At 34.5% G+C, this 68,033-nt stretch overlaps 8 protein-coding genes across 11 annotated transcripts in view; 6 read left to right on the top strand and 2 right to left on the bottom strand.

The window, feature by feature from the left end:
* Positions 1-7,576: 7,576 nt before the first annotated feature.
* Positions 7,577-11,902, top strand: LOC107194888 (acetylcholine receptor subunit beta-like 2). The gene is made up of 12 exons (XM_015584600.1): positions 7,577-7,628; positions 7,801-7,958; positions 8,036-8,080; positions 8,205-8,314; positions 8,628-8,808; positions 9,146-9,302; positions 9,517-9,644; positions 9,723-9,898; positions 10,695-10,847; positions 10,914-11,026; positions 11,311-11,423; positions 11,601-11,902. Exons 1-12 carry the CDS (start codon positions 7,577-7,579, stop codon positions 11,808-11,810), a joined length of 1,596 nt encoding a protein of 531 aa, XP_015440086.1. The 3' UTR covers positions 11,811-11,902.
* Positions 11,684-15,835, bottom strand: LOC107194886 (E3 SUMO-protein ligase PIAS3). Of its 3 annotated transcripts, none has more exons than XM_015584599.1 (9): positions 15,737-15,835; positions 14,424-14,522; positions 14,202-14,346; positions 13,835-14,125; positions 13,643-13,744; positions 13,333-13,573; positions 12,835-13,251; positions 12,257-12,694; positions 11,684-11,730 (listed from the first exon to the last, which is right to left on the bottom strand). In XM_015584599.1, exons 2-8 carry the CDS (start codon positions 14,495-14,497, stop codon positions 12,486-12,488), a joined length of 1,479 nt encoding a protein of 492 aa, XP_015440085.1. In that variant the 5' UTR covers positions 14,498-14,522; positions 15,737-15,835; the 3' UTR covers positions 11,684-11,730; positions 12,257-12,485. The 3 variants fall into 3 exon arrangements, with proteins under 3 accessions (XP_015440085.1, XP_015440084.1, XP_015440083.1); XM_015584598.1 differs by lacking the exon at positions 15,737-15,835 and adding an exon at positions 15,415-15,510; XM_015584597.1 differs by lacking the exon at positions 15,737-15,835 and adding an exon at positions 14,763-14,926.
* Positions 15,836-17,736: 1,901 nt separating this feature from the next.
* Positions 17,737-19,699, top strand: LOC107194889 (DNA polymerase iota). Its single transcript, XM_015584601.1, has one exon. It carries the CDS (start codon positions 17,819-17,821, stop codon positions 19,514-19,516), a length of 1,698 nt encoding a protein of 565 aa, XP_015440087.1. The 5' UTR covers positions 17,737-17,818; the 3' UTR covers positions 19,517-19,699.
* Positions 19,700-22,398: 2,699 nt separating this feature from the next.
* On the top strand, positions 22,399-23,903 carry LOC107194617 (chymotrypsin-2). The gene is made up of 5 exons (XM_015584262.1): positions 22,399-22,447; positions 22,538-22,697; positions 22,773-23,022; positions 23,162-23,299; positions 23,751-23,903. Exons 1-5 carry the CDS (start codon positions 22,399-22,401, stop codon positions 23,901-23,903), a joined length of 750 nt encoding a protein of 249 aa, XP_015439748.1.
* Positions 23,904-29,468: 5,565 nt separating this feature from the next.
* Positions 29,469-33,093, top strand: LOC107194885 (tripartite motif-containing protein 2-like). Its single transcript, XM_015584596.1, has 11 exons — positions 29,469-29,647; positions 30,188-30,350; positions 30,420-30,593; positions 30,691-30,894; positions 30,959-31,207; positions 31,300-31,486; positions 31,634-32,070; positions 32,158-32,340; positions 32,432-32,539; positions 32,626-32,764; positions 32,855-33,093. The coding sequence occupies exons 1-11, from the start codon at positions 29,622-29,624 to the stop codon at positions 33,091-33,093; spliced, it is 2,109 nt and encodes a 702-aa protein (XP_015440082.1). The 5' UTR covers positions 29,469-29,621.
* Positions 33,094-36,762: 3,669 nt separating this feature from the next.
* On the top strand, positions 36,763-42,522 carry LOC107194761 (glucocorticoid-induced transcript 1 protein-like). Of its 2 annotated transcripts, XM_015584452.1 has the most exons (9): positions 36,763-37,322; positions 38,316-38,476; positions 39,077-39,174; positions 39,335-39,477; positions 39,566-39,732; positions 39,822-39,951; positions 40,293-40,373; positions 40,996-41,131; positions 41,637-42,522. In XM_015584452.1, exons 1-9 carry the CDS (start codon positions 37,082-37,084, stop codon positions 41,815-41,817), a joined length of 1,338 nt encoding a protein of 445 aa, XP_015439938.1. In that variant the 5' UTR covers positions 36,763-37,081; the 3' UTR covers positions 41,818-42,522. The 2 variants fall into 2 exon arrangements, with proteins under 2 accessions (XP_015439938.1, XP_015439939.1); XM_015584453.1 differs by lacking the exon at positions 40,293-40,373.
* Positions 42,523-48,935: 6,413 nt separating this feature from the next.
* LOC107194833 (sorting nexin-29-like) lies at positions 48,936-53,123 on the bottom strand. Its single transcript, XM_015584537.1, has 12 exons — positions 52,879-53,123; positions 51,939-52,201; positions 51,439-51,740; positions 51,236-51,361; positions 50,887-51,142; positions 50,678-50,807; positions 50,350-50,591; positions 50,047-50,262; positions 49,819-49,975; positions 49,602-49,742; positions 49,377-49,516; positions 48,936-49,020 (listed from the first exon to the last, which is right to left on the bottom strand). The coding sequence occupies exons 1-12, from the start codon at positions 52,879-52,881 to the stop codon at positions 48,936-48,938; spliced, it is 2,061 nt and encodes a 686-aa protein (XP_015440023.1). The 5' UTR covers positions 52,882-53,123.
* Positions 53,124-59,519: 6,396 nt separating this feature from the next.
* The window catches only part of LOC107194616 (tyrosine-protein kinase receptor torso-like), a 10,237-nt gene continuing 1,723 nt past the window's right edge, over positions 59,520-68,033 (top strand). The window contains exons 1-15 of the mRNA XM_015584261.1: positions 59,520-59,531; positions 59,849-59,894; positions 60,337-60,479; positions 61,117-61,243; positions 62,366-62,473; positions 63,291-63,361; positions 63,506-63,665; positions 64,203-64,366; positions 64,879-65,008; positions 65,276-65,412; positions 65,850-66,078; positions 66,138-66,310; positions 66,648-66,753; positions 66,850-66,915; positions 67,327-67,400. Of these exons, the coding sequence (XP_015439747.1) occupies positions 59,520-59,531; positions 59,849-59,894; positions 60,337-60,479; positions 61,117-61,243; positions 62,366-62,473; positions 63,291-63,361; positions 63,506-63,665; positions 64,203-64,366; positions 64,879-65,008; positions 65,276-65,412; positions 65,850-66,078; positions 66,138-66,310; positions 66,648-66,753; positions 66,850-66,915; positions 67,327-67,400 (1,746 nt within the window). The remainder of the gene's footprint in view (positions 59,532-59,848; positions 59,895-60,336; positions 60,480-61,116; positions 61,244-62,365; positions 62,474-63,290; positions 63,362-63,505; positions 63,666-64,202; positions 64,367-64,878; positions 65,009-65,275; positions 65,413-65,849; positions 66,079-66,137; positions 66,311-66,647; positions 66,754-66,849; positions 66,916-67,326; positions 67,401-68,033) is intronic.

Raw genomic sequence — 68,033 nt, 5'->3', positions numbered from 1 at the left:
GCTCTTCCGCGTTTCGTTACCGACACTGATCCGTGTACACACACACACACACACACACCGATCCAAGACCGTCTTTTCGACGGAATTTAAGGCGCGCCCGCAATTCGCCGTGGATTTTTTGGTCCGATTGCGCGAGAAACGAAGTTTCCTGAAATACGCTCCTCATAGCTCTGATTGCAATCGCCGCATGAAGAACGAACCCAGAGAGTTACTAGAACCAGAGCCACGGCAGCTCTGTTTATCCAATGAAACCCTCCGCTAAGAACGCACAAAGCTGCCCCGCGATATAATGTTCCTTGATGTAGTCGTAATACTCCACGACGTGTCCCGAAGAATTAATCGGACCGCTGACAATAGGCGTGTATAAGTGGACTGTGTCGAAGCTACTGGGGAATATTTAATACTCGAATTAACTCTTTAGGGTTAGGTGGGTTAAAAACTGCCCCACCTTTTGCTTAGCTTTTTATACATGGTGGGATATATTTTAACTCTCGAAAAGTTGAAGTTATTCATAGTCATACAATTTAATATTTTATTTTTATATAATTCTTTTTATTTTAAAAAAAATTCTGTGCAACTAAGGTTTGGGTTAGGTGGGATATATTTTAACCCACCTCGAAAAGTTGAAGTTATTCATAGTCATACAGTTTAATATTTTATTTTTATATAATTTTGTATATATTAAAAAAAAGTCTGTGCAACTAGGGTTTGGGTTAGGTGGTATATATTTTAACCGACCTCGAAAAGTTGAAGTTATTCATAGTCATACAATTTAATATTTTATTTTTATATAATTTTGTATATATTAAAAAGAATTCTGTGCAACTAGGGTTTGGGTTAGGTGGGATATATTTTAACCCACCTCGAAAAGTTGAAGTTATTCATAGTCATACAATTTTATATTTTAATTTCATATAATTTATTTTTCTATTAAAAAAAATTCTGTGCAACTAGGGTTTTTATTTTCTTTAAAATCGTGTGCCTCAAAGAGTTAACCCAGATAGCACACCACGTCTAATGACGCCTTGAAGACGGCTTAACACTAGAACTACCAAGCAAGTCAAAATGACTTGTCAATACACTCTTAGAACGACGATTAAAATGTTATGACAATACATTTCCTCAGAGCTTTTGCATCTTTTATTACGATATGAAAGTGAAGAAATTAGTCAATTTCTGAATTTCTAAATTTTGAAAAGTTGCTCACGTGTTAAAGGAGTCTTAGACCTAAAATAGCCGTAAAATGGACGTCTTCAAGGCGTCATGTGCTATCTAGATAGGGATCTCCCTACTGTAAAGGCTAAAAAATTAGGTACAACGACATATTAACCGTGACCAATTAGAGCGCGAGTCTGCCAGCCCAGTCCACACGATAACGAGGGCTACCAATCGCAGCGCGTAGCCAACGTTACCGCGGGAACTCTGCTGGCAAACGCACGCTCTGATTGGTCGTGGTTTTTCATTAATATCTCGTTAACGAAGCCTCGAATAACATTTTTGCTAAGGAAAAACTTGTTTCAAATCACCTCACGGGTCTCCCATTTCCGGGTCCTCCAAGATTTTTCTTACACCCTGTAGGTAGCCGGACGAAAGATCGCTAGCATGATAATCGATCGACAACATATATCTTCCGAACCACATATGGTACTATTTACTGGGTAAATCACATGTGGTACTATTTACTGCTCTATTTTACTGGGTAAAATTCTTTTACGATAAATCTTGGCTGACGATTTAGTCCACGTTAAAACATATAGCGAGCAAGTAAATTCGACGAGGCCATAAATGGAAACTCCTTTAATAGGCTCGAGTAAGCTTGAACCCTTATGCCATTGGCGTTTGACATTCAAAGACATTTTCGACTTTCCTACTGCCACGACACCTTTCGTCGACCTAAATCTTTATTTACAGCTTCGTTGAGTTAGCTACCTCGCTGTATCGTTACCATTACCTAGATCATTAGTAACGTACCTAGGGGCCATTCTCATAGAAAATCTCAGCCAAAAGCAAACGATGTTTATTCCGAAGGCTAATGCACTCGACTATGGTCCCCGATTGCCAATTTTAATTAGGCGACACATAAACCAGCCCTGGCCACTGTGTACACACCAAAACAACCGGGGTGTGAACCACTTGCATACGAGAAAAGGGTAAGTTAAAAAAAAAAAGAGAATGAGAAGGGGAACGACAAAACTTTTCTGTGGCCGGTCCTATTTCACCAGGTTCCCTCTGCCTCACTCTCGCGGGCTCAGCCCATTTTTATTGGCAGCAGGCCATGAATTTAAAAATACGCCAATGGGGATACATTAAGCTGTTTGCCAGGCTTCGCTAATTTACTTCACGACGGTGTCCTACCACCGCCAAATATTCTTACGCATTTCTGGTTAAGTGCACTTATTTGCGTGCCGCGAACGAATCGCGCGAAATTCGAGGGAACGTTGCGATATTAATTATTGTACCGTTGCGGGGATGTTTCTGCTTATCCAGCTTTACTGTTTCTCCTATCGAGGGAATTTCTTCAAAATATAAGTTTCACGATCGGAATCAAGATATGTTGTAATAAAAATGTTGTAGGTCCCTGAAATGGTTTACTCGTGAGGTGATTTGGAACAAATTTTTCCTTAGAAAAAACGATATCGAAAGCTTTGTTAACGAGATATTAACGAAAAACCCCGACCAATCAGGCCACTGGCCGAACTCTGATTGGTCGGAGTTTTTCGTTAGTATCTCGTTAACAAAGCCTTGGATAACGTCTTTGCGAAGGAAAAATTTGTGAGAATCATTTCAGGGACCTACAACACTTTTGTTACACCCTATACATACGCACTGTTGATTGTTTGTTAGCGATAACTTGAAACGGTCATTTGTAAATTTAACCGTCGGCGTTATTTCGCGTGGCCAGGTGTATAATATGACTGAAATTGCATTTAACCTGAGAATGTGCTCGCTGCTGTATCAAAATATCGTCTGACAGCAAGCCTTTAATCCTCATAAATCCCCGAAGTCCTAATCTTCTTAGGGCCGTCAAACTTCGGGCAACATTAATTTATGCATCTGGCTTGATTATTTGGACTACTCCTCGGCGGCCTCGTTTTACGACGGCGTTTATTTCAACGAGACACGGTAACGTGAGGGTAAACGCGCCAATTAATGAACCCTTAAGAGATTTTGTAACTGTCAATACCGAATTTTAATTGATAATAATATTAATAAATTGCAATAATATAAATAATTGTAATGTCTATTACCTTTTTATAATGTATAGATTTCAATTTGAAAAATTGGAGAATCGTAATTAATTGAATTATTGTTAATTAATCTTAAAGAAAGAATACAAATTATTATAAATAATATTAAGTAAATGAACATTTCTAACCAACGATGCGACAATTATTTGAATATGAAAGAGGGAATAGAGAAAAAATCAATATTTAATCATTTGCTTATTTTAACCTGTTAACTGTATTTGTCCACTACAGTAGACGCCTACTTTATCACTTTAGTGTTAACACCGACTAGGTATAGAATAGACCTATCATACAATGCTTTTTTCTGTCCCACGTTCATAGGACTACGTAACCCTGTTACCATTTTAGTGTCAATACCCGACGTTACCGATGAAACATGAATTCTGAGTATTATTAGCACAAATGAAGTGTTATATATTCCATTCATATTACGTGTATTATATGATTTCACGAGAATAAAAATATCCGATGCTTCAGATTAAGGTTAAGGGATAAATATGACAGTCATGAAACATGAAACGGAAAAGTATATATTTTTTCACTTAACTACAAGACAATTTATTCTAAATGCATCGTTAATGGACATTTTTATTAATGTTACTTTTTACATGTTCTTGTTTTATTCGTTTTTATATCTTGCCTTACATTTTATCAAATCTACATGTGGGACAATATACATATACACCGCTTTCATTAACATCTACATATTTATAATTTATATGGGAGTGTGAATAGTTTTACTGTCTATTGTAAGAATTTTAATACGCACGAACAATTACTTTCTGGCAATTGGTAAATTTTTACATATGAATTTACTTACACGTTATTTACTTCCAAAAATTTTATTTATTGCGAGTAATTAAATAATGAACGTATGTTAATATTCAGCTACGTGTCTCTCAAATTAACTGAAATACAAGAAGTTTTATTTTCTTGAAAATTAGTGTGAAAGAATGCAGCAACTGGTCAGATTAGTTTCGTAAATAAATCGAAACCCTGTATCGGCATAATTGTTTTTTATGCTATCAAATATCACACGGAATCTTTTAGGAACTAGTAAAATCTTTTACACAAATTCAATGAAATACTTTCAGGTACCCAGTTTAGGGCTATGAAATTAGAATGTTCAAGAAGAGGTAAAAAAGTTTCATATTTGCAATTATTTTGTGAAATCAATAATAAATAAGGGTCTTAGGAATTTATACTGGAGAGCTAAATCTTTAAAAGGAACATGTCGCTTAAACAAATTAGTTAAATATGATACTTATTTGGGGTCTATCCTATACCTAGTCGGTGGTGATAATATCTGGAACATTTCTTGACGATCGGCAGTATCAAACATCTTCAAATGACATCGAAACATTAGAAAACACGATATAACTATGACTACTACTATTAAAAAATTATAAAATCACATTTTTTTCAGATGTTCGAAACTGTTAGTTAGAACAATTGAGCTGAAGAGGGCAGAATATTCGTTAACTGCTACGTATTCATTTACTGTTCCATCCACCCTACCTCTCCTCTCTCCTTCTCGATACATTCCTCCTGTCTAATTAGGTCTCTTTTATCTTCCAGGATTTGTTTCTCTACTTTGAATTTTATGCCTGCGTACATAGGCAAGGTATATTGCGGTGACCCTAATTGCAACAGGTTCCGATTGCATTTAAACCGTTAAACGGTCATAACTTTTCTTCGTCACGCATTAGATTCGAAGATCAAAGACCGTAAATTAATATCCCCTAGCGACTGAGAACCAGTAATAATAAGAACATTATTCAAATCTCAATTGTTTGCAACAATTGATACGGTATTCCTGGATGCGCACCCCGTTTAGTTCACTTTGAACAGCTGTTATAGCGTTACGCTAGCAGCATGAACCTTGACCGAGTATTAGATTTGAAGCTTAAAGAACGTAGATTAATCCCCGTATATTTATAATAGCAATAAATGACCAGAACACTGTCAAAATCGCATTTAATTACGGAATACCACTGTTTTTTCGACCGGTGGCGCCACCCACGGCAATTCGCTCAAACTGCTAGCCAAATTATATCGACAGGTGAGTGAAAATTTCTAGTGATGGAAAAATGCAAATATCTCAGTAATTAAGCGCTTAAAATGAACGTCATTAGTCTCAAATTGTCCCTCAGGACTTAATGCATGGACCCAATAGTGCAGAACCCCTGAATTAGTAAAATTAGTTATGTCTGTATTACCGTAGCCCCTTATTGGGCGGCAACCCTAATTGCAAAAGCTTTCGATCGCATTTACACCGCTAAACGGGCATGAATCTTCTTCGTTTTGCATTAGACACAACGTTTAAAGAACGTAGATTACTATTCTCTAACGACTGGACACCAGTAATTACAAGAACATTGTTAAAATCGCATTTGTTTGCAACGGTTGATACTGTATCGCGCCATGCGTACCCCGTTTAGTTCACTTTGAATAGCTCTTCCAACGTTCTATGGTCAAGTTACGTCTTGATCAAGCATTCAGTTTGAAACTGAAAGAACGTAGATTAATCTCCTGTCATTGAAAATAACAATAAACGACCAGAACACTGTTAAAACCGTATTTAATCGTGGAATACCACTATTTTTTTGACCGGTGGCGCCACCCGTGGCGAATCGCTGAAACTGCTAGCCAATTATAGGTCAGCAGTTTCAGCGATTTGCCACGGGTGGCGCCACCGGTCGAAAAAATAGTGGTATTCCACGATTAAATACGATTTTAACAGTGTTCTGGACAGTTATTGCTATTATCAATGACAGGGGATTAATCTACGTTCTTTCAGCTTCAAATTGAATGCTTGGTCAACACGCGAGCTGTCAGCATAACGTCGGAAGAGTAGTCCAAAGTGAACTAACCGGGGTTCACATGACGAGATACAGTGTCAACCGTTGCAAACAAATGCGATTTTAACAATATTCTTGTAATTACTGGTTTCCAGCCGTTAGAGAGTATTAATCTACGTTCTTTAAACGTTGTATCTAATGCAAAACGAAGAAGAATCATGCCTGTTTAGCGGTGTAAATGCGATCGAAATCTTTTGCAATTAGGGTTGCCGCCTCATAAGGGGCTACGGTAATACAGACATAACTAATTTTACTAATTCAGGAGTTTTGTACTATTGTGTCCATGCATTAAGTCCTGAGGGACAATTTGATATTAAGGACGTTCATTTTAAGCGCTTAATTACTGAGATATTTGCTTTTTTCCATCACTAGAAATTTTCACTCACCTGTCGATATAATTTGGCTAGCAGTTTTAGCGATTCGACACGGGTGGCGCCACCGGTCGAAAAAATAGTGGTATTCTGTAATTAAATGCGATTTTGACAGTGTTCTGGTCGTTTATTATTATTTTCAATGACAGGGGATTAATCTACGTTCTTTCAGCTTCAAATTGAATGCTTGGTCAACACGCGAGCTGTCAGCATAACGTCTGAAGAGTAGTCCAAATGGAACTAACAGGGGTACGCATGACGAGATACAGTGTCAACCGTTGCAAACAAATGCGATTTTAACGGTGTTCTGGTCATTTATTGTTATTATCAATATACTGAATCTCTGAATATCTCTGAAGGAGAATATGATTCAGAGAGTTGACACTCTCATAAGGAGAGCACCAATTCTCTCTGAGGCAAAGTTCTTCGATCTACGTTTGATCGTTATTATCCTTGACAATGACTGTTACAGTTTTAAGAACAGTATTTTTGGTTTACTCAATTCATGTGAAATTATTTCACAATAAGTTGAATATATATATCTTCAGGGTATTATAAAATATTAAGGTAATATGTGGAAGAAGTTAATAATTCGTGAGATATTTTATATACGAAATGTAAAATATGTCACAAACTGCAAATTTTCTCTCGACCTATAACAAAATTATTTCTGTTCATTAACACGAACCAATTTTCAGTGGGATAAGAGTCAAACTTAACATCGCTTGAGTAAAAAATACGTTTTCAATTTCTAACTGGGCGGGCCGGAGAATTTGAATATATGGCTGTGCACCTCGACGACAAGCATGCGTAGACGGGTGCATAACATAAGGAGCCGCAGCGTGCACGGTGGCGCTAACTTCGGATATCGATTTTGGTCCAGTAGGATGCAGAAAGCTTGTATTCCATTAATTCGGTTTCTCTCTATTGTTCAACAAGGAATTCATTTCCCGTTTTAAACGTTCTCCTGACGTAATAATGTCAGGTCGTGGAACCGTGGTGTATTCTGTCAGAGGGTAAACGTTCGTCGTTTTTGTATTGGGAGTGGTCGTAACCGTCTCGCCCCTGTACAGATTTGTAAACAGTTGGGCTTAAAATGCGAATATCAGTGCTCGGTATTCTTTTCAATTATATTAGCATCGTGTACGGTAAGTCCGCCGCTGTCTCATATTAGACAAAATACAGTGGTCATTCAACATTCATAAAATTTTGTTTCTCCTTTTATGGGACGTATTGTTGTTCCCTGTCAACGAAATTATTAGACTCTGTTTTATCTCGCAGTTGGAAATTTAGTTAGGAAACTTATGGAATTTCTTGTAGGAGCCGCGGGATTGAAAACTTACGAGGCGAATCCGGATACAAAGAGGCTTTACGATGACCTACTGTCCAATTACAACAGACTCATACGTCCTGTTATCAATAACACCGAAACCTTAACGGTTTGGCTCGGCCTAAAACTGTCACAGTTAATCGAAATGGTAAAAAAAATTGTTTTGACACTCCTTCTCCTAGAATAATATGGTTTTTACTGAATAACTTTTTATTTTATTCATAGAACTTGAAAAATCAAGTGATGACCACGAACGTCTGGGTAGAACAGGTATGACTCACTTAATCGATCTCCTGTTAGAAATCGTAGTGTAATTATCAAAGATCAGTGTAACGTATAAATAAGACATACATTTGTTATTTAATATTAAATGTGTTGTATTGTTGTTTCATAGAAATGGTTTGACTATAAATTACGATGGGATCCAGAGGAATACGGTGGCGTTGAAATGCTTTATGTGCCTTCCGAAAATATTTGGCTGCCGGATATCGTGTTGTACAACAAGTAAAAAACATTTTCTTCTCTTACGTATTTCATTTACTTGCTATGAACAAATCGATGCAGCATATAATTAATTATTTATATAATAAGTCCTTTAAAAATATTCGTATACAAGAACTTCAAAATACTCAGATAGCACATAACGCCCAATGACGCCTTAACGACGACTTAAAGATGCCTTAGACTTAAAATAGCCGTAAAATGGGCGTCTTTGAGGCGTCATGTGCTATCTGAGTAATGCCCACCATAATTCGGCTACTATAAAAATGTAACTGGAGAAATAACGCGACCAAAACTTTGTAATTTTGTGTCTCAGCGCCGACGGAAATTACGAAGTGACGCTCATGACAAAAGCAACGTTGAAGTACACCGGCGAGGTCTCTTGGAAGCCTCCAGCGATTTATAAATCTTCATGCGAGATTAACGTCGAATACTTTCCGTTCGACGAACAATCCTGCATCATGAAATTCGGTTCGTGGACGTACAACGGTGCTCAGGTTACAACTTTGAAATTAACCCTTAACACATTCGCTGCGTTTTACCAAATAAACGTTCGAATATTTACAGTATATATTTTTTCAACTAAAGTAACGTAATAATCAATTTATTACAGAACTATCGTTCGACTTGCGTTCATAGTTGTTGTATCCTAAATTTAATTATTATAAAAAAAAATTAATTTGATTACTAATTAAACGTAAAAATAGGTGAAAACGCCGCAATAGGTGACGCCAACAATTTTAAATTATCGGAAACGTGGATTGGCACGCTCCGCAGCGAACAAAATAGATAATATTAATATAAACAACGATTTGTAAAGACTTTTACCAACAGGTAGATCTGAAACATATGAAACAAGAACCTGGTAGCAATGTGGTGGAACGGGGAATCGATTTAAGCGACTTCTACTTGTCAGTAGAATGGGACATTCTGGAAGTGCCAGCATCCAGAAACGAAGAATATTATCCGTGTTGCACAGAACCGTACTCCGGTGAGGAAGTTTTCGATTGCTGGATCCCATTTTCCCAAGTTCTCGATATCCAAGTAATCAGACACTCGAGTAACAATTTATAAAATTGAATTTATATTGAGCAAAATTCGAAGAACCTTTTTATCTTTAGATATTAATCTTTGATCCTTAATGAATCATATGGACCACCGTGTGTATATAAAACTAAAAACACGTAATTGTATTTACTTGACAGACATCACATTCAACATTACAATGCGAAGAAAAACGTTATTCTACACGGTCAACCTCATAATCCCATGTGTGGGTATTACGTTCCTTACAGTTCTTGTTTTTTACTTGCCAAGTGACTCGGGCGAGAAAGTAAGTAAATGTTTCAAAAAATTAAGAAGAACAATTTTCTTTCTGCGCATATTAATCATTAAAGTTTCACTGTCACAGGTATCACTGTGTTCTTCCATCCTTCTCTCGCTTACGGTGTTTTTTCTACTGTTAGCCGAAATTATACCACCGACATCCTTGGCCATACCACTTTTAGGGAAATACTTGCTGTTCACCATGATATTGGTCACTCTGTCGATATGGATCACTGTATGCGTCTTAAACGTTCACTTCCGGTAGCTATCACAAGCGACAAGACTGTAATTCAAATAACCGATTGTCTCGTGGATCTGATTTTGCAAGTACCGATACTCGTTAACTAACAAGGAAACATCCCGAACCCGGAAATTCAAAAAATTCTGAAACTTTGTGAATATGTAGGGGACTTCCTTCTGATTACAACACAATTTTTGTTTGCTGCCCAAATTCACTCTAAGGGGGTGAAATTAATCCCTGAATATTCGGCTATTTTTCCGATTTTGTGTTATAACTCGCGAACTGTAAGAAATAGAAAAAAGTTTCAAGACAAAAATTACTTCTTTTAATTAGATCTATCAAATGATCGAAGATTTGCTAATTGTTTAAACAAATAGAAAAAAAGTTATATTTAATAGATCTAATTAAAAGAGGTACCTTTCCTCTTGAAACTATTTTTCTATTTCTTACAGTTCGCGAGTTATAACACAAAATCGGAAAATAGCCGAATTTTTAGGGGTTAATTTCACCCCCTTAGAGTCGATTTGGGCAGCAAACAAAAATTGCACTATAATTAGGATGAAATCCCCTATATATTCACAAAGTTTCAGAATTTTTTTGAATTTTCGGGTTTAGGATGTTCCCTTGTAAATACGTTAAATAGTTTGTAAACCCAAATCTCTTGAAGATTTCTCGAACCATTAATGACTTGAGTACTCTGGATCCATGATGCATCGGAACAGTTTGACTTACACCACGCGACAACCATGAAAAATATCTCTTCCTGTCAGGATCAATTGATTAATTGCTTTGAAAATTCGAACTTTTTTTTTACAGATCCCCGTCCACGCACAATATGTCACCATGGGTAAGACAACTATTCCTAAATTGGATGCCTCGGGTCCTAATGATGCGTCGCACGCCATATTCAACTCCGGAATACGATGACACATATATGGATAGTGGTTATACCAACGAAATAGATTTTAGGTAATTATTTCCATATTCGTTAAATACTTAATATACAGTAACCATAAATTTGTCTTTTTACGACAGTATTAGCGACTACCCGCTAGAATTGAAAGGAAGTCCAGACGGATTCGAAAGCGTCACCTCTCAATACAAAAATATAAGAGAGGATGACGCCCGGCATTTTCCACACGCATCAGGTAAACGTTATTGCGCCGTAGAAAAATTTCATTTATTAACTTTATCATAATATAATGCTGCACGATTGTTCGTACGTGCACTTATGAATTCGTGCATGAGTTTACAGTATCTCTTCATTTTACCGGAAATATTCGTGCGACAGTAATGAAAATGAACGAATGTGTGTTAGGAATTAGCGCTATCGTTGCAATTCACAGATACAACAAGACACAAATCGGTCGTGAAATAATGTCATTTAAGACTGCGGGTACATTATACGTTAACAATGGAAATATGATTACAGTTACCGATAGCGAAAATACAATGCCAAGACACTTATCTCCGGAGGTCATATCAGCCCTGAAGGGTGTGCGTTTTATTGCTCAACATATAAAAGATGCGGACAAAGATAATGAAGTGAGTCAACTTAGTGTATGATTTTGTTTAGCGTTCAGTTACTTTACTTTTGATACTTTCTTGTTTAATACCGATTCAATTTCAAACTCCGTTCGATGAATCCTTAATGAATAATTGTTAATAAATAAATCCATGTTTTTTGATAAATTCTCTGTTTTTGTTTCTTTACACGTCCAGGTCATAGAAGATTGGAAATTCGTAGCCATGGTATTGGACAGACTGTTCCTTTGGGTTTTTACATTAGTGTGTATCGGTGGAACGCTTTGTATAATATTTCAAGCTCCTAGTTTATATGATACAAGAGAACCTGTGGACCAACAACTCTCTGGAATATCACTTCGAAATTACATGTATCCGAACGTAACAACCGTTGTGCCAAAGGAATAAACTTTGACGCCTAACAAACGCCAAATTTATCTGTACGAAACAACGATGTTACATTGTTAATCTTCTATTTGTATCAATTTTTCGCATTTTATTTCTTAACATAATGTTGACTTTTATAAAAAAAAAAAAGAAGATCCACCATCAATATAGACTATGCAATTTTATTAACCCTGATCAATTAGAGTATCTTAATAAAGAATCAACATTTGGAGAAAAACAATATTCAGATTTATTTAGATTAAATAGATCCTAACACCTTATATCTATCAAGATTAATAAATGCTTTAGCTGCAAAAGAAATAATGATTTTATTCTTTCTACTGAGACATAATGTAATGATTTTTCTATAATTCTAAAAAGATGTATTAAAATATTTGTCTTCCATATATTCGTATATATATTATATTATACATATATATATATTCATGGTAGAGTAGAATGTTTACCTGTTGTAACTGATAAAATCAACATATTCTCTTGCTCATTTTCTGTCCACTTCTCTTTGAGTACCAAAAGTAAAAACATCACGAACTCACTTACACTAATCCTTATAATAACGTTTCACTTCGATAATCACAGAACTAACGAACTTTTAGTTTTTTGTTCTGTACACGTCTCATGTATTCATTCAAAATTTGGCAATATTATTTTAGAAATAAATATAAAAAAATTCCTTTATTCTAAATCAATTATCATCAACTCTGGCGATTCACTTGTACTACTAATAGAGCTGGTTTGCGACTTTTTTGGAGACGATGTACCAGTAGCTAGTTTCTTTGTACTCTGTGTCGGTGTAGTATGTTCCTCGTCGTCATCGCTGTCTGATATTAAGTCAATAACAACAGCTCGTTTCTTTTCCTTTGGAGGTGCAGGATTGGTTTCGTCTGAACAATTATATAACAATATTATACATATAAAATAATAACGTTTCGATTAATAAATATAACAAACAAATGGTTCAATTGAAACTTTATACAAGCACGTTTATTTTTGCACGTATACATAATAAAGCAAGATATCTCACCAAGGTCTACTGTATCGACGTCGATCTTATGCTCTTGTGAATTCGTAACTACTTTTGTTTCGGTCTTGTCTTTATCCTTTTCTTTCTTCAATACCAAATTCTCCCAAGAACCATCTTGCAACAATTGAATTTCATTCACATCCGGTAATAACTTCTTGGAATTTAATACTTCTTGAAAATATCCGTCGATAACAAGCGTATCATACAACGCCGGTTTATCGCAAACCGGACAATTCCATGTGGCTTTTCTTTCGTTCATTTGAAGAAACAACGACGCGTCAAAACACTGTAAATGCGAACACGTTGATGCACGACACGGCGTAGCCATTCGCATTTTTCCTAGCGGACATGCCAATGACACTCTAAGCGACGTTGTCGCTATTTCGCTGTCTGCATCTTCGTTAAGTTTTTCTTTAACTACAGGAAAAGTCATTCCACCAAAATAATTACTTGCTTTCAACAATGGATAATCTTTGAAGACGTGCTACGATTACTTACTTAAACCTCTTGTGTAGTCCGAATGTCGAACACCTCTACTTTTTAATCTCGATAATAACTCTGCACTAGAAAGCTTTCTAACTAAATATATGGCAATTGCATAACGTCTACCATAATCAGCCGACCATGTAACATGAATTTGATTTGCTACAGTTGGTGATAATTTGACTAAAGGACTAATGTTAACAGGTCGTGGTGGTCTCTTTGGTTCTACTCCTGGTTTGTTTGTAGGTATTGGATTCTGAATAGAATAAATAAAAAATAATTAAACATTTTATTTTAAATGTGATATCGTTACTAGCTTACTTACAGGTAGCGGACATAACTTTCCATTAACTTTCACTGCAATACTGGGTGGAAAACAGTCTTCTTGTTCGCATGAAGTTTCTTGTAAACAAAATCGCATTTGTACCTGTAACAGAAAATCAATTGCAAAAACATCAGAAGGATGTATATGGTATTTTTACGTTACTAAGAAAGAAGCAAATTAGTTAAAAAATACCTGTACAATATAGTCCATTTTACTTCCTGCCCGACAATCCCGTGCACTAGCTATATCTGTTGATTGTTGTGGCGTTAAATGAAACATAAACGAGTTCTCTTGAAGTCTCATAGACCCTTGAGGCATTAGACTAGATGGCTTCAATAATTCACCCAGTAGATCATAGAATGGTAGTTTTTTTAACCTGACATCTGGATGAACAGGGTACTGATTTCTGGGCTGTATTTGTATCGGAGTTGGTAAAACTTTGGGTGGATATGGGTATGAATTAAAGGCGGCACTTGTTGTTTGCTAAAACATTCAAATTTTGAGGTGAGTTAGTAAAGAAGAACTTCTGACTAGGCCATAAAATATTTCTAAAACTAACCTGTGGAGTTACACTAGTATATCCTGTGGTCTGATACACAGGGTTGGTTCTGGGTGCTTGAGGTAACGATGCTTGATGTGCTGGAGGAAGGTCTTTCCCACTGGAAACTGCAGATTGTGACTGTTGCTGCTGACTGATTGCTTGCCTTTGTGTTAATTAAAAACAAGAGTATTATTAGATATAATTCATTTCAATATTTCATTGCAAGTCATATAGATTTACCTTGTGTAATAATTTCTGGAATGCATGTTTTGATCGATTTGAGGTTCCCCAGAACCAGCTGTTTGACCGTACATTTGATGTGCAGCCAATTGATCAGCTCTAAATAAGATTTCGAAAGAAGCATTAGAACAAATTATTCATGTTTGATATTCAAAGACATTTATAATACTCAAAGTATAATAATATGCCATAGTACATATAAAGAAAGAAACATAGTTTTCAGTTTGATACTGAAACGAACAAAGAAATTGGATATTTAAATACTTGTTAAATAATAACAATTTTTGAAACATAACAATTTTGAATGTATACTTGTATTGTCATTGATATTATACTCACTGTATGGTTTTATATAGTTCACGTATTTTGAGTTGTACAGGATGGGATCTCAAACGTAACAATTCTAGTGCACGTGTTTGCAACTCTGTTTTTCTACCTGATTTATTTCTACCAGCAAAACCAAGAAGCATCTGAAGTTCAGACACTCGAAAACTCAATACCATATTCTGTAATCACAAAATTAAAATATTCATGTATTCAAAATACTGTATATGCAATTTTCCTAAAGTTTTTACATGGTAAAGAAATGTAATAAATTACAGAAAGAAATAAACGTACTAATGAATAGAAAATTGATCTTCAAATACATTGTTAGTTTTACTCAAGTAGCTGATAAATATATTTTTTTACACTATGTCGATTTTTACAAACAATTGTAAAAATACAAAATAAAATTCAAAATACCAGGCATAAAAATCATACTTCAAGTTTTCTAATCTACAAAAACGAAATTGTTTCACCAATACCCATATTGTATTAGGACAAACACATCATACAATAAAAAAACTAGTTTTTATACTTTTGATGATACATGTATATATATACAACAAAACATATAATTTTTCATAACACTTTATCAAAGTAGTGAATAGGAAATAACGATAACCGTTTAAAAATATTTCGAATGGAAAGAGGTATAAGTTAAGGTTACCTATGATTGTGAAGATATTGTTTGTCTTTAGAGCCATTATGCGTCATGTAGAACATGGTTACGCACAAAATGTAATTATAGAGAACAGTTTTCTAATTGATTGCAATATTTCACGATGAAAAGAAAGTAATCATTACAACAATGGTGTCAAACTTATACGACAGTGTATTAAGCGTCTGTTAATACAATTCACTGACGCGAATCGTATTTCGCTGATAACTAGGATATCACCACGCAAATTCACAATGCAGACCTGCCGACTTTTCTCTAAAATTTCACACGTAATGTAACTGCACTGTACCACTTTTAATACTTCACTCACCTCTAATTCTTTGGTCTCCGCCATCTTCTTGGACGATTTTTTTTGCGAAGCCGTTTTGCCTATATTATTTCCAACTTTTGACAGAAAAATTCTCCTACCCGTTTGTTATTCGAGTTGTTCGTATCACGACTCGTCTCTATATTTTCCTCACTTTTTAAACGCAGCTACCGAATAATACCCCTTAATGGCGCGAAATTAATATCTATGTTCTAATTTTAGGATCGTTCTGAAAAATCTGGCTTTCACAGGAAAACGTAATTCTTTGATAAAATTTTCTATTCAACCGCATAAGATGAAGCAAATATCGATATTCGACACTTCGTTCGTTCGAAATGCGAAAAAGGATTTTCCAAGATGGCTGCCTACACTGGATTTGCAGCTTACTTGAATTTATATAATTCGTTAAATACAAAAAATTAGGGTAGTTTCTTTAGTGGATATTGTTTAGTTTTTTTTTGTAATACGTTAAAGGAAATACTCACATCTTACTTTAAAGTTGTTCATTTAAATTCTCTTTATATTTTTCACGTTTTCATTGAATTTACACAATAACGAAAATCTTTACGTGCTTTTACTGGTTATGTTGCATCTAATCAATTGCATGCATCGTACCAAGTATTTTACATTCTATTATTAATTAACAGAACATATATACGAATATACATGAATAAAATACAATCCAATCAATCGGTGAACTTTTAGAAGTATAAAGTAGTATTTAAATATTACAATGAAATTTTGTTTAAACACATATTACAACAATAAAACACTGTCGTACATTGGAAACCCGAATTGACTCGAATACACAATGCAACATAAAACCAGAACATTTTGCGGTAGTTTTATCTTTAGTGATATAGATAATAATTTATCTTCCCTATATCAGTGATATAATTTTACTAGGTGTTCAACAAAACAATTGGAATACGCTTTAGGGAAAAAAACGCATCACAGATTCTAATCTACTTTCATTAAATAATTTCCCTATTGCACTAAAAATATCATTGGTTACTGTCACGTGAGAATACCATAAAAATGAGCCATTACGCATATATATGTTATTCTTTGGTGAAAAAATCTGTTTGTAGCATAAAATGACTATGCGTGCATCTATCTTAAGATATGTCATATCCACAAAAATTCAGAGTGTAATTATAAATATGTATATGTGAAGATATCTATGACAATTCAAAAACATGGCTACCATGTGAAAAATAAATTAGTCGCATTACAGTTTATAAATAAGTTTCTGTTTAATTTTTACGATACTTTTGTTTCGTGCTACTACTGAAACTCGTGAGTCGTAAAAAGCGTATATCTTCGGTGAAACTTATGAAGTGTTGGCGCGGATTTCCCAAATGATACATTAGTATTTTTAATAGTTATGGCCACATTTTTAATGTATATCCAATGACCTAACGGATTTTTGGCGAATAAAAATATATCCGTGCTGTAGTATTCTGCATGGTTGTGCGGCAACAAACTTCCTGAATGAACGTTAAATAATGGTAACCTTACTTTTTAATCTGGAGAAAGTTGTAATATTTCATGAGGAAAAAAATGATTTACAAATATGCATTAGCTTCTTTCGTTCAAGAAAATAAAATTGTAATAGTTAATTACATAATCGTAAATTGTTGTATGTAATTTAGAGTCAGTATATTGTACCCTTTGTATATGTATATAACTTAACCTATTTTTTAGATGTATGCTCGTAATTGAACATACCAACAAGTATATAACTGTACATGCCCGATTAATGAAAATCTTTGTTGAAAATTGTTAATGCTGTGAAGAAAATTATATTTTGTTAATATGCATAGTTGTTAAAATTAAAATGACATATTTGAATGTTTGTTTTTAAATAAATTTATTCCTTAGAAAGGTAATCAATTTTACCAAATTGGAATTTAATTATTAGAAATGCCTATATGAAAATTATTTAATTTTTTTTTTTCCATACCACTAATTATGTATTATTATTGTTACAGATTATAGTATGTTAAATCGCTAAACAACACAACTTGTACAATAAAGATTCTATGTATAATATCGTGCTACATTATTTATAAATTGACATCAATGGATTCCATTGATTTTGATACAATTATAAGACATCCACGAACTATAATTCATGTAGATGTTGATTGCTTTTATGCTCAAGTGGAGATGCTAAGGCATCCAGAATTGCAAGACAAACCATTGGGAATACAGCAAAAGAATATAGTGGTAACAAGCAACTACTTGGCAAGAGAATACGGAATTAAAAAATGTATGCCTGTCCAAGAAGCTGTACAGTTATGTCCAGGGCTGGCCTTGGTGAATGGGGAAGACCTAACAAATTATCGTCACTTTTCTGCTAAAATAGTAGAAATATTACATCAGTTTACACCTTTAGTTGAAAGATTAGGTTTTGATGATAATTTCATGGATGTCACATCTCTTGTGCAAAAGTATATGAATTCTGGAAATGATTCTGAATTAAATATAAGCATTTCCATGGAGAATCCAAATCCAATTGGTGAAGTATTTGGCCCATCAAGTGAAGAATGTCCATGTGGTTGTCATGCTCGTTTAATTATTGCTTCCAAAATAGCCGCAGAAATAAGAAAACGAATCCATAAAGAGTTGCATGTCACGTGCAGTGCTGGAATAGCACACAATAAACTTCTAGCAAAATTAGCTGGGTCATTGCATAAACCCAATCAACAGACACTAATCTTTCCATGCAGTGGACCTATATTATTATCCACAATAGGGTCTGTGTCCAAAATACCAGGTGTTGGACAAAAAACTACACAACTACTAATATCAAATAATATAAAAACTGTGGATGATTTGCGTAAAACTCCTTTGGAAACCTTAGAAATGAAGATGGGTATGGACTTGGCAAGAAAGTTGAAAGATAATGCTGAAGGTATTGATGAAACTGTTGTGAAGCCAACTGGGAAGAAACAGTCCATAGGTTTAGAAGATGGTTTTAAGAGCGTTTCCTTGGTAGCCGAGGTAGAATCAAGACTCGGAGCACTTTTAAGAAGATTGACAGAGTTAGCCATGGAAGATGGAAGGATTCCCATTGCCATGAGAATAACAGTAAGAAAGCATGATTTCAATAAGCCAGCATCGGGTAAAAGAGAGACTCGACAATGTGCTTTACCTAAACATTTACTGCCTTCCACAAAATCTGGTGTCTACGATCATGCTAAAATGCAGGCGCTAGCAATGAAACTGTTCCACCGCACCGTTGATGTCTCTAAACCATTCCACTTGACTCTTTTGGGAGTTGCTTTTACAAAGTTCGAAGAAAGATCTTCTGGAAGAAATAGTATTGCATCTTTTTTGCGCAAACAAGTTGCTGTTCAGTCTGTTTTAGACATCAGTTCTGAAGAAGGTATTTCAGATGTCAGTCTTGGATCACCAATGAGTATAAACCAGGATAGCAATGATGGTTCTGCGATGAGTACCACCTCATCTCCGATCTCAAAATCAGTAAGTGCTGCTAACCAATCCGCGGATGATGATCTGCTGAGTGAGATAGAACCTCTACCGAAGAAGACCAGATTGGAAGTGTGGTTGAGTGGGCGCAGAGAATCTCCGAGCAACGAAATGGCGGATCTTAGACTCAGTCCTTCGTCACCTATGCAGTTGTCCCCGAAAATTGATGCAGCAGTTCTTAAGTCTTTACCCATTGACATACAAAGAGAAGTCACCCGTCCATGGCCAACGACTAGTAAACCAAAACCGAATAATATACTGAAATATTTCATAGCTAATAAGTGACGGAGCTCTGTGGCCTAGACTATACATAGCCATCTTTCTGTACACATTTCTGCAGTTACAATATTAGATGGCAGCACCATGTGATATTATGACTTTAAGTTACTATCGTCTTATTAATTTCCACTTTTTTTTTTGAGGGGGGTATTAAGCTTCTATATGCATATATTTTCTATAGCATTTACATCGAACAAATTTGTTAATACAAAGGGACCTTACCGCAAAAATCATGATCACTTTAACGGAAATAAGCAAAAAATCTATAAATAAATTCGTATAAATGTGTATTCTTTATTTATTTATCTTGACTGATCCAGGCATAGCTGACGTTTCAATTGCTTAGATTAGACAAATGTTTGAGTAAACTTGCATTTACAATGTGCATTATCTGTAAAAGTATTTTGGACGTTCCGAAATGTTTTGTGAATTTGAAAGAACAAAAGGAAAATATAAAACTGAATGTCAACGGAAAGTATTCTCAAGAGTTTTGTAGTAAGTTTCATATTCATCTTTCATAATGCACCAAAAATATACACTTACCGCGCGATCTTAAAATGTTCGCTTAAATAAGATTGAAATAATGCATATACATCATGCGAAACAGATGTTCGGAATAAAACTATTTCTTCATTGTCATCTGCATCTTTATAAAAAAAAAAACATTTCAAAAGTATTTCTATTCACGTTTGAACGATATGGAAACTTATCAAGTACGCGTAACCACTTTTTGAAAGGATACTCTGTCGTTTTAAATGGGGTGCTGGCATTTGATTTTGTACGTATTCTCTAACGATTGAACTGTAATTGTATTGATTCATAGTTGAAACGATAAAAGAAATGTTTATATCTTTACAACCGTCGATGTTATGTTATGCGTATAACGGGTGTCATAGAAACGAAAATACTCGATCGCCCGTATCGTGCAACTGATATGGAGCTCCATACGAATCATTAAGCATACACAGGATAAGAAGAAGTGAGCCACGATCCACGCGATTTTGAAGTTATTCTATCACACACACACGTAAATACGCGAGTTCACTTTCACACGGTTACTTAAACAAAAAACAAAAAAGCGTACATACATTAGAGCGTGGCCAGCGGCAAGTGATACTAAAACAGTAGCTTTTGTAAACGATAAAAATACTTATATAAGGGTACGGAAGATTTATACATTAAGGGTTGGTTGATGACCGAAACGAAACGAATAGGCGAGAATAAGAGATTAGTTATGAGCGAGTTTCTTTTTCCTCCCCTCTCCCATCCCTTATTCCTCTTTTTTTCTATGTTTATTTATTTACTGTACTGCGTGGGAGAAGCGGTGACTATTCAGACTATTAACTTCTGGTTGTGAGAACATGAATATTTTATACGTACACACACACGGCATCGGGGAATATGAATGGTTGCGAAACCCCGTAAGTTTGTCATTGTCTAAGCTTTTCATTAATTAGAATAACACGCAATAGTTAGCACTTCTTCAGATAATTGCGCTGATTATTTCACGCGAGAGTCAACGGAGGGATGGAACGCACGACAAAATTGATTTTGACCGTGTACAGTACATTATACAAGCGACGCACCATCGCCGGTTCATATTGCCCCTGATTCATTTAAATAAAGAAAGTTCAAGTTGTACGCCTGTAGTTATTTTCTTATCAAAATCTTCGTCCCTCATTCGATTTATAAAAGAAGTCATATGCTTCACCGTTCAGGAAACCAGAGCTTCTTTCAATTAAGAGAAGAAGAAAATTTGCATGCAATTTGGTTTCAATGGTTACCATTTTCATTTGAAGTAATTCTTAAATAATATCTCCTGAATGTGTAATATTTTCAATAAAAGAAACAACTGACATGTGGAACAGCTCCGAATTTTTTAAACTTACTTTTTTACAATAAAATTCTAGTTTTTTTTCAATTTGATAATAATATAGTTTCTCTTCGGTTTCTTAGAAACGTGTAGTAAAGATCGTCTAATCGATTACAATAAATACGATACAAATACGATCGTATTTCGACATGTGGTACAAAAAAATTACTTGCATTCACATTTTATGTTAAGTTACCAAAAGAATTTGTTTCTATTCACGTTCGGTATAAATACTTGGGATAAAGTGTCTTTTATCCGAATGTTCACTGCGATATTTAAGAGCAATATCAGAAAGCGCAGTGCGTTCAAGTATAACGCCAGAATTAGACTCTTACTACTACTACTACTATACAATTTGAATGAGGCCAATCACCCAGCCACCGTCTCTGAATGGGACATAATCAGGGTGAGTCATGCCATAATGGAATAAATTGTGTAGCTTTGTGTCTTTTTAAATTGTTCCGCGCCCTCGTTTAATAAGACCTCCAAATAATCTCCTTTCAGTCACCGGTTCGACAAAGTGACGCTTATCGGTTTAATCAAATGATCATTTACTCATTTTTAGACTGAAAAATATATTTGTATATTATTCTTATATATTGTTATAATTCTGTTTAAGTCACGATTTAGAAATATTACCGTATTCTTTGATCTTTTCAATATTATCGAGTCATAGACACCTTGAAACGTTTGACAATTTTGAAATCTTTACCAGGCTATAGTTAAGTGGGAACCCGTAACTTGTTAGTCTAGCATCGTTTTCCTCTTAAACGATAAGGGTACTTGTTCGGTCACGGTTTTTCTTACATTTCTATCATGGGGTACGTGAGATACATTGCAATAACGTTTTTCGTAGGTATTATCTGACCCAAATTTAAATGGTGGCCAGATGTCTGTTAAATACACGGATATTAAGAAGGTACTTAGTATAAATACCCTACGAACGTGTTTCGGGAATGTCAGATTGGATCTTCACTTGTGATCGTTACCATCAAGAATAATCCGCCATCTGAAAATGTTGCCCATCTACATTTTCGCCGTTTTTGTAATGCGCGAAGTAACCGGTAATTATTTCATTCTATTTTTATTTTCATTTACTAAATGATCATTGTTGACTGATATCACGTAATATAATTAAAAATCGGCAAATACAGCGGGAAGTATAAATGAAATTTCGAAAATCGTCGGTGGTAGTACAGCTGAGGAGGGACAATATCCTTATCAAGCCTCCCTGCGTTTTAAGGAGCGCCACTTTTGTGGAGGTTCGGTGTTGAATAAAAGATGGATATTAACAGCTGCTCATTGTTTAACAAGGTAATATACGAGAAAATTTTCTGCTAAAAAGTTCTGTGTTTTATCATTTCTTTATATAACAATGGGATATTTCAGCTTCAACGATACTGCAATAACCGTTGTTCTGGGTACCAACACCTTAGACAACGGCGGTGACATGTATCGGTCCGAAAAAGTGATTAGTCACCCGAGATACAATTCTGCGTTAATCAGGAACGATATTGGATTGATTAAATTAGAAAAGGACATCGTGTACGGGGATACAGTGAAATCCGTCGCGTTACCAAATGAAAATTTCAGCAAAATTGATTACCCAGCAGTATTGTCCGGTTGGGGAACGACCAGCGTAAGAATCTTTCACAATTCACGGCATAAGTAACGTTTACGTTTGTTTCTTTATTTAAGTTGTTTTGTATTTTTTTTTGTGCCGTATGCCATCAACGGGAACACAACGACGACTGTACTTTAACTCGAATCGTGTTAAGTACCCTGGAGATACACCGAATGCATTGCAGCGTATCGAGTTGAGCGTGATCGATCAAAAACAATGTTTAAATACCAACTTTCGTATCACCAATGACAATATCTGTACACTTAACAAGAGGGGTGAAGGCGCTTGTCACGTAAGTGCATTCAGGTCTAGTCGCGCACTTGAGAAGAGGGCCCTTTCACGTCAAAGGAACCCTCACCTAAAGCGGCCCCCTCTTTTTCTTTTTTCTTATTTATAGTCCGAGAAAACCACGTTGGCAAGTGCGTAACAGCCAGTGCTATTCAGTTTCACCTACTCTGGATCAAACGAATCATTGTACACACGCGGAATAATTCCTTACCTTTTTTAATTTTCTTACTTGATTGAATTGAAATATATTTTAATTCGTAAATGGCAAAAATGAAATTTCAGTATTCGAATAGCGTTTGTCCAGTTATAAATCTTACTATGAATTTTACATTAAAGTCGAAATAAGGCTGTTTCTGATGCTATAATTTTGAGATGGAATAGAGAATATGTGGTCATATTTTTTTTTAAATGTATGAGATAAATGTTGTACTAACTTGTTGATAATGTTTCGATAGGGCGATTCTGGTGGACCTTTGGTTGCTGATATGGAGCAAATCGGTGTGGTATCTTGGGGAGTACCCTGTGCAAGAGGACGTCCAGATGTTTTCACTCGTGTTTACAGCTACATCCAGTGGATAAAGGATCATATTGAGGATGGGAGCAGTTAATTAAAAATCGTGTATTTCTAATCTAACTAAATAAACACTGCTTGGTAGTCTCGATTTTGCAATTTAATTTGTTACTTTTTAATTGTAAAATTCTCATTACGTTACATTAAAATCGGGATGTTAATTAGAACTGTATACGCCATTTGTGGTTCGGTAAAATGCTAAAACAAGAAACAGCATCGAAATGGTCATTAAAATGAAACCTGACGCTCAACGAAAGACCAAACGAACGTGCCTGAATTTGATACCCAATGAAATTGCATCGTTCCGTATAGGTTTTTCGTGAGTCACATTATTTTATTAAAACGAATACATATTTTTTCATCTTGTAATTCAAAGCTATAACTTCTTTTAAAAGTAATCCCCGCGTGTTACGGTATCCATACAACAATACGTCCCACGCTTATGTAAATGTGCTTTTAAGGTGACACCAATTTTACGTCTCATATGCACGAATTAATGTCACTCGAGTATCTAATGCGTTAAATTAGATAGAACATTTAGGAGATGTGTAACACTCACCAGAAAAAAACAAAGTAGCTTGCATATTTATACTTGTTGAGAACGGTATGGTTATGAAATATAAATTTTACATTTTCATATATACAGCTAATTTCATAGTTGTAAGTCAGTCTTTCGGAAAAATCTCGCGATCACATAATGTGTATAATCGAAGTATTGACATATTCACGTTTTCAAAATACTTTGCATTACTTTATCTATAACTGCTATAAGTTCTGAATATGTTTTTATTGTTACATATATTTTTCATTCTGTTCAATATATCCATGTATTTACTATAACAGATCTGAGTGTAGAAATTCTATTTTATTCACTCAAAAATCCACGAAATCAAACAGAAACTCTTGACGTCAACTTTCGTCCTCAAAACGCACTCGACTATTAAAGGATAGAATAAAATAATTTATACAGAAAGTTTTTATTGTATAATCCAGTTTTATTTCATTTGCACAATCGATAGTAATACAAGTTCGTGTAACGCTGACATCTTTAGAAAAATCTTCAATCGCAATTTCGGTCAAGTGGCGGATGACCCAAATTACATGGCGCATGCTTGTATCGCGTACATCGAAAATCGTTTCGGGTGTAAAAAGGATGCTGCACGTTCTACTGCATCTGAGTAAAAAAATCTAGAAACGTTAAATGAAATTAATTATCGATAAGAACAAGAAATTTTGAGATTATAATGCAAAAATATTAATAGAAAAAATTTTAGCATATAGTAATTTAATTAACGAAGATAAAGGAAGGTTATTTAGGATTCAAATCTTGCGAAAATCACGACACGTAAGCAAACCCTTCTGGCTCCATCGCTGGTAGCATTTATTCAAAGATTGCCAACATCGGGGCCAAGGATACGCGCCGCTACCCCGACCACGTCAACGTTCGAAAACCTCGTATATTCTACGATCGATCGACAATAGTGAAATCGTAATGAAATTTCAAACGACAACTATACGAATGCAATAACTTGTTCGAAAATTCAAAAAAAGCAATCAATTCCAATTTTGTCACGACACGAGGAGAAAAAGCTTGCCGATGTACACAACTACTACACTCATTCGTCAAGTAACACATGACCTAAATCGGGCTACGCATGCGCGCTCGGGCAAGGACAGTTTCGAGGGTGTGTTTTCATCCCCTGTTTCTGGTGTCTCGCGAATTTCTCACCGGTCTGGATTGCTCGTGTCATTTTGCGCGAAAAACAGCGTGCCGTGAAAGACGAGAACCGGTGGCCGTGCCACCTGCTGGAGCTTATTGCACATCGTCTGAAATCGATATCGCCGTCCTTGTCTCTCGTTTTCGGCATAGTGCCTCTCTAGCAGCTTACGGGCGAAATACGAGCGCGATGGAAACTGTACACGGGGGATTGTATTAGGAGTGGTAAAACCTTTTGTGCGTCCCAGTGTGAGAAACAGCGAATCGGCCTGACGTTGTTTTTCGATTTTTCGGCTTGAAAACCGTGTAACGGTCGTCTCACGAATCAGTATATGCGGACGTTATTAACGGGAGTTCGTGGACGATTCAACCTGAAACATTGTTTTACACGAAGTTCGTGCGCGTAGAGAGGAGCAGTCACCAAAATCGCAATATCTATCGACCGTAACATTATCAAGGGTTAACGGACTGACAGACACACAATGGATTCAGTATTGTTGTGGGTGTGATACGACACTCATACGGTTTCGGTTCATGACATGCATCAAGGATACGTTTGTGCCAATCGGATCTATTGTTTACATTCTAGAAGTGTTGCAACGATCATTGAACAAAATACAGCTGATCACCTTGCTGCACGCACCTTTACGCCTCCACATCGTTTAAGGTGTTCGTAACAATTAAGGAAGATACACATGTTTTATCATGCATTGATATCTCGGATTCGTGGCAGAAAATCAGATGCTCCATATTTAAACATAACTTCTTGGAAGATGCTGTTGTAAACAGTTTTATATGTGGATCCTGTCGCTCTCAATTGCTAGATCATGGTGTTTTGTTAGTGTGCATATCACGCCCCGTAATCCTTGTGGCGCCATAAATAATATATCACGTCAATACATTTCCTCTATAAAAATAAGTTATCGTCTGAATTTATCAAAGGAACCTTCATGAACTGCTGTCCATTCATGTAAGTATGTGACGTGCTTTTGTAATGTAAGAGTACAAAAACAAAAACACTGACGCAGGTTACACAGCGGTACGTGACTCGCGTCTTAGGGGTTGATAAAAATGGCGATAAACATATATTATATATGTATTTATGCGCACAATGGGGACAGTCTATAATAAATACAGTTATATTCAATTGAATTTCCTTAAGAAATAGTGTTTTCGTTTTTTATTTTTACCGATATCTATTTACCATTTTTAATGAGACACTACCATGGGAAGTATACCTCCTATGAAACCTAGTGCAAAATGTAGGGCATGATGTGTATAAACAAATCCCCCAAAATTCGCTGGTAACGCTTCACTATTGTGATAAAAAATTACTTGGAAATTTAAATATTTCTAATTGTCGTTCAGCTATAGCAAAGAGGTAGTATTCAGCTTTGTCATTAATCGAAAAGTTTGGATCTTTGTCTACTGTTAACAAAGGTTCAAATTCCGACGGGAATATTTATTTTTTTATAATTCATAAATACACCCTTCCGTATTTTTCTTTGTGCTGTGCTTAAAACGAAGCTAATTAAAAATTTATAAAATAAAATAATTAAATCGATATTCCAGAAATCAATTGCATTGACTATCAATTAATCTTTAAAGTTATAATAACAATAGTGAAGCGCTAGCAGTTTTAGAAAAGAATATAGACACCCTTGTAAGGACATACTTGAAGATAATATTATCGATGTAACGGAAAACAATAGTGGACGAAAAAACAGGTTTTCTGTACTGCAAGGTGTTGCGTACAGATGCGAGGGATTGATGCAAACATGAAATTCGTGACTACAGGAAATATACAGCTGTCCGAGCGACCGGTAGTAGCAAGTGCATGCAAGTAAGCAAAGCATACACACATCAGGCGCTACACCTTTTATCGGGCGACTGCGCAGTAGACAATTCAGCCGTCTATATGCCGTATGTATACCTCGCGCAAGCATATATGTATGTACACCAAGCATTTCTCCGTCTTTGTACCGGCGTTGGTGCTGCACGTCTCCTTACCCTTCGGCAGACCCCTGTATCTATCTTCCTTTACCACCGTTTTCTCCGATATGCTTTTTCTCACTCTCGTGGTAAACGCTTGACGGTGCGCCAATACCCAGGGACGTATTACCCGTCGGTATATCTGAACTGTTGCATACTTTGCATACAGTAAATAATTGAATATTTGAATGTAGTAACAGGTAGTTCCAGTTTGTTATATTGGAATGAACGTTACGTTTTTATTACATATAACTAACAACCCAATAAAATGTTACACACTGAAAGTGCTACATTTGACGATGTTATCTATGCACAATACCCTTCGCAAAAATGTGTTTATCGCATCAACCACATTATATTGTGATGGTGGAAAAGTAACGTCGCTTTTCAATAGTGTGATACACATTCATTCATAATTTCGGGTTTGCGCATAAACGTTTTAAAACTGATATGGTGTACGTGAATGTCTTCCACGACTTTGTGATAGCTTTGTCGTAGATTCCAAGCAATAATTCCCTGTAATTGATAACGATGTTGATCATTAAAACCGCAATCATCCCCATTATTTTATAACTCAGTGATTACCTCTATTAGAAAAACAACAAATATTGTTTATGCAAAGTGCTTATATTTATACGTTTTTTTCATGTTAGATAACATGACAGGTTGAAAACAATGTTTATCGTATTGCATACACATTTAATCCCTGAAACAGTTTAATCTGAGCACTGTCTGCTGTGCTCTGACGACGGCTGTGTGTCTTATTGTAAAAACGCGCCTTTTCACTAGCAGAATTAATTGTTTTTGCAAGAGTTAAGAATTGTTCATATGCAATTGTTCTCCTTAGTGCAATCTAAAAACAACATTACTTCCTCATCAACTCAATAAATATCATAAATCATTTTGACTATAGTACCGCAAATGAATTATTCGAAATTGTAGTTTCGAACAACGTCTCGGGACGAAAACACGTTCGTCGGAAATAGGTTCGCGTAAATACACTGATTATGAGTGGAAGAAGAAATGTATCGTGGATGAATCGTAGCAGCGGGCACCCGCATAGTACATACACCATACACCTATCGTTTCGTCCCTGCTAGTGGTGCCGGCTGCGGATGCAAGCGAGAACGTGCGCAGCTGTAAAACGTGAGTCGCTGCGCTCCGCAGCTGATGCGGTCCGTCGTGATCCGTAGGTTTGTATTTTGTTTGGAAAAATGCGACAGAGGATCGAGGTAATTCTACAGTATCAAGCGACTGGATGCGGCCGAAAATCGGCGAGTGTATCGCGAGTGATAGTGACACTTGAAACGAAGTAGACGTACGAAATGACATCCGAGATTCCCGAAGACAAACAATCCTGAAAGTGAAATGGAGAGACAGTCTTGTACGGTTAATAAGTCTGTCGCTTTCGTGTTCAATTCGTAACACAATGCAAGAATTGCGTCGGCGGCCGGTTTAAAACTCACGGATGTGTCCTAATGATCATTTCCACGCCGAGGACAATAGGTACCAAGAAAGACGAATAGACAAAGAGTCCCCGTCGGCATATGCTTTGTGTTTGATGGCTTCCACCAGACGAAAGTATTAAAAAAAAAAAAAGTGACGCGATTACGAATCACGTAAAAATAGAAAGTAAACGTAGAATTCTGTTGATGCTACGTGATCGATGCAAATTCAAGAACGGAAAATACATCGTGTGATTTCGCATGGAAATATCGTAAATGTAAAAAAAGAATCGTATGTAGAAAGTTCCTGGCTTCTATAGTGCGCAAGAATTCGGGTGTTTTGGTTGTTACATGCAATGTAATTCGACGTGTGTGTTTACTTACTGGTTTGGCATCGTGTCATTAGGAAATGCGGTTTAAGGGGAAGCTATCCGACGAATCCGTTAGTGTCGGACAGCTTATTCAGTGATGAAAATTTATGCGAAAGAAGCGAGGTATATTCCACGCTTGTATAGATACCCTGAGATACCCCAATAAAACGTGTACAATGTAACGGATATATGCATTTCTGAAAAAAAAAGACAACAGGGCTAAATCCATTATGGAGGCACTGCGTTTGGCTATACAGTGAGTTTAATAATTCATAAGTATCGTTACAAACACTTATACTTCACGATATGCATATAATTAGAAGTCATCGTTAAGATCCGTTCATTTGTCACGTTCGCAAAATCAAGGCAGACTATCTAAATCAAGTTGCTCCTTTACGATTCAAACAATGTTTATCAAATGTTTATTGAACAATTATTTAAATGATAATTAAACAAACTACTGTACCGACTGTTCTATTTCAGTGTTTAATTGTTTTAGTATTGCAAAATTAAATATTTGATCTCTATAATTTTTAATTTATCTTTTGATTGTAAAACACAATGTACTAATGAATAAATATATCATTTTTCTTAAGAATGTTATTAATTAATTTATTGTCATTTTAATTAGTAATATATGCAAAAAGAAGAATACATAAAATTAAAAAAAAATTATATTAGGAGTATGTTCTAAGATAAGAATTACATATCATATTTTTATTCCTTTAAAACTTTTTTATATGATCACTGAACGGTTAAATATATGATTTAAATTAAAATATTTTCATTTTTCCAGGACACGGCTAGGGGAGAGGATGGTCAGTATGAGCTCTATGCTCGTGGAGACAGTTAGTATAAATTATGAGGATTTTAATGAAAGCTTTCTGACATGTGGTACCTGTCTTTGCGTTTATGATGGTGAAGAACACACCCCCAAGCTATTACCATGCTCACACACAGTGAGTATTAAAATCATTGAGTATGACATTATCAAACAATTAAATATAAAAAATTAATCATTTTTACAGGTATGTTTACATTGTTTAACAAGGATTGCTGCATCTCAGACTCGTGAGACTGGTGCTTTTCGATGTCCTATTTGCAGAGAATTAATAACAATTCCACGTGGTGGAGTTTCTGCTTTACCACCTAGTTTTCTTGTGAATCAACTTCTTGATCTTATGTCTAGGCAAAGACGAGAGGTTTGAAACAATGCTTCCGATACAGTTTTTATACATGTGTTGCTAAATGTAATATATATATATATATATATGTAAATATATTTTGTTGTTGTTGCAGGTTATTCCCAAATGTTCAGTTCATATAAACCAAGAACTCTTGTTCTGTGAAACATGTGATACAGTCTTTTGCACCGTATGTACAGGTGGTAATCACACAGGAACATCACCCGGATGTACAGAACATACTATCATACCCTTCAGCATTGCAATAAAACGAATGTCTGAAATTTTGCTCTATAAAGCCAACGAGTGTATATCTAAGGTAGTAGTTTGTCGTATTCATTTAAGGAATAAAAGCTTCTCTACAAGTGTATACTTGGTTTTAGTTAACACAGGCTCAAGATTCTGTAAGCACAGAGTTACAACGTTTGGAAGCTTCTACAGAAAGATGTTTGAATGCCGTGGATAATGAATTTGCAGAAATTATTGCAAAATTTGAAAGGAGACGTTCAGAATTGCAAGCAGCAGTGGCTGATGCTGCAAGAGATAAGAAACATGTTCTAGAAGAGCAACATGCTCTTATAGAAGCTGAGAAAAATAAAGTGCAACGAGAATGTGAAGGTTTACAATATCAAGTATGATACCATTAATATTGTACTAAATTTGTATATGTATATCTATTACTTGTATGCATGTAGATGGATTTGTGTTTTATTTTCCTACAAAGGTCGAAGTACGGAATATCACGCAAAGAATTGGTAGTTTATCAGATCAACTTGATGCTGCGTCAGCACTCAGTGAACCTAAAGAAAATGCCTTCATTACATTCGAATTTAATCACAATAATGCTCTTTCTCAATTAGAGGAAGCTCTTAGTAACTTGGGAAGAGTACGTTCTAGTACAACATTGCCAGGTATCCTGAGGATTGATAATACAGTAAAGTACCCGCTTTAACATTGTTATTAATCACTATACAAGCGTTATTGCCTTATTATTTATAAATAATATAATTGTAGAGCAAAAAATGACGTTTAATGGAATTGCGTGAATTTTATAATAGGTCTGTGCAGAGCCAGGTTGAAAGATCCTGCCATAGTTAAGTTACAAGCGATTGTCATAGTAGAGACTGTTGATTATCATGGACATCCTAGAAACGTTGGAGGAGATCTTATCACTGCAGAATTAACTTTAGCCGATTCTATCCACTCAGAAAACCAAAGTTCTAGTGTTGACACTGAAATTGTAGATTTAGAGAATGGTACATACGAAGTACTGTTTCGACCTCCTGTCGCGAGTCGTTACGTATTAAAATTGTCAGTTTTCGAGCGGCCTATCAAAGATTATCCTTTATTTTTCGACGCAACTGTACATAATGAACCCATTAAAGTATATGGAAGACGGGGAAGTGGAAAAGAGGAATTTCATCAACCAGTTGCAGTTGCCGTCGACGATGATGGCATGATATACGTTTTAGATACTGGGAACTCCCGTATAAAGGTATAATACATTTAAAGCTGTAATGTTTTTAAGATTCTGTATCGTCAAAACATTCAAATTTCGTTATAGATAATATTATATTCTTAGGTACTCAATTGTGATTTAGAATTTCAAAGGCATTTAACGAATGAAGGTCTCGAAGGTCGGAGTTGTACAGGAATAAGTGTTTCTCAACAAGGTATTGTTGTTGTTAATTGGAGAACACGGAAAGTAACAGAAATGAGCTCTCTGGGTGATACAATTAAATCTTTCACTTATTACGCATTTCGAGTAAGTACATTTTATCCTAATACATAATTTTCAAATTGAACGTTTCTTTGTCACTTTGTAATCATATTAAATACCTTTTTATTTAATTCAGGAACCAGTCGATGTTGCTGTAGATAGAAGTTACGGACATATACTTGTTGCTGACAATTCTGAAAATTATGTTTTTGTGTTCGACTCTGATGGCAAATTCCTGTTTCAGGTTGAACAATACTTACAATCACGAAATCTATCTTTAATGTACTTAAAAAAGAGCATCTGTTCTAACAATATATTAATGATTATTAGGTTGGAATGAAATTCACATTCAAATTAATTAGAGCTGTTACTGTTGGACGTAACGGTGAGATTGTAGTTGCCGATGATCATATCCTAGTATTTTCTGCTAAAGGAGACTTTTCTGAGGAAATATATTCAGAAGGCAAAGGTAAATTTTTTTCTTGACTAAAGTTACTACTTCTACACATGTAAATGTTATGTATATCTAAACATATTTATTATGTACAATGTATTACAGGAAAAGGCGCTTATGGAGGTTTAGCTGTTGATTCGGAAGGTAGAATACTTGGTACTCGTACTGATAAGGGACGCAGTATAATTCAAGTATTAAAATTAGGAGGAGGTAAAGTTTTGACTGAGATTGATTCACATAGTTCTAAATTACGACGACCTTCAGGTATTGCAGTGTTACCTGACAATCACTTAGTAGTTGTAGACTTGGGAAACGACTGTATAAAAAAATATAGATATTGGTAAAAGCAGTTACTGTAGCTTAAATTACTTGCTTTCGTAACACTTTTGTTGTAATCCTACACATAATTTTAAATATGTCTACGTTTATATACAATTTTTTTTATATGCAATTTTTACAAACTATAAACTAGATCAATCAAAATAATTTTATCAGTGTAAAAAGGATATCGATTATATTTGATATTATAAGTACAACATATACATAAATACGTATGTGTAATACTTATATGAAGTGGTATAAGTTTATTTATATCTAGACTTAGCGACGTATGTCGCGCTCCTAAAACGGAAGAGACTTGATTAGTATAATGTAATTTATAGTATTTTGTGTCATTATGTCTGTTATAATTTAATTTATTTACTTAAAATCAGTAAAAGTGATGCTTTTTCTTTAATGTGTTACTACTTACTCCAATTAATATCTGAATGTACTATAATAATACACGGTTTGCATTGCCATAGTCGGATACTTGAAAGTCACAACAGTTATACAGAGACTACATATTTTATAGATAGATGCAGAAAGTTTATATAAGAAATTTATTTTATGATAAGAATTTAATTGAAATATTGGGTCCTAAAGTTCCAAGTTATTTGCAAAATCTATGTAATGTATCATGGACTGTGTAGAAAACAAATTTCTGGTCTCTCTATACTCAGCTCCTATTGATGTAATCAATTATTTTATGCTTATTAATGTCATTACTTTGTTATAAAAGTGAAAGAAACCTAGTTTCACGATTAAAACTTAACGTGACATTGTCATTATTTTTTATATAGATGTCTATACATCTATTATCTGTAAAAGAAATATTTTAAACATTAATCATAATATGACATTTGTTATAAAAGTGATACTTAATGCTTTTTTTTTTAAAAAAAAAGCTTGCAAAAATATGTGTTGCAAAAGATGGTTTTACTACACAACCAAAGGAATTCTATCTGAAACATTTTGTGTTCTTATGAACATTCTTTTATTTTCCTATTGATAAATGTGCTTATTTAATGTAGCATCATATTCTTGCATTTTATATATCTTTTGTGATATCTGAATACATCTCAAAGATAAAGCGCAAAAATTTTAATTTGTGGACATTAAAATGATAAAAATTGCAAAGATTGTCCTGTACTTATTTTATACCTAGAACTAGTTGAAAATGCTTTTTATGGAGACCTCAGGAACACATTACAAAGAGCTATTTGAATATTATTTTCACTAAATCAGTTTTACTAACTTTCAATCGAAATTAATGTGTTTGAATTATTACATCTGTCACATTTTGTTATAAAATTTATATATGTGTTCTAATATTGATAATCATACAAAGCATTTTGCATTTCCAGTACATATTCGTGCATTTTTCAGTTATATAATTTTTAATCAAACAATGCAAAAAATGACTAAATAGTGTATTGTAAATAGGTAAGAAAATAAAAAAAAAATTAAAATGTCTGCTAATATTTTTCCAGTATTATTACAGATTGATATCACAATATATTTTGTTCATATACATTTCTCTTATCTGTTGTATAAAATATAGTCTGAACATATATATTTATATGTATAAAAATATAAATTAAAATAAATGGATATATAATATAAATATATATGTTTATTTATGTGTAAATTATTATTGTTATTATAAACAGAAGTTTACACGTCCAGAAAATTTTGATAGGAATCGCAAATACTTCAATAACATTAAATCTTGAATTAGTGAAAAAAAAGTGATTTGATTAATTGATGTTCAGTAATTCAGAAAATGTATATTCTGGTATTTGCATTTTATTGGTTGTACAACTGCTACCCTACTCATACATAAATGTAGCTTGAGATATATTATATGTGCGTCCATTTTTGAGATTTCTCAGTTATTGGAAGTTCACTTTATTCACTTATTTGTAATTAAATAATAAGATACTTCTTGATCTTCATCAGTAAATAGGAGTAGTTACAATGGACTGATGTGACAATTGCAATATCAATATAGTATATATTTGCAAGTTGTGTTCAAACATTCTCAGTAACTGAGAAATACGAATTTGTAGTTAAAAGATAATGCTTATAAGTTTAAATATAAATTATAGTGTTTATTGTTGTTGATAATAAGAGTAAAGTCTAAATTGTAGTAATAAAATTTCTTAAACATCATAAGGAACCATAACATTAAATAGTTTCTTTGGTCTGATGTGTAACATTCCTTGTAAAATGTTTAACAAAGTAATTTATCATTACTTAACAAAATTTTATTATAGATGCATGTAATTACATATGTATGCTACTATACACAAATAACAGTTATATTATTGAGGATGTCAGTGCCTTTATTAAACAGGATTTCAAACAGTTTACCTACTACACAAAATAATTGTGTTCATTTTAATATTTTTAATTTAGCAGTAACAAGTAATATCTCTTAAATTATTATTACATGTTCCAATATGTGAATTTTAAGTTAAGGGTATAAACGTACAAATTCAAAACTCCTGAATCCATTTTGGTTTCAATTTTGAAATAAACTTAACAATGCCGTAGATTTAATATTACTATCAGTGTATCTTATAGTTTCGATATTTTAATTATAATCAAATAAATTATGTTTAAATCTAGTCATATGTTATTATAAATCACTCACTTAATGGAATACTGTAATTAACTAAATGGTGTAATGTAAAATTGTAAATAAATATACGGGTTCAATTCACATAAATGAAGTTCTTTATTTTCAATTACTTAAAAACTTGGTCTATATTATACGCTAATAATTATTCGTAAAAAACGATTAGCGTATAAAAGAGAACATATTAAAATTTGCGCATTCCAGAATAAAATAGAAAAACCATGAAAATGGTAAAAATGTTAACTTTACTGTTACAATATCCATACAAAATGCTGTAGTGTCAATACTATCGAGATCAAGCTCGCGCGTAATATTGACTCGATTTGCAGCGAATCAACCGATTATGTATTCGAGATTTCTCCCAGCGAGAGTATCGAATGAGCGTAGCGTGCACGCGCCGTGGCTGAAAAACGTAAGCTCGGATACTACGCCTGTGCTAGTACGGCCCCCGTACACGAAAGTTATTCACGCACGCTATTCATCGGCTTGTGCTCCTCCATTACGTACATAACGTGAAACGTAAGACGCTACATACTACATACTGGTCTGTACGTGTGTCGTGCCAGGTGTATATAAGCAGAGTTGCGCACCGAGTGTCGAGTACACGTATACCAAAACATACTTTCGATTAAAACACGATTCCGTGGAGAACAGGGAGTTCGTAGCAAACTCGCGTGGTTTTCGGTACAAGCGAGCGATTGAACGAGGATCGTATGAAGGCGCGGTGACTCGTAAAAAAACAAGGAACGAAGCGATAAACAAGATTTTCGTGTCGAAGGCACCGAAGTGATCCGCAAAGGGTGAATTTGAGTGTCACTGCACAAGCGCGAAGAAAAGAGAGAGGATCAAAGAACGAGAAAGTGAGAGGGGAATAGGACGCTAGCTACGGTGCTACGGTGGTAGTGAATGGAACGCGGCCCCCACGGGTGAGCGTAGTACGACGCTTCACGGGCTAGCGTTGCACCAATGACCAGCCGGGACGGGCGATCACGTGACGTGCGTGCCGAGCGAGCAGCAGAACATTGCAAATGACAAGACGCGTAGGGCATTGTCGTCGCGCCGCCGCTGCCACAGTTCTCGTCGTTGTTGGTGAATTCGTCGCGCCACCGCCGTCGTCGTCCCTGTTACCGTTCACGGGATCTCGCCCGCCACCGGGAAGGCGAGCATTATAAACGATTCGAAATCTGTCACCTCGGTGTCGGCACTATCGGTACTGTCGGCGCGTGTGCACGACAAAGTCGCGGGTGCTCGGAGGCCTCGTGCCCTGAACGGTGCCCGCGGCGCCCCGTTCTCAGTACAACATACACGATACAGTGTACCAAACACACGAGCATCTCGAAGCCCCAAGTGGCATCTGTCTATATGACAAAATGTCGGGATCACAGCGGATGCGAAAGTCCTCGCCTTGCTCGACATCGAAGCAAGGCCCAATGCGCGCGACTCTGCCTGTAAGCTCGTTATTACGACAAGGCCGGCAGGGCAGCAGTCTCAGGAAAAGTAACAGCAACAGTCCTACCGTATCGCCGACGAATGCGAGTGCGTGGCGGGCCCGCATCTCGCCGGAGACCTCTTCCTCGGGACAACGAAGCCCCGGCTCTCTCTCTTACAAAGGTATTTACTGCCTCTAGGTCCCCCACCCCCACCTCCTCTCGCTTCCTCAGTGTACATGTCGTTTACATGTCCTGTACATGTCCCCGTACTCACTCCATACACTGTTATCTTTCGATCAGCTTCTTTGTTGTGTCTGTCATTTTACGTTTTCCGAACTGTTCGTTCGAATTCTCGATTACGAACAGATATCTTCCCCTTTCCAGCCCCGTCATTCGTTTCTTTTCCCCAAACATCGATGTGTACCGACGTCCGAATGTTTAACTGTACGATTTGCGTGAATCTCACACCTTGTCGTTCGTTTGCAATTGTACTATTGTCATTCTTGTTATTTGTCAACGCGTGGAATGGTATTTTCGAAAGTTTAACGTGATTCGTTTGTGGTTACATGTCATTTGTCAGTGGTAAATGTAAGGTATATACCGTGTATACTGTCCAATATAAACATTATAGTTACTGTAAGTGAGATACATTATTAATGAGATGTTTTGTGTATTTTAAGCTATTAGTATGTTATATATTATTCTCTTCTTTATGTGAGTACAAGTTTCATCACAAGCACATTAAAGTTTAAATGTCTGAAACATATAAATTGTGCAATATATTTTTAACGTTCTAATAAGCAAATCTGTCATTGAAATCAAGTTATATGTGAAATATTAATGTGCAAAAGTATTTTGTAAATGAACAATATTTTGCTTTTATTATCTGTTATCTTCAGAATTCTGCAATTCGGTAACCGAACATTCCTTGTTAGCTCGGTTCCATAAGAAATAACTACAAAATCTATGATATCCTCTCTCGTCCTTTCATTATACTTTTGTTTTAATTTTATTCATATGTTTATTTCATCCAGTAACCGAATACATTTTTGATAGCCCGGTTCTGGTTTTCTTTTTACACAATAATACAAAGCAATACTACAATTATTATCACTACACGTACTGTTTCCTAAAAGAGTGCCAAATTTTCATTTGAATTGTCTGTTATCTGCAGCAAAATCAAAAACATTAAGTGGAAGATGCAGCGAAAGTTTAAGTGGAAACCAAAATATTCGGAGGACAGCATCGTTGGATACTATCTACTTAAAAGGACAATGGCCCCGTGATCCATATTACATTCATCAGAGTCTTCTTTTGGTTGACAAATCTACACAGGTATGTCATGTCACTTTTATGCTTAATCGTTTGACTGCAGATGAGTGTGATCATGTTCCTTGCTTATTTCACTAAAATTGCGACAACTCCGATCGCGCTCCTCGCTTATTCCATTTAAAGCAGCGACGAGCACAATCACGCTGCGACAAATGCATTATCGCTACTTGTCGATTCAATTATAGGCACGAAGTCAAGAAGATGAAGTCGCGTGTATATAATATGTTGTGTAAATAATAAATGTAATAAATGTTTTATCACATTTTAAAATTAGAATTTATGTTCTTGAATAACACAAAATTTACTTTCTTTTCGTCGTTTTGTACGTTTGCACAGTCGGTAGTCAATTTTTTTTTTCAGAAAAAGCATTCAATTTTATTCAATTTTTTATATAAATATATATTATACATTTTTCTAACAAAATAATATGAAAATACCAATCATATTTACATAAATAAAAAGATCGCGAATACCACGTTGTATTCTGTCACAAATTTGGCACTGCTCAATCAAATGATGTCTGCAGCCAAACGTTTAAATATTCTAATTTTCAGTGACCAATTTTCTGAAATAGATACTGTAATGTAATATTTTCATGTGCAGACAGAAGAATGGTCCAACGAACCAAGGAAATTACACACTCGACACCCTACAGAACAGACAACCACAGATGAGAAATTGGAAAAGTATTTTAGGCATCGGTATGTAGAAATTCTTCAGTTCTATTTTAAAGTGATATTAACAAGTTGAGATATATATTTCACTTTTATAAAGTAGCAGTATATCATCTTTTGTGACTGTCCAAAAAAAATATTGAAATGTGTCCCGAAGGTTAGTTTACTTAAAAAAAATTTAATACAGGTTACAGCGTACAAGTAAGGAAGGCACTAGCAGTAGAGAGCGCACGGCTGCATTTGGACTTATAATGCCTGGTGGACCACCACCAGCCTTTCCTGCAGATCACACAGTACTTTTACCAAGTATTGCTTCACAAACATCAATACGTAAGTTTGTTTGCTGTGCTCAATATTATACAGAAAGTATCTCTTTTTACAAAACTCGATGTACGTATTATATTTATTGTTCTGTTAGACAACCAATTTAGTTTGAGTACAAAGGCAAGCCCCATGAACATCCCCATGAAACCAATGAGGCCTCCAATGCGTTCTTCTATTGAAGGATTAAACCAAGAAATTGAAGGACTCGTTCTCAAATCTGCAACTAACCCTAGTGATCCTGATCATCCAGTGGAAGACAAAGTCAGTAGTATATGTAATGTTAAAAAACTGAATAGAAAGTCCGATATAATTTCAAAAGTTGATTTCTGTATAAATGTTTGTGTTTCAAGTATGCACGATACCGTGAACAAATTACGCCAGAAGGACATCGTGCACCATTAGCAGACTTACTGAGGGCTACTCGCAGCGTTAACACACAAACACCAGCTACAGACCTTCCCTCCAGTTCGTATTCTTCAGGTAATTTCAACATCATTTGTTTCGTTGTGTTATTTAAGAATATTTCGACACATGATGTAGTTACCAATATTTTCGCACTACATATACCTGTGGAAATTTCGTGATGAAGTTATGTAAGTTTTCTAATCGTAACATTCACTTTCATAAAATGTCAAAACGATACCCGATGCTTGTTGTTTGTATTCATAACAACGTAACTTTGGTGAATATATATATATATATATAAAATGTTACATGGATATTATAATGGGGAGTATATGTATATATGTGTGTGAAGTATTTCTGGTTATTAGAAATATTGAAAATAACAGACTAACTATGGTGTGTGCCTGTTGAGACAGGCCCTCCATCTAGGAATTCTGAGTCTCCGCTGATTCCTGGCCTTATGGATGCCTCCCGTCCGCCTAGCGATCTCTTACAAGGTTGGCGCACATTTGCAGAAAAGTTCCTTTCTTTTTTTTTTTTTTTGTATGAAAATCCCATAGTCTAATTTGTTTGTCCTTGTTTATTTTTTTCTCTGAATGCTATTAGAAATCCGAATAGTCAATCAGAAGATACATGTCTGTTTATGAATTTTTCTCTATTTCTTTAATATACATTTAATTCTGAAGTATGTGCATGAATTGTTTTGTCTTCAAATATAAACAATCAATACGTTTTACAGCGGGTGAAAGCATTAAGTACTGTCAATAACACGACTACAATTATTTCCTGGTTTTACACAAATAATTGTAGTGTATTGCATTGACTACAAGTTATTCTATCTTATTATAGAATATTAAATGCTGAACTAAATGTTCAGGATACATTATAATATTAAATTGAAATTTATTTTTACCTGTTTATATTATTAGCAAAGTGGAATGGAGTCTAATTTCTGTGTGTAGAGTTTATTTCGTACAAATTGTATATTTACAAGTGCATTGAATGGTTTATGTTGTTAGCATGAGCTCATGATATTTTTTTTTTAAGTAATGTGAATTGTATGTTTGTACATTATTTATATTATTGTTACTAATTTAATGATTGCAATTTATCTTTAAGGTGGAAGTCGTGGTTCAACCCCTGAACAAGATAGAGAAGGACGTCTCGGTACCTCTCCTCATATTAACAGGTTCCTAGCAAGAGAACCACCTGATGGCTGTGAGAAAGTCAATCTCAAATTTGTAGAGGATGTCAGGTAATTTACTATGTGTGTTTCTTTTAACTTGCGCACACTGAATGCTGGTTTAATTTTGATCTGTCTGTTGCGACAGTCAACTATCTATCACTGTATCTTCCTTAATATCATTTGAGAAAACCATTTCACAACTATAATACATTCAAAATTGAATACATAACCTTTTCCTATGGTAAATATACTGGAACTTTTACTATAGATTAAAAAATTGCTCGAGCAATCGGTGTGCGAGGGTTAATGTATTCGTAGGTAATCTTAACGTAAATCGTGTAATAATGTATTCTGTGCTTTGTCCATTCCTGAAAAGCAATTTTTCACAAAACGTGTCAAGCACACGCGTATAATGTCTGTATTTTTAGCTAAAAAGAATACGTAAATTCATTGAAATTCAAATTATGAACAAGCATTCCTCGTAGGCTTGTCCGTGATTACGATCTTGAAATATGATATAAATTTTTGCACACGTACTTCAGTGTCACTGAAGCAATTATATTTCTATGTATAGGCGACCCATGATAGACTTGAGCAAACTAGACTATTGCCCAAAGCCGTGTGTAGCATTCCAGTTAAAACCTAGCTTGGGATCAGCGTTCCTGCCATTACAACAGCCAGCCAGTCCAACGATGGTTGCAAGTGCGTCACCCTCTTCGCATACAACACCAACTACACCTCCTCCAAATCCATAGTCCTGTTCTTTACCTTATGGAGTAATGTTTATAAACCCCATTGGTACATATATATATATATTTTTTTTTAACGACCTCGATGGGTAGAAAGTGGTTTACTTTGAGACGAAAGCATACACCAACAAAAAAAAAAGAAGTTACCGAAAAGCAGCCTGTTTCCAGTGCGACACCCCAACTTTCGGGCATCGTGATTGTGTAACTAAAAAAAGTTCTAATTGCATCGATACGAAATATTGAATGGCATTTGAGAGCTCCGTTAAAAACGTTCGAAACAATAATAAAAAAAAAAAAAAATACGAGGAACAATAATTTGTGATAACTAAAGGGAAAAGAAAAACGACATTTAGGAATAAACATTGTGTTCTACAGGGAAAAAGACTAAGAAAATTGTGTATTCTAAATTTAGTGCTAAAACGTGCTAAACGACTTTAGTTTTGTATACAGGGACAAATATTCAAAATGTCGAAAAGTATTAAATTTGATTGTTGGGAAAGGCAAAATTATACGGATACAAAATGGGTACATGTGCCTGGATTTACATATGTACATTAGTACCCCTCTATAATGTTCTCATTAGATCTTTATCACTTTCGAACGATTCGATTTGCATAGTGAGACGAAAGAAAGGAAACAAACTCTTGTTAGAATTTTGTATTGTTTTGTATTATTATTCGTACGCTGAGAATATATTCAAAATTATTATATGAGGAGCTCGAAAATATGTATCCCTATGGTACATTATTTCGTTTTTTTATATTAGATATATGTTCACTAGTTTTATACACGTACACACACACATTCTTTACCCTTTCATTTTTCTTTTTTTTAATGTCGCATATGTAAGATAAATTGTCACGATAGGTTTTATTTTGTATTACGTGTGCAAATGTACACTCTTTGCATAGCTTCTTTTTATAGTAATTTTTTAGATGGTAAGGTTTCTACTTTCAACAGTAAAAACACTTTGTTCAACTATAGTGTTCAGTGTCATAAAGAAACTTATGAAACTTAAGTTAATCGCAAGAGTATATTTTATTGATTATTAACTTTATAGATTACCATAGGGCTACAAAATTTTTGGTTTAACTTGTATTATGTTAGTTTACTATCTGAATATGTACAACCAATACAGCATGTAATGACAGGTTGACGGATGTATGATAGAGTGAACCTAACGATACAAGGTGGTAATTAATGAGTAATAATATGGAGAGTGGTAAGATTAAACGTTGATCGGGGTGACATGTGACGATATGTGCTTTAAGCCAGTGTGGTATCAGATGTGCATACAAATGGCTCCCTAACTAGGCACATTATTGGTGTGACTGTAGGTATTTGTATAAGCGCGGATCGTAGAGAAAAAAAAGAAGGTTTATAATCTGCGTTCTATACAAATGACTGTGTGCATGTGTTGTAATATCAGAATCCTGATTAAACCATCCACGAATAACAGTGAAGCTCGTCGTACTACCGAGATAAAAGATTTTGTATGAGTGTAATGGACTTCGAAGGAAGGAACTTAGGAACTAATTTAATTACTCCAACATACGCTATAGCATTTTAAATCATATATTTTTAACGTGTGCGACCTGCAGAACGATTTTATTCTATTAAATTTCGTAATTAGCAGCGATTTTTTTTAATTTTCATCTTTATCATAAGAATAATCAAAGGAATATCAAATATTGTGAGAAATATTTTGATATGAACTACTGTACTCTGTGTAAAAAATGATCGGGAGTTATTCGTGTGATGGGTTAACTTATTATTTAGTATATGCAGCATAGACACTCAAGAAGTTCGATTTCTTTTTTTTTTTTTGCTTTCTAATACAGAACGTTTTTGCAAACGATTTTATATAGTTACGGTCTGTGGAATAAGGATCTTGAATAAAATATAAGATCGAGAGCAGGGAAGAACAGTTTTTTAAATACAATAGTAATATACTTTCTAATATTATAATGTATCTAGCTACAACAGTGAAGAAGGAAACAAAAAAATGTTAACACATAAAGTACCTGGCACACTGGTCTATGCTCTCTTTTATCCAGCTCACTAGGAAGTTCATGCCTTAGAATGCGTGGCAGAGTGTGCTAATAGACAGGAAGGTTAATCAGAGAGTCAGGATATATACAAAAATGCACTGGCTAGTTAACAAGTATACAATACAAAACTAATCTGCTATCTACTAGCTTAAGAAGATTTTCTTTTATTTATTTTCGCTATGGACCTAAATGACATTATCCCGTTGCTGTAAGGATATATGTGAATGTAAACGATCGAGTTTACAAACGCTCCAAAAGAAACGAGTAAAAGAAGAGAAACTTATCTATCGCGTATTTCATCTGTTGGCATATTTTCACTTCAACGGAGAAGAACAAGAAAAAAAAAGAATGTTTTAACGTAAACACATTGTATTAATCATAGTGAATAAAGAAAAAAACGTTTCATACTTTTACTAATAAGCAGAGGAGGAAATTACTTTAGAGAAAAGGCTAGCCTTATTATTTTTTACTACACTCATAAGGCTCCACTTTTTAACCTTCATGTACTTGCATAATGTGTTATCATTAATCGTTAGCTTTTGTTGTCAATTCTCATGAACAGAGGAATGTGTGTCAAGACTGCTAACACTAAAGATTACCTGTTATTTGGATATATCTAAATTTAAAGCGAAAGGGGAATTAGGCTCAAATATTTCTCTCCGGTTATATTACCTATGAAACGATATAGGGAGTACCCTTTATGATTCGTTAACTAAACGATCCTTATGTGACTACTGTTCGGTACATTCTTTCTACATATCTAAAATCTGAGCAGGCTTCAGAATGGCAAAATGATTATGTCAATTACGAGTTCATTTATCCCTAGGACTGTGCACTGACGTATCGTTGTAGTTTCGCACTTAACAACCGAAGAACAATAATTGTTGAACATACACTGTAATTTATAAGTTGCACATAATTTTGCAAATGAGTTTTTTTTTAAGTGCATAAAACATGTACGTTGTATAGTAAAAGTTAGATATAAAGAGAATGAAAACAAATTTTTATATATTTGGTGAAGTTAAATACAGTTTTTATCTAATTGTTTTTATAATAAATATATGAAATATTATTTATTGTTTTTTTTTTATTATAAGCGCGTCGAGATACAAAACCTTTTTTATTGTGTGCAATAATTCGATATAAATTATATTTATCTGTATATATTTATATAAATTTGCAAATATGTATTTGATTAAATTGAACACTTAAGGATTCTATATTCTTAAAATTTAATTGTCTTACACTTTTTAATGTATAATTTCGCATATTGATGTAAAAACAATTTTCTTATAGATGCTTCTTTGGAAGTTTACAATGTGAATTCCTTGATTAATGAACTATTTGTTAATCTATTCAGAATATCTTACAGTGTATAATCATCGAAAACAGTGTTAGCAGATTGCAACGGTACATCGAAAATCAATAACTTAAATAATATATTAAGGATCTATCGACTCTTGAATCTGTCCTAGGGCTAAATCAAAATTAGTCAGCGACGAGAGCTAGTAAATGTAAATAATAATTTAAAGCCGTTTAACGATGAAACCTTTGTACGGAACGTAGTGACTAAGGCTAACGAATTCTGTACTTCTTGGTGCGTCTCGCGAAAGTTCGTTGAACGAAAGGAGAAGAAAACTTGTGGATCAATGGGAACTTTTAAAAATGTGTATAAAAAAAGATATTACCATGAATCCAATGGCCTGTCCATAGTCAACTGAGATTAGACTCCTTTTTCTGAACGGCACAATGGAATTATCAAAATCATAGTAAAACGTTAACTTCCCTTTTTTTATACATGCATATTAATTTAAGAATTTTAATATCGAAATTGCAAAAATTTTGTTACCTTTTTGGATTGAAATTTTATAAATGTCGAACTTATATTTTCCTCTGTTTTTTATTATATGTAATTTTAAATCCTTTTTTTATCGTTCTCTTAAATTTCCATCTTATTCCGACGATATCAATATTGAATTTAAATGTTAGAGAATGTCGCACGCATCTCCGTGAATCGTAAATCGAGGTATCGATGCATTTTAAAGGGATATATTGTTTATTATTCTCTGTTTGAGTAAACGCCGCGCATATCAGTATTGTAAAATATTTTAATTTCACACGGTCGAGATTTCATTCACATCAGTCCAGTGAATTTTCATGAAACGTAACATGTGTATAGATTAACTCATATTTTTCTGCGGAATAAAAATACTCTCTTTAAGTGATAAGTTTATACATTGTATTTTTCGTGCATTATCGAATTTCAAAATATAAAGGCAAACTAAAATATAAGATTTAGTATGTACACGAATATTATTGCCTTATTTTCGAGTATTTTATCACTATTATACGTTATTTATATTTGATACACAATTGTTTTAATGGTTCGTATATTTAGAGATATTTTTTAAATACTTTTAATCTCAAACTTCTCTGTTTCTCCTTACCGCTTCTTTCTTTCTTTTTTTTTTCATTTACGTTTCTGTTAAACGTTTTTGTATTAATCGCTTTCCATCTCTATCGATTCGCTATAACAAAACAATTAAACGACGTACTTTAACGGATTCGTTCGATTATTTTCTCGCCCTCTCGTAAAACAAACTCTATTACATTGTACGATAACGTATTTGGAAATGAATGTGTCTGATTTGTAATCGATTTTATAAGTAATGTAAACGCGTATCGTTACGTTACACAACTTACTATGATTATGATGCTACGATTGCGACGCGCTAATAACAATAGATTCCATAGATTCGTTTAAAACGTATGTAATTACAATTAATACATTGATTGCCACGCAGTCTTACTTATTTCGATACGCCCGTATCGAATTAAACGTAAGCGACTTCAACTCTGTAACTAGTGATGGATCCGCGAAAAATTAGGTTCGAACATGCAGAATGTCACCAATCTGATAGTACGATTGAAAAGAAAGTGGTTCTATATTTCAAAGTATGTCGAAAATGTTAAATAACACCTTCTTTTATGAGGTGCTTCTTTTTTCTAAAAATCAATTTCCAAAATGTATGGGTATACACCTGCTTTCGAATACGGCAGATATTATGTCTATTATTCGCTGTTACAATTTGTAATAAACATTTGTTTTCCATTGATATCACCTCTTAACTATCATTTTATATAAAATTATTGTGGAAAACAGATAATATCGTACCACTATTAATGTTTATAAACAACGATACAAGTGCAAATAATTAGTAATGATCAGACTCACAATCTCAATGATGCTAGAAATTTCAAGATTTCTTTTATTGAAAGCGAAGCCTTGCATAAACAAATTTTTTTCTACACTTCCAATTTATTTATTTTTTAAATAGAATCACCCACTCTCGATTTGTACAACCAGTTCTCTGGCACCCTGTATAAGTATGACAAAAAGTCCGAATTAGGTCGAACAATGTTCGGAATTAAAAGAATCTGCGAGCTCTTACAGAGTTTGGGACTCTTGTGTTTAAATATTTTCAAGCATTAGAACTTTGACGACAATTCAAATCCCTGTAAGAATTCGAATTTTGGTCAGAGTTTGAAGCTTCTCTGGATTCGAACACTGTTCAAACTCATTTGAATTTTCCATCATATACATATACATGTTCGAACCGATCGTGTACCCAGCACTTCCTGTATCCGACAAATATCGGTCTACCGAGATTTGTCTCTACTTTGTTGCACAAGTGAGCAACAAAGTGAAGTTCGTATCGCGCCATCGTCGAACACACCTATAATAACAATAAATACCGTTGGTTCCTTTGTAACAGAAAAATGCATTACGGTTCCACACAACTCGGCGGTCAAGGTATTAATGATTATTATATTAATGACTCGATAAACTTTGCTATTACAAGAAACTTTTATATCTCAATATGGAAAGGTAAAAACCACGCAGTCTGTATGTGTCTATTGGTCAGTACAAATAATCGATTCAAATTACGATTGAAATTTCTTGTTGGAACGTGTATGTTTATTGTTTGACAAGCGTCACGCTCGAGGGGCAACGATTCACGCGCGAAATTCGTTCTTTGACAAATTGGTTCATTGGAGAATTCTCTCTTATCTTACCTCTCCATAGTGAGACTCCTATGCAAACTTGTTAAACCTGTGAATCTTATATGCGATTAGTTGTATTATTTACCAGCATAATACTGTATGTACTTGTTCCAATAACAATATGCACTTTTATTTTTATCATAAAGTATAAATGAAAAAGTGTACCTTTTTATATTACTGTTAAGGCGCCTTACATGAATAAAATTTTTAAAAAATGAGATTTAACACGATACTGTACAATTTAATGGTAACAGCATGTAATACTTCATCCTTTGCATTCTGTTTCACTGTCTACAGCTATTTAATCTCCTTATGTTTATTTTTATATTAATCAATCATCTCTCAGATGAATTTCAATTCATCATATTTCTTTATTTTACGAACTACATTAAAAAAATATTTTTTCATGTCCATTATAAACTATTTAGTATTATATATAACAAATTTATATAACATATGAGAAATATATTTTTTTAACTGATTGAAAGATTGGAGGTAGAATTAGAGTTCTCTTTGAGCATGAATTATAACTTTTAAACGATATTATACATATTTATATAGACATTCATAAAAAATAATACATATTTTTGTAAAAAAAAAAGTAACTTTTAATTATTTTTACTACATATGAATGTTTTGTACAGATTATCGTATATAAACAGCATATGTGTGGATGTATGTTTAATTATGGTTGTATACACACAGGCATATGCTCATTTCTTCAATAGTCAACAATACATATATACGTATATACAGGGTGTCATGTAACTGGTGAAGAAAAAATAAGTCGTAAATATACAATACAATTTTTTCGGAGTCTCAAGTGAATAAATTTTATTGTATATTTTCGACTTTTTCTTTCTCGTAGAATCACCCCCTACCCAGTTGTACCACCAGTTACATGACACTGTGTAACAATCCGTATATATATCGAACAACACAAGTATTTTAAACATTAAATTAAAAAGACTCCATGTATGTACAAATTGTCTATAAAAACATTAATAATTACAAACCCATGTATTGAGGGGAAGAAGAAAATGTGTTTCTTGTAGAATTATTTTTCCTAGAATCCTCAGTATTAGGGTTATCACTAAAAAAGAAGGTAATGCATATTTTAGTCTGAATGTATTTCTATGCAAATCAGTTTCAGTTAACACATTACCTACCGGCTGCTATTTACTAGGTTTAGGAGATTCAAAAATCAACAGCCAAAGAGCTCTTATGAAACGATTTAATTACAGTAGCAAATAAAATTCATGAAAAATAACAAGAATTCGAATAGAATAACATAACCATTTCTTCTTTAACCCTAATCTGAGGGTTCATTAATAGGCTTTTTATGTATAAGTACTGAAGTTTAAAAGTCCATTAATAGGCTACCGGTCAGTAAAGTGCTAAACAAAATTTGTTCGTTTAATAGTAAATTAGAATGTTTAAATTAATTACCCGAAGAAAGGCATTAGCGATATAAGCGTTTGTCTGCATGGTCTGGATGCGAATGCGGGCGAACACTGAGCTAGTCTCCCAACAATTCGTCTTAACCAGTGCTGTAATTTTTGTCGCCTCTCCTCGACAAACTTGGCATCCTAAGAACAAAGGAAAAAAAAGAAGATAAAGGTAAAATAATAATTATATTTTTCTAAGCGTCTTTTGAAACACAGTATATAGTACCTTATTTCCTATTGTCTTCTTTGGAGGAAATTCGAAGGTAGTAATGATAGTATCATGTTTCTTCAGTTCTCTATAAAGTGCATAAAATTGTGCGTATCGCCTATATATGTTCCATTCGGTGTCTCTAATACGTACGTATATCTGTGAAAAGGTAACATGGTTTCGTTATAATTCTGTCTTAAACACGAATATTTAAAGTTTAGACAGTTTCGATTGCCTGGTAAACGTGATAAATGTCGGAAGATTGGCCAGTAAGAAACGCGGATGGAATCCATATATGGATGAGGCATGGTGGTTCTGATGGCAAGTCATCTTCGTTCAACGGGCCGCGAAGACACTCTAATTCAGCTTGTAATAATTTAACTAATTTATCTCTAAAATTTGTAGAGAATTAGCATAAAATATACGTATTATCAGTAGCTGCGTGTGCAATTAGTATTCATACCTATCAGTCAATTGAAGAATTAATCTAGCATTAAATTCCATTAGCTCGGCATGCATGTCTGCGACTTGTATTAATTTCTCTTCATACTGTTGAGCTTCGTTATTGTAATCCAATGATGGATCCTCTTCAGATACAGTAGTGACATCTGAATCTCTTCTTAACATTTGTACTGCTGTTACATATTTACGTAATTGTTGTCTTAACAGTTCATTTTCCCTATAAATTCATAATAGTAAACCCGAAATACTAAATTAGCTTTTGAATACATTACTGCCAGTTGAATATAATCACGAAGATCATTACCTATTTAGTGCTTGTATCTGTAGCTCATGTCTTTCAAGATAATTTTGATGTTGTCTTTGTAATCGAGCAAGTTGAGACCTACTAGCTACAGCATCTTCCCTAGCTTGTTCTAATATTTCATTTGTTGCTAAAAGTTTTACTCGTAATGCCTCTACATCTAGACTTTCAGTATCAACATGGGCATCTAAGCTTGCCAGTGGTTCAGTGGCTTCCACTGCAGCTTCTGTTACTTCAGACGAATCCTATGGAAAATATGGAGAAGTGCATGGAATATTAAAATTTTTTAGTTTTAATTAGTTAGCTGAGAATAAGTATACTTGCTACATACGTCTAAGTAGTTTGGCAATGCTATTAGCATGTCATCTAATGTTTGATCTAAAGGTGACACAGGAACAAGACCTCCCATATTACTTGAATCTGTAACTGGAGTTAATACTTTTTCTTCTTCAAACGGTACACTGAAAATTTGAAAAATACTATTATATAAAAAATAAAAGAATTAGTTACTTTTGTATATATAAAAATATATTTACCTACCATTTCTCCCACTCCGACATTTCTTTATCGATTGTTATATTCGCATTATTTGATTGTGTTTGAGATTGAGATTCTAATATACAAGACGATGTTGAATTCATAGTTGAAATTACTGTAGGTGAATTTAAGCAGGTTGGAGGTGCACTAACTGAAACGTTGGCTTCTGTATTCTCTGGTTCATCACTGTTTTCGTTATCAAATGAAATTATATGAGTTGGTACTTTTTTTCTTTGCTTCTGTTGTTTCAAAGTAGGTTCTAGTTTCAATATTCACATAATTACAACAACAATAATAAAATTATATTAAATTTCACTTAACAGTTATTGTAACACTTGAAATATTTCATTACCTGGTATTGCAGTTGATATAATTGGTTCAGATAGCGTAACTTTCTGATTCTCAATTTCTTTTCCTCTAGAATTGTTATCCAATTCTTCATTATCAATCCTAATTGCAAACAAAATGCTACCAAGTCCTAATAAGAAGAACAGTATTTAGTTAATTTTGACAAATAAAACAACAATTTATGAAGGACACATATTCGTTGTATACCTGCCGCTACATTTGGCAGTACTGCACTTCTTTCTTGGTCAAGTAAAAATGCCCAATCTTCATAAAAAGGAGATAATATACTAGTGTCAATGATAGCATGTAAATGACGTTCTAAAGACCGCTCATTTAAAACAGCTCTTAACCATGCTCTACCTCTACCATAATCTGTATGAACTCTTTTTAGTATACTAAAACGTTCTTGTTCGTGCCATGTTAATTGTTCCTTTATACACGGCCAAAATGCTGCATCCGATGCATTGCACAATTTTGTACTGCTACCAGATACAATGTCAGACACATGCCTACAAAGATAGAAACAAATACAAGTTATCAGAGCACATTGTATAGTCACTAATGCATTAGTCATCACATAATATTATCTTCTAAACAGTTATCACTGTGCAGTAAACATTCAAATGATAACTACTAAAAACAGATTAAATAATTCAAATTTTATTACTCAAAAATAAATAATCTTTTATGCAGTTCTTTCCAAATACCTTAAAGCTGAGTTAATTTTTTCTATACAATTTGTTCGTAACCCATGGCTAAAGATTGATTCAAATATATGACACAGTTGTGTAACACATATATCTGATTCTGTTGCTAATTCAGTACGCCCACCAAATCTAACGTGACACTTTTTTGCTGCAGCCAATACATCTTCCAATAGTTTCTGTCGTTCAGCAGTATGGTCATATGTTTGATTAGCATCATTTGCATTATGCATGCCTGGCATTATTGCTGACATCATACGTAAAGCCTAAAACATATGTGGAAATATCATACATATTAGAATTTTATTTCATTAAAACTTATATAATAATAAATTCGTCGGATTTTATTAGAAATGCTTTTCATGTATTACATAAGCATAAAAAATAATGAAAAAATATTACTAACCCAAACAATGTATAAAACATTCTTGTTTAGAGTCTGATAATATAAAATGTTATAAGAAATGTGTCATAAATTAAAATTGCAAAGAAAGTATATTAATTATCCTACGATATTAATAAATCAGTTCTATTAAAGTGCCATTATTACAATTTGATTTCGTTTATGACATGTATTAGCCATAATTATTTATATTTTACGTTATAGATAAATATTCATCAAGACTAGTAAGAGTATTTATACTTGTTAATACAGAAAGTATCATTTCTTTATTTACACAATTACGCGCGTGTATTGTTTTAGAACATACAAAAACAGTGTAATGTATATTTAACACTTGCAAATGCACAATTTCTATGTCATCCGTTCCAGTGCACAATACAATGTTTATATGGGTTCTTAACAATTAACACATTGTTTAATCTCACTTGTGTTACTTCATTAAACGTGCCATGCAACGAGTTCGTTATTAACTTGACAGTTTGACACTAACGACGAACATGTCGACAGCCATTTAATATCAAGCAAAATGTAAATACACACCATGTATACGAATTAATGATGATCACTTTTTTAGTTTGCTTTCAAATTGTGAGAGTCGTGCGTAAGATGTGCATAAATATACAATCACTTCTGGGAATTGTTGCATTTACAGGACTTGTCATCGAGAATATCACAACACCATGACTGCGTCATGACAATTGATAAAGAAATTATTCAATTTCCTGGATAATAATATACAAATTTACTTATACAGCGGAAAACTTTATGGGCGGAAACACTCAATTTCCTCCATCCTTGATTCTTTTCTTTGAACACAGATACGTCATGTGAATTAGATGTAAAACGGGCATAGAAAAAATGGCCTCGCTTGTTGAGCATTACAGACACATCGCTGAATAAAATAGTTTTTCACCCCGCTTCTATTTTCCAGAAGATACTACGGGAACAGCATTCCCATTTATGTCGTGATGTTCAGTGGTGTGGATCACACATAGGCATATACAGGGTGTAACAAAAATGTTGTAGGTCCCTCACTCGTGAGGCGATTTGGAACAAGTTTTTCCTTATGAAAATGTTATCCGAGGCTTTGTTCACGAGATGTTTAAGAAAAACCCTGACCAATGAAAGCGCGAGTCTGCCGGTCGAGTTCCCGCGGTAATGGCCGCGTTCGGAAGACGTACCGTTGAGTGATTTCACTAGATTTTCTACCTCTCACCCAATAGGGTGTAGCGTTCAGAGTTAAATCTAGTAAAATCATTCAACGGTTGCGCAACGGTTGTCTCCTGATGCAGCCAATGTTGACTACGGGCTGCGATTGGTAGCCAACACTATCGCGGGAGCGCGCGTTCATCGTCCTGTAGGTAGGAATGAATCGATACAAGTAAATACGAGTACATTACTCGATACTTTTGTTTTGATACCGAGTAAGTATCGATACTTTCATACAAAAGTAGGTCTGAATAAACCCTGTATTCAACCCTACCTCCAGGCGCTTTCTCCCCTTTTTGAGTGATGTGCGAATGAGACAACACTACTTTTGGACTATTCCTGTTCTTTGGTCTCAGTTTCAGTCCACCCGTATGAGCGCGCAGACTATTATATAAGTTTATGGTTCAGAATTAATGTCTGGACTGTGTATTTGTATCTTTCGCGCCATAAGTTAGAGTAGTTGGATTGTTTATTTTACAACAAACAATTGTGCAATTTGGAATTGTATAATTTACCTGCCTCGTCTCCAGGCCGTGTATTTCATCACTAACTTAAATAAGGTAAAATGTGCCAGCAATGTATATACGAACTAATTACGTGAATGACACGAATGTTGAAATCATAAATTAACACATTTCTGGTAGAGGCTAAAAGGATCTAGTTGTACCTCTGTATTTGTCGCTTTATTATCTTCCCTTTTACCTGAGTGGGCCTCGAACATATGTGATAATAATATTACTTCAGAACGTCCAATACAATTTAACAGTTTCGTGAAGGTTCTCTGGAGAAGGTCTACCCCCACTTATTGTTCAATTTACTACCTAGCGGATTAGAGTGAGGGGTTGTCATTCGCAGTCATTCGTGTGACAGTCGTCGAATTGATAAGACGTATCGGTGATGCCAGGCAGAGCGTGGTAAGTACTCATTATCTCTTTGACATCGAGTCACTTTTAACCTTTACTAACACCCTCCTTTACTGTGTTTTAATACTTCGATACACTATTAACATTACTGGTAGGTAGAAATTTATTTGATTTTTGGAAGAAAAGTTGCTGGTTTCTGATAGGTGTCTATTGGTACACATATAAGTAATTCTATATTAAATTACAATTTTCTAATATTTCAAATTCGATTTTTACTTAACTATAATGTATATCATGTTCAATTGCCGTTTGGTTGTATTTATTTTACATTCTTTTACGATTCCGTGTTGTGTTTCTATTACAGATCCTTAGTTTGAAATCGATCAGAAGTGCCGCGCAACCGACAAGACGCCATGACAGTTAACGGTCACTTCGAATGAAATTCCACGGTAACTACTGAAACGTAATTTATCGCAAGAAAATCGGTTGTAAGTACATATATTTTCATTAGTTAACTTGTTTAGGGATTATCATTGTTTAATGTACAGATAATATACAATTTAACAATCGTCAATGTCAAGATAAAATGAGAAAAGATAAAATAATACATTCTTTCACTTTTTACTATCACGCTCACTATATTTGAATAATTTCAAATTGCGTGAAAGCGCAAACATTTTTTAATATTAACACATAGTCTATTGCCCAGTGTCGGATCGTTTTGATCAGACGAATCTTGGTTCGTTAGGTGTGCACGAATTAATCACCTTTTTAGTCAGGATTCTCAGGACAATGATTCTATATCTTTTGCTCAAATCCATTCAAGTGTCCAGGTGCTGTTTGGCTGGGTGAAAGCGATGTGCACAAAGACTTTGGTAATTATTTCCTATAAAATGTTTCTGTGGCTGGCAATGGTTAAGCTACGCGGAATTGCGTCGGTTTTATATAAGAATCCTTCAACTATCTACTACAATAATTTTCCATTGTATGAAATGGAATAGTAGGCATGTCTACTAGTCGTGTATGTTCCTTTGCCGCGGACGATGGTCACCGTTGATTTTCTATGGAATATCTACGATCACATCCTGTACAGTCGAACGAAAAATGAATGAACGACCATTGCACCATCGACAATTCTAGTCTATCAAAATATATCGCATATAAACTTCAGCCTTGTAATATTAATTAGCAATGGCTGCTAATATTTTTTAGCTGATTTCAGGAACTGGTACCTTATATACTCTATGTGTGTACTATATAGAGTTTAAAAGATGCGTATCATATTCATGTGTCGGAGGCATCCTTCAGACGTTCTCCCTAGGATTAGGTTAATTTGCATCTGGGTGTATGTATGGAAATGTAAGTTTATTTGTCATTTCTTTTTAAATAATAGGTACCAGATAGGCAGCTAGCATACTCTCTAATGTGTTAGCGTCACCGTATTTTAAGTAGAGTCGAAGACAGATGATGGCCTATCGCTCGTTGACCTCTGGAGGATTTATGATAGGATTTTGGAATGCGTGCGCTCTTGAAAGAGGATGCACAAAACAGACTTGGTGTCGCATGGTGCTGGAAGATCAGGTTCGGTGACCGTGTTTATTTTTTATTTAACGTAATTTAGCTTATGTTTCAGGTAATCGTCGTGGGAAAATCGAAGAACATGAAAATGTACTCCGTAGGATTTTGAAATAAATAATGTATCCTAGATTTACGGTGAAGTAGTCAGGTCATAGGGAACCGAGGGTTTGAAAGTTATTCTCCCTCGATTCGCTTCTGCAACACACGTCCTTTTTTTTTTTTTTGATTTCGTAATAGGACGAGAGTGAACACACGCCAGATCGTGGTAGCAACAGAGGGCTTTCGGAAACGTACTCGCATAATTCCAAGATGTTGTCCCCTCTTTTTGTAAGACCACACAACCGCGCGCAATGTCCATGGTAGGGGTACACACCGATCGTGTGTGATCTCAGCAAATGGCTCGGCCGTGATTTCAAACGCGAACACATACACGTGATGTTCGAGAGTGCTCTAGTTTCTGTAAATTCACGGCAAGTAGATCAGAATGATACCGATTTCGGCCCGTCCACGCGTTTGATACCCGACCACCGTGAGACGTTGGTGTTGAACCAGAACTTTGTCTCGATGATAATTATTTTTAACAACGTCCGAGTTTCAAACGTTCTTTTGGTCCTGCGAAAATATTTGAAATTTAACCAGTGAATTTCCACGTGATCGCAGTGAATAAACGCAGTGATTCCTGCTGATTCCCGTCATCGCCGGTGGTGTGCTCTCCTTCGAGGATGTCTCGACGCTGATCGACTGCTTGACAACCCGCTTAAACGTAAGAAATTCATGCTAATGTGAAAATTGGAATTGAATATCAATTTTGCCATGAGATTTCAGTCTTGAACACGATCATCGTGGAGTTGTTCTAGGTTAAGGTTCTATTTTCATGGAACTACGAAAGCGGAATAACTTGCTTCGCTTGCGCATCGATCGTGGGTCAAATGATACTCTTATTGTAGTGTTCGTGATTTTTTTTTATATACTTTTAACGACAGAGATATTATCTTTTTTGGTTTTATATGGATTGATGGAATGATAAATTACGAACCGATGAACGATAGTGTGGTGACAGTTAGTCGTGAAATAAATATCAGTAAAAAAGAATTCATTTTTGAATGTTTAGTTATCATTATAGTGCGTTCTACATTTTAGGATTTGAGTCAGTTTCTTTAAGATTCATGTTGTGTTCTGCATACTATTATATCACGTTTTTGTGTTTGTTTATCGACAAATATTCATAGACTTCAGTTATTACCAGCAATCATTAATAAACAGATTTATGTTATATGCAAAATAACGCATAAAATGGTACTTATTCGCGTAGTGACAATTTTTTAATGGAAATTACTCTTCTTTTTAGATTAATTTTCTCTAAATTAATTCAATCATGTTTACAATACTCTAACCATTTCTGCGAAGAAACAATGTGTCTCGCGACTTTATGAACAGTCATCGCATTTTTGTTCCTTTAAAATTAATAATATTTCATTTAAACGAATTGAAACATTATTTTTCACTGCGTCCCGTACATTATTCCTCGAGACAATATACACAGTCGCCTGCCATCGATCATATCATAGTTTTGTGACAACTGTGCAAATATAGAAGCATTCAATTAATCAATATTTGGCAAAAAATGTTACACTTCAGGGAACGGGACAGAAGAGTTCGACGCAATTTTCCGATTTTCGATTCGCAATAATTTAATTCGCTTGGAAATGGTTCGATGTATACGCGTAACAAAGGAAGCAATGTTCTGTTAAATACAATCGACGCGTTTATAGACTAGAAAGTAACTCTGAAAGTAAATACATAAAGATCAGTATTTTGCGCAAAACCATCGTACATTATATACATTTTTCGCAGACTGTACCATATTCTCCGTGTTTTCAATGAATACTACGCATCTTCTTTATGGAATATTAAAGCAACGTAGCAAAGGGACATCTCGTATTCAGGTTCTTTGAATATTACGTCATGTGCTATGATTTTAAATAAGAATGGACATAAACATCATTTGGTTTTATTGACACAGAGGAGAAAATCGTCATTTATACAAGTACGCAACGCTTAGTAGCAAATGTATTAATTTTTATACGTATATTTGTGTTGTGGAGTAATGATATGTCAACTGGATTAAACGGTTACAACTATCCATGATTAAAATCAGTCGCTTTTCTTAGGATAATTGTCTATTTTCTTTTAAATAGATAGTTTATGTAAATAATATTTATAGCATGAGGATTAATAATGGATTCTCGAAATGTCGTTAAAATATTATATAATTATATAGTTAGCAAAATTGATAGCATTTGAATGCAAAGATTTGAGAAACATTTATAATCTTCCCGCCCTTTCGCTTGATCAAAATTGCGTGGACGTTGGAGAACAAGGATGAATATTATTAAAAGTATACGAGCTTCTAGTTTTTTTTAACAAAATAGAGTCTTATTTATCGGTGCACTTAGTACTATCAGTGGGTACTATTTTTTTGCTTAAAAATATCTAAAGAAATACGGACGACAGCTATTTTATAACATATAGGCTGCGTTTAAAATTTAAATAGTTCATACCCAGATAGCACACGATGCTTTGTAGACGGCTTAAAGGCGCCTCAGACCTAAAATAGCCGTAAAATGGGCGTCTTCAAGGTGTCATGTGCTACTTGGGGAAGACGACCGTATTTTTTTAAAACTCATTAAATGATTATTTCGTCCAATATTGTACATGTATGCGAGTGTAAAGTAGGTGACATATTATTATTATTATTATTATTATTATTATAGTTATTTTTATAAAGGATAGAAGTAAGTTTTTTCATAAAGCGTAAAAGTGCTAGAAAAAATGTACAGTTATTCAACAAGATTGTGAGTGGCCACGCCGAAATATCTTTGTCAATTTTGTTCGGCGAAAACAGCGCATTTCCTTGTCCTTCGGATTTGTTCTCGCAAGACGAGAAGGTCGACCTACGTGTTTCGGAACGCATAGGAAATTCCAGTAACTGACGATCCAAGATGGAGTGTCGTATCCTCGGATTGATCAGATTTTCCTGCTTTCGTATACGCTTAACATATATAAATATATCAATGTACGCATATGAAATCTCCGTAACAATGATAATTCGCGTGACCGGCGCGGACCGAGGCGACTGAAGTTTCGAGAGCCTCCACGAAGCCTCCAAGCCTTTTATTCTACCATAATTTATATTTATTTGCGATTTTCCGCCGTCGATTATAAGTAAACAGTAGAAATATACTAGACGATATTTGCTGTCGAAAATGATATTATCAATATCTTAAATTTTCTGTTGGTAAAATCAAATAAAACCATTATATCAATTTAATGATAATGAAAGTATGAACTCATTTTAGAAATAACATATCAGAAATATTCGTTAAATTCTTATTCAAATTTGCAATGTTTATACTCATTCACGCTTGCCCTAATTGATCGATTGTAAATTAATTTAAAATTGTTCACTCTCTCCCAAATGATTCCTATGAACAAATGTTTCGATGCTCTCTATTGAGATTCGTAACCAAGATGGATACAGAAGTAAAAATTCCAGAATTTCATTTAAATTCTAAATAGACTACGATAAAATTATGCTCACGGTTTACGTAATCGTGCCTTGGACTTTCATAGGAAATTATGAGACTGTTCTGTGGAACGCTCTCTGAAACTATTTCTCTTACTATTTACATTTTTCACGTGTATTTTACTAATAGTCGAGCCACAGTGTGAATACAACGCCTCGATTAACAACCGTCATCGTAAAAATTTAAATTACACTCTTTTACTTTGTAATTTGTTAATATTGTTTTTATAATAAGTGGCAACAGATCCTCATATTGTATAATGTTTTTTTTCAGGAAACGAAACAAGATGCTTGTTCCAACTACTTGAACGAAATTGACCGTGAGTGTGACAATTTTTGTTGCAAATTATAGAATTTTCAGATATTCAATAAGTGTTCGTTTATATACAAACGATTGAATGTTTTTCGTTGAATTATTAATAAACTGATAAACTATAGAAACAACTTACTTTTTCGGTGTCAAGCAATCGTCTATTTGTACGAGGAGTAATCAATTCTCGTACAAGTTCATCAATTTAATACTTGTGCACCATATTCGGGTGAATATGACTCGAGATTGAAATTTAATTTTTAGTTGCTTTTTATTACAAAAAATTTCTGTAATCAACTTAACATCGCTAGTCGATGTATATTAACAATCTGATAAACAATCATATTTTCGTAGTTTGACCAGAACGTTGTTTCAGTTTACGATGTATTACTTTCTTAATCTATCATGCTTCGCAAGTAAAGTTCTCTATAAAAAAAATCTTTCGGTAACAGTTGATCCAACGGTGGACGAGTACACGGCAGCCAATGTAAGTCTTCACTGCATCGCCGACAAAAAGATGACGGTGAAATTCAATCCAGGAATGTACATAATCGAACAAAGTGTATCTGAATCCACATGGAGACCTGTGAAAGTGGTAAAATGAAAATGTTCAATTTTATCTTTCGTTTACTTGTACGTCCACTTTGGACATTAAGGAAACTTTGTATTAACAATGATACTTTTTCGAAACACATAGAAGCAACATAGAACTGATCGAATTTTAGTATATTACTATGATAAATACAGTATTAGAGCATTGTGCGTGAACACGTTAGAATCAGGCCCGAATTAGGATTTTTCGTGGCCCAGGGCTATCAAATTTTCGGGGGCCCCTTTAAGGGGGGGGGGGGGGGGGGGGGGTGTAATACAGCACAACAGAATATATAAATATTAAAAAATTGACATTTATTTTAAATAAAATTAAATAACATTTAATCATAATGAAATGGAAGGTTCAGAACGGAGCCCCCCTGGAACGTGGGGCTTATGGGCTGCAGTCCCTCCTCGAACCCTCCTTGATCCGGCGCTGGTTGGTACATTAGTAACACTTAAGTAGTATATGAATACTGATAAACGTTTTATAATCTCCAATCTATCAAATGAATCACTGTTGTAATGATAACGCAGCCATATAAAAAAAGTCACTTTTTGTTACTGTTTTTTTTGTATCTGCCAATACATATACCGATGTAAAGTTAATGTGTACCTTACAAAAAAGATTTATTTTATAGATCACGGGCAGCGTGGCAACGTTCACAAATTTGACAGCGGGTACCGATTATCGATTCCGTTTCTATGAAATAACGGAAGATGGGATTTTACGACCGGAAATGACGGATTGGTTTTCAACGTACGAAGGTAAACACTTTAGTTGTCGAATCGATACGATAAAGCTTTTATTTTCACTTACACAATGAGTTGAAAGATTGTTTCTGTTTATTTATCGAATGAGAATTTAAATTCTAGAGAATGTTTATTGGATTGGCAATTATTCTTTTCAAGCTATCAATTCCTTTAGCATCTATAGATTCGATTATAAACTTTTAGTATACCAGGCCCCGTGTAATAATTTTTTTTACAAAGAAACACATAATAAGTTAAACAATCTTTCAAATTACCATACCAGGCCCCGTGTAATAATTTTTTTTACAAAGAAACACATAATAAGTTAAACAATCTTTCAAAATCACCTGTTGGGCATAATTATCGTATTCTCGGGAGGTCGAATGCAACGAAATGCACAGATTATTGATTGCATCTAAAAAATAAAATATCAAATTTAAGGCCAGAAGACACGTACTTAAACAACCATTCAATCGAACATCGAGTATCGAAGATAAAATTTTTATTCATCTCTGTTGCGAGACGCGAAAGTTAAGCGATGCTTCCCTCGGCTGATATAAACGTCACCTATACTACTTAAGCCAACTGTTTTACCGCACACTACTTTTCTGCCGATTTGTCCTCGATCATTGCTCAATATCGTTTCTTTACTAGGCAATTCCTATCCAATAGATATTACACGATTAAGACAAAAAAAACTATCGATACTCTATAGTGTTAAATGTAAAATTTATTCTCGTTCTGCCGCGAGAGAAAGAGAGAGAGAAAGAGAGCGATCTTATCTGATCGTCTGGTGTCTGTGCCGGTCGTCGATAAATTCTACGTTGCTGATTCTCATTTCGACGGGTAGATAGGCCGTTTGCATGTCGAAACAAGATACGATAAACGAACACTGCTACACAAATTTAATTTTTCCATTCTCGTGTTAGGAAAATTCCGAAAGGTGAACTCGGTTTACCAGAAAAAAAAAGAAATTCTCAGAAGAGACTTATTCGCCGGCGATCAATTTCGAAGTGAATCATCGGCCCTAATAACGCGGTCACCGCCAATGCATTTTCACGGTGCAATCCCCGGGGTTACTTGGAATTTTAAAAAAGTTTCTGATTTATTTCTCAAGCTTCTTCTTCTTTTTTCCAGCCGATTATATACCGCTACAGGTGAAAAATATATCTGTGTTGGCACTGGAGGTTGACGAGAATAATGGGCGCAGTCTGCTCGCAGAAGTTGCCTTCGAACCGGCTAAAGGTAATAAGAATGCGTTTTCCCGGATGACAGGGTATGCCCAGCGCCGGATTAAGGGGGGGTTAGAGGGGGCTATAGCCCCGGGCCCCACTTTCAAGGGGGGTCTCGATCTAAGCCTTCCGTTTATGTCAACAAATAATTGAATAATATTTTGTTTACTGTTTCCCTTTTGAAATAATTAAAAATTGTACTAAATGTAGAAATAAATGGGATTTAACTTGTTAAAATATAACAAAGCATTGTTCGTTATAATCAAGCATCTGTTAGGATTAAATGATATTTGATTTTACTTAGAATCAATTTTAAAACAATTTTTTAAGATTTATTAATTACAACAATTTTGTGCCATCCACCCCCCCCCCCTCACTACCCCGCTTTTCAACCAATGGAGAGTTTGAGAAGTATAGGACGGAATTATATATGTTTACTATTAAGCTTAAACTTATATTATTTTATTTTAGAATACCGTAAGTTGAGCTAATTTCGACTCAGTCAGGGTAACTTTGTCCCCAGTCAGAAAAGTATAATTTTCGAGTTTTGCAACTCTGAAAATTGTTAATTTGAGTTAATTTTTCTGTGAAAAGGTATTTCACGTAAAAGTACCTCTAAAAGAGCTGCAAAATCGAAAGTGATAATTTTCTGACTTTGGGAGAAAGTTACTCCTGACTGGTAATGAATCGAAATTACCCCTTATTGACAATAAGTAAAAATTACCCCATTTTTTGATACCTTGAAAAATATCAATACGCATTAATATTTCTTAATGTTCAACCAAATTAGTGTTGACAGATTTTTAAATACATACATATGACAATTTCAGATCGCAATTGCAACTATGAGGTACTACTGTGGGATGGAGAACTTTATTATATGCACTATCGTTTGGACAAGGTAATTATACTTACCGTTAAATCTGTTTTTACAGTGAAACGATATCTCGTTGATTACCGACTCTACGTTTCGATTTCTTTGATTGAGAATATGCTTGCGATTCCGAGTATCTCCCACGAAAATAAGCTTTTTTTTGTTTTACAGGAAACGGATTTCCAATTCAAAACGGTTTGTTTGGCATTCGATAAAAATTATAGCGTGTCAGTCATTTCGGTTAACGGAGACAACAGAAAAGACACTGTGGATACTAAGTTCGTTCCCATCCCATCGTGCCTGGAATATTACAATAACTTGACCATTTGCGGTGAGAATATTAAAATTGATGTATCAGCTCAAAAATATTAGTATTTCTCACTACGACATCGTTAACTCTAAATCATTTGTATACGTTTAAAACATTAATTGTTTAACCATTTACATGAGAATTTTGATTTCTTTAACCCTTAAAAACTATCATGGGTGAAATTTCACCAAATATGAAGTTTATTTTAGCGTAGCAACTGGTAACATTAATTTATTAGGTATTCATTCATTTTATCGATAGTGATAATATTATTATAAAACAAATCAGTTCTCTCGCATATTTTGGAGTAAACGTAACAAAGGTAGTTTGGGGTTACGTTTGTGGTAGTTATTAAGGGTCGAACAATTATTTTTCTCAACGGTTTCAACGTCGTATAACCATCACCAAACGTTTCTCTACAATTTCGACTTATTAAATGTGTATTCCGATACATTCAACACTTTTCATTAGTTCTATGAATCGATAAACGAATAACGTTATATATTTGTTAGCAAAGTTCGCAGATGAATTTCTAATACGGGTATACGTACACTTTAGCCCCAGCTGGAGTGGAAGGGTTGCAGGCTGAGCACAGACATCTTTATGACCAATTCTATGACCTTAACGTTGTTTGGGACGAGCCTCACCTAGAACCGGATAATTATACAATAGAAGTGACCGAAGCGAATGATACTCTTCTGGTGACCGACAATGTTCCTGGCGTGAGTGTGATAATTAGACCGCGGAGTTTTACGGAAAATAACATTTCTAAAGTAATTTGTAAAGGCAATGTAAGAATTTCTTTCTCGTCTTAAGTATCTTATTGAATTCAGAAGAACTGATTGTATCTGATGGAAGTTTTGTCTTTTATTGTATCTCACAGAGTTCCATTAGTTATACAGTAACTTCTCAATGAGTGTTCGAAGGTTTATCGGCACTGAATAGTATATATTTCATAAACTAATGACCATATGCGACTGCAACATATATCACTGACTTTAGAATTCAATAAAAAGTCAGCGCTACACCTGGGGACCTCTTCTTGTCAGTGTCGAGGGGTCTTCGAACACTCATCGAGGATTCACTGTAATGGCATAAATTCGCAGTCTAGCGATAATCCTTTAACATAAACAATTCAATAATCTTTCATTTCTTCAAGCGGAAATGACTTTATACACGTATGAATATACGTTTGATTATAATTATGTATCCCAGCTTGTACCGTTGTTTGCAGAATCAAACCGAGATTTTCTTCCCCAATGTGAAACTCGGATCTCATTACATTGTGAACATCATCGCTGAATCGTTAGGGGGTGTTAGCGTGCTAACGACGATCGAAAAGGATATCGTCAACGAATATGCAAGTATGTATCCTTGATGTAACCTCGGAAGCAAACTCGGCTTCCGCTAGGGGAAAAAGCGGCGTAGGGGTAAGGGCCTCCTACCACTTCGTAAATTTATTTCAAGTACTGAAATAAATATTCAAGTCAATGTTAATTTTGCATACGTTTCAGTAACTCCCGAGATCAAGTGATAGGAAGCCCTTCCCCTACGACATTTTTTTCCCTAGCGGAAGCCGAGTTTGTTTTCGATAGTTGCGCTTTTAATCAATCACGACTGTTTTGTCGCAGGAGTAAACAAGTCCTATCGTGAGTTGATCATCGGAGTGACTATGTCGATCACGATCGCGATATTAGTTGGGATGATTTATCTGCAATACTACAAACAAAAGAATAAACACTTTTCGGTGGAGTGCGCGCGTTTTGAGGTGAGTGTGTTCAAGTATTTGTTAAGACGGTTTCAGATATATTTAATTATTGTTCAATGATGAACCTTATCGTATTTATGACCAGGACCGTTTGTGTCCTGTAGCTCGTTTATACATATACATATTATACCAAAAAGTAGACAATTAGAATAGAATATTAATTAATCGTTAACCCTATGCGCACTATGTCAATAATTTGTTGCTCTTTGAATTTTGAATTAAGAAAATATACCTACCTACTTATTAGTCACTGGGTTCAAAATTTGAATTTCGAATATACTTAATTCTGTTTAAAAAAGTACCATACCATACATATGAAATAACGGACCATTAAAACCAGTAAAAATAATAGGATCAGGAAGTTTTTTTAATCGAGAACAATTTTCTAGAAAAATAAGTGGGAATATTTTTTGCTTCGAAAATACATGTTACCGCAGAGCTTTGGCCAGAAAGACCAGCCTATAGAAACTACCACGAAATTGCTGCACAAGGATTACGAGAGTGAATTCAATAATATTCCGCTGGTACACGATAAATTCGAATTGAGCCCGAAATTACTGAAACTCAACAACATTCTCGGGAGCGGAGCTTACGGGATCGTGAGACTGGGCTCGTTAGAAGACAAATTCGGAAATACCACCAATGTCGCTGTGAAAATGCTGAAAGGTAAAACGAACGATTTCGTATTTCTTGTCTTGAGGAATTTTCTAATTTGAATGTTACAGAAAATCCAAGCATGGAAGACGTACAAAATTTCCATAAGGAAATACTAATAATGAAATTCGCCGGGCAACATCCGAATATCGTGTCCTTAATTGGTTGTTGCCTTTTGTACAAAAAACCAGTGTTGGTTGTGGAATATTGTTGCAAAGGAGATTTGCAAACCTACTTGAGGAAAGTGAGTCATGCATCGTTACCTTGTATTTCATATACTATCTGTAAAGGTCGATGTATAATTTATATCTATATTTCAAAATTTTGTCCCATCAACGTTTTCACCAAGCACACATAATTATGAAACCAGCTGATTACTTATCGATGCACCTAATAATTTCCTATATTTAAGGCAATTTAAACCTTAGAATAATCTCGTGCGTTAGAAGTATTATTTCTCCACTAATGATGAATCAAATTACTCCACTTACATTAACGAAATGTTTGTGTGAATTGTGTGGAAGGTATTACATGAGTATCGTTTAAATCAAGTCGGGGTTAATTGCTTCAAAATTTTTCAGATCTGGCAAAGTATGGTATGCGTTGCCTTTAATTACCGAGCTCGATTGAAATGTGGGGAAGATTCGCTCACTGACAATGGCACAGAGTATCGTACGAACAATTCCGGTATATACCATTTGCGTTCATTCATAGATCATATAAGATGATGAACTAATCAACACGCCACCCGGGTACATTTTTATCTTTTGTCATGTTAATTAGATGGAAAGCAACAAAATGATCAAAATATTCGTGGAATCGCGAATCGTTTATATGACATCCAACAAGGTAATTTGTATAAGATACATACATTTGATGCTAACACCTAGTCCTAAAAAAATTGGACGGTTAGTTTGATTTTTACTGTTAGCTTTTTTTTACTAGAGACAATAAGGCTCACATTGAAAAAGAGTAAATTGTTTTTTCGATGGGGAGGGGGCATGTATTTGGGAATGGTAGTGTATGTTTAAATTATTGAAATCATTAATAATTAATTATATACAGATTTGATTTTTCGGAAAGCTTTTCACATTATAACGAACTTTGTTGTTTTATAATAATATTGTTTCATTTTCAAACATATTGTGTTTTTAGCTATGAATCTCGTAATTGAACATTAATTTGATCATAAATATTGATTTTAGAAATTCCATTCTTTTCCTACTATTTATTGTATCTCCAATTCTTATTCCGTTATAGATGTAGAACAACTTACGGAAACTGTCACTGCAAGCGACTTATTGAATTTTGCTAGACAAATCACGACAGGCATGGTAAAGTATACATTTTCGTTGTCATCAGTAACAAAACTTTGAGTTCAACACACGTCGTACATACACATTCGAACAAAAGTTAATTACTGTAATATTTATTATCGATTTTTGAATTGATAATTGTTATAATTACCGTTAAAAACTGTGTAGCATTACTGAATACTATCAAGTAAGGATATTAAACGTAGAAGTGTACATTGTATATATTTGCTTCGGTTTTGCATGGTTGTTGTTAAAAAATAATACGAAACAGTAATTAACAATATTTTTATTTGGGACAGTGCATATACAGGATGTTTCATTTATCTTGATTACCACCGAAATTTACACGAAAGGATATTAAAAGCTAAACACATGTGTTAATAAATGGACAAGATAAAGATATAAGAAAATGTAGATTGATGATAAACATAAAATATTCTGTGTATACAAAAAAATACAGTGTATATTAAAAGAAGACTTTTCTCGTTTAATACTTTTGCAAGTGATCGAGAAACACCCTGTATACTTAATCGTTACTTATAATACTAAAAATGTGAATGATTCAGCTTGTTATATGTATAGTAGGACCGCCCCTGTAACGCGGACCGTATCATTCTTCATTATACGAATTCTAAAACGGATACGTTTCTA

The sequence above is a fragment of the Dufourea novaeangliae genome, unplaced genomic scaffold (genome assembly GCF_001272555.1).
Source record: "Dufourea novaeangliae isolate 0120121106 unplaced genomic scaffold, ASM127255v1 scaffold8, whole genome shotgun sequence".
NCBI classification, from domain to species: Eukaryota; Metazoa; Arthropoda; class Insecta; order Hymenoptera; family Halictidae; genus Dufourea; species Dufourea novaeangliae.
This window is presented reverse-complemented; position numbering and strand designations above follow the sequence as displayed.

Bases quoted from the DNA above. Each gene is read 5' to 3' on its own strand.
- LOC107194888 (XM_015584600.1), top strand. From the start codon at position 7,577: ATGCGAATATCAGTGCTCGGTATTCTTTTCAATTATATTAGCATCGTG. The intron at 7,959-8,035 runs GTAAAAAAAATT...TTTTATTCATAG, and splicing joins TGTCACAGTTAATCGAAATG to AACTTGAAAAATCAAGTGAT. The intron at 8,809-9,145 runs GTTACAACTTTG...TTTTACCAACAG, and splicing joins GGACGTACAACGGTGCTCAG to GTAGATCTGAAACATATGAA.
- LOC107194886 (XM_015584597.1), bottom strand. From the start codon at position 14,926: ATGGTATTGAGTTTTCGAGTGTCTGAACTTCAGATGCTTCTTGGTTTT. The intron at 14,126-14,201 runs GTTAGTTTTAGA...TGAATGTTTTAG, and splicing joins ATACTAGTGTAACTCCACAG to CAAACAACAAGTGCCGCCTT. The intron at 13,574-13,642 runs GTAAGTAAGCTA...TATTCTATTCAG, and splicing joins GAAAGTTATGTCCGCTACCT to AATCCAATACCTACAAACAA.
- LOC107194889 (XM_015584601.1), top strand. From the start codon at position 17,819: ATGGATTCCATTGATTTTGATACAATTATAAGACATCCACGAACTATA.
- LOC107194617 (XM_015584262.1), top strand. From the start codon at position 22,399: ATGTTGCCCATCTACATTTTCGCCGTTTTTGTAATGCGCGAAGTAACC. The intron at 22,448-22,537 runs GTAATTATTTCA...CGGCAAATACAG, and splicing joins TGTAATGCGCGAAGTAACCG to CGGGAAGTATAAATGAAATT. The intron at 23,023-23,161 runs GTAAGAATCTTT...AATCGTGTTAAG, and splicing joins CCGGTTGGGGAACGACCAGC to TACCCTGGAGATACACCGAA.
- LOC107194885 (XM_015584596.1), top strand. From the start codon at position 29,622: ATGGAGGCACTGCGTTTGGCTATACA. The intron at 30,594-30,690 runs GTTTGAAACAAT...TTGTTGTTGCAG, and splicing joins TGTCTAGGCAAAGACGAGAG to GTTATTCCCAAATGTTCAGT. The intron at 32,765-32,854 runs GTAAATTTTTTT...AATGTATTACAG, and splicing joins AATATATTCAGAAGGCAAAG to GAAAAGGCGCTTATGGAGGT.
- LOC107194761 (XM_015584452.1), top strand. From the start codon at position 37,082: ATGTCGGGATCACAGCGGATGCGAAAGTCCTCGCCTTGCTCGACATCG. The intron at 38,477-39,076 runs GTATGTCATGTC...TTTCATGTGCAG, and splicing joins TGGTTGACAAATCTACACAG to ACAGAAGAATGGTCCAACGA. The intron at 39,952-40,292 runs GTAATTTCAACA...CTGTTGAGACAG, and splicing joins CTCCAGTTCGTATTCTTCAG to GCCCTCCATCTAGGAATTCT.
- LOC107194833 (XM_015584537.1), bottom strand. The intron at 51,362-51,438 runs GTATACAACGAA...TCTTCTTATTAG, and splicing joins ACTGCCAAATGTAGCGGCAG to GACTTGGTAGCATTTTGTTT. The intron at 50,263-50,349 runs GTAATGATCTTC...ATGAATTTATAG, and splicing joins CAGATACAAGCACTAAATAG to GGAAAATGAACTGTTAAGAC.